A 69,543-nucleotide genomic window follows, 5' to 3' on the forward strand; every position below is an offset into this window, starting at 1 on the left:
CTGAGGGGCTGAAACAGAGGGGCTGAAACAGAGGGGCTGAATCAGAGGGGCTGATTCAGAGGGGCTGAAACAGAGGGGCTGAAACAGAGGGGCTAAAACAGAGGGCGAGAAACAGAGGGGCTGAAACAGAGGGCGAGAAACAGAGGGGCTGAAACAGAGGGGCTGAAACAGAGGTGCTGAAACAGAGGGGCTGAAACAGAGGGCGAGAAACAGAGGGGCTGAAACAGAGGGCGAGAAACAGAGGGGCTAAATCAGAGTGGCTGAAACAGAGGGTGAGAAAAGGCGGGGCTGAAACAGAGGGCGAGAAACAGAGGGGCTGAAACAGAGGGGCTGAAATAGAGTGCGAGAAACAGAGGGGCTGGAACAGAGGGGCTGAAACAGAGGGGCTGAAACAGTGGGCGAGAAACAGAGGGGCTGAAACAGAGGGCGAGAAACAGAGGGGCTGAAACAGAGGGCGACAAACAGAGGGGCTGAAACAGAGGGGCTGAAACAGAGGGGCTGAAACAGAGGGCGAGAAACAGAGTGGCTGAAACAGAGGGGCTGAATCAGAGGGCGAGAAACAGAGGGGCTGAAACAGAGGAGCTGAAACAGAGGGGCTGAAACAGAGGGGCTGAAACAGAGGGCGAGAAACAGAGGGGCTGAATCAGAGGGGCTGAATCAGAGGTGCTGAAACAGAGGGGCTGAAACAGAGGGCGAGAAACAAATGGGCTGAAACAGCGGGCGAGAAACAGAGGGCGAGAAACAGTGGGGCTGAAACGGAGGGGCTGAAACAGATGGGCTGAAACAGAGAGCCTGAAACAGAGGGCGAGAAACAGAGGGGCTGAAACAAAGGGCGAGAAACAGAGGGGCTGAAACAGAGGGCGAGAAACAGAGGGTGAGAAATAGAGGGCGAGAAACAGAGGGGATGAAACAGAGGGGCTGAAACAGAGGGGCTGAAACAGAGGGCGAGAAACAGAGGGGCTGAAACAGAGGGCGAGAAACAGTGTGGCTGGAACAGAGGGCGAGAAACAGAGGGGCTGATACAGAGGGGCTGAAACAGAAGGGCTGAATCAGAGGGGCTGAAACAGAGGGCGAGAAACAGAGGGGCTGAATCAGAGGAGCTGAAACAGAGGGGCAGAATCAGCGGGGCTGAAACAGAGGGCGAGAAACAGAGGGGCTGAAACAGAGGGGCTGAAACAGAGGGCGAGAAACAGAGGCGCTGAAACAGAGGGGCTGAAACAGAGGTGCTGAAACATAGGGGCTGAATCAGAGGGGCTGAATCAGAGGGGCTGAAACAGAGGGTCTGAATCAGCGGGGGTGAAACAGAGGGCGAGAAACAGAGGGGCTGAAACAGAGGGCGAGAAACAGAGGGGCTGAAACAGAGGGCGAGAAACAGAGGGGCTGAAACAAAGGGGCTGAACAGAGGGCGAGAAACAGAGGGGTTGAAACAGAGGGTGAGATACAGAGTGGCTGAAACAGAGGGCGAGAAACAGAGGGGCTGAAACAGAGGGGCTGAAACAGAGGGGCTGAAACAGAGTGCGAGAAACAGAGGGGCTGGAACAGAGGGCTGAAACAGAGGGGCTGAAACAGAGTGGCTGAAACAGAGGGTCTGATACAGAGGGCGAGAAACAGAGGGGCTGAAACAGAGGGCGAAAAACAGAGGGGCTGAAACATAGGCGAGAAACAGAGGGTGAGAAAAAGAGGGCGAGACACAGAGGGGCTGAAACAGAGGGGCTGAAACAGAGGGGCTGAAACAGAGGGGCTGAAAAAGAGGGGCTGAATCAGAGGGGCTGAAACAGAGGGGCTGAATCAGAGGGGCTGGAACAGAGGGCGAGAAACAGAGGGGCTGAAACAGAGGGGCTGAAACAGAGGGCGAAAAACAGGGGGGCTGAAACAGAGGGCGAGAAACAGAGGGGCTGAAACAGAGGGCGAGAAACAGAGGGGCTGAAACAGAGGGCGAGAAACAGAGGGGCTGAAACAGAGGGGCTGAAACAGAGGGGCTGAAAAAGAGGGCGAGGAACAGTGGGGCTCGAACAGACGGGCTGAAACAGATGGGCTGAAACAGAGGACGAGAAACAGAGGGGCTGAAACAGAGGGCGAGAAACAGAGGGGCTGAAACAGAGGGTGAGAAACAGAGGGGCTGAAACAGAGGGGCTGAAACAGAGGGGCTGAAACAGAGGGCGAGAAACAGAGTGGCTGAAACAGAGGGCGAGAAACAGAGGGGCTGAAACAGGGCGAGAAACAGAGCGGCTGAAACAGAGGAGCTGAAACAGAGGGGCTGAAACAGATGGGCTGAAACAGAGGGCGAGAAACAGAGGGGCTGAATCAGAGGGGCTGAATCAGAGGGGCTGAAACAGAGGTGCTGAAACCAAGGGCGAGAAACAAAGGGGCTGAAACAGCGGGCGAGAAACAGAGGGCGAGAAACAGTGGGGCTGAAACGGAGGGGCTGAAACAGACGGGCTGAAACACAGAGCCTGAAACAGAGGGCGAGAAACTGAGGGGCTGAAACAGAGGGCGAGAAACAGAGGGGCTGAAACAGAGGGCGAGAAACAGAGGGTGAGAAATAGAGGGCGAGAAACAGAGGGGACGAAACAGAGGGGCTGAAACAGAGGGGCTGAAACAGAGGGCGAGAAACAGAGGGGCTGAAACAGAGGGCGAGAAACAGTGTGGCTGGAACACAGGGCGAGAAACAGAGGGGCTGATACAGAGGGGCTGAAACAGAAGGGCTGAATCAGAGGGGCTGAAACAGAGGGCGAGAAACAGAGGGGCTGAATCAGAGGAGCTGAAACAGAGGGGCAGAATCAGCGGGGCTGAAACAGAGTGCGAGAAAAAGAGGGGCTGAAACAGAGGGGCTGAAACAGAGGACGAGAAACAGAGGGGCTGAAACAGAGGGGCTGAAACAGAGTTGCTGAAACATAGGGGATGAAACAGAGGGGCTGAATCAGAGGGGCTGAAACAGAGGGTCTGAATCAGCGGGGGTGAAACAGAGGGCGATAAACAGAGGGGCTGAAACAGAGGGCGAGAAACAGAGGGGCTGAAACAGAGGGCGAGAAACAGAGGGGCTGAAACAAAGGGGCTGAACAGAGGGCGAGAAACAGAGGGGTTGAAACAGAGGGTGAGATACAGAGTGGCTGAAACAGAGGGCGAGAAACAGAGGGGCTGAAACAGAGGGGCTGAAACAGTGTGCGAGAAACTGAGGGGCTGGAACAGAGGGCTGAAACAGAGGGGCTGAAACAGAGTGGCTGAAACAGAGGGTCTGATACAGAGGGCGAGAAACAGAGGGGCTGAAACAGAGGGCGAAAAACAGAGGGGCAGAAACATAGGCGAGAAACAGAGGGTGAGAAAAAGAGGGCGAGACACAGAGGGGCTGAAACAGAGGGGCTGAAACAGAGGGGCTGAAACAGAGGGGCTGAAAAAGAGGGGCTGATTCAGAGGGGCTGAAACAGAGGGGCTGAATCAGAGGGGCTGAAACAGAAGGCGAGAAACAGAGGGGCTGAAACAGAGGGCGAAAAACAGGGGGGCTGAAACAGAGGGCGAGAAACAGAGGTGCTGAACAGAGGGCGAGAAACAGAGGGGCTGAAACAGAGGGCGAGAAACAGAGGGGCTGAAACAGAGGGCGAGAAACAGAGGGGCTGAAACAGAGGGGCTGAAACAGAGGGGCTGAAACAGAGGGCGAGAAACAGTGGGGCTGGAACAGACGGGCTGAAACAGAGGGCGAGAAACAGAGGGTCTGAAACAGAGGGCGAGAAACAGAGGGGCTGAAACAGAGGGTGAGAAACAGAGGGGCTGAAACAGAGGGGCTGAAACAGAGGGGCTGAAACAGAGGGCGAGAAACAGAGTGGCTGAAACAGAGGGCGAGAAACAGAGGGGCTGAAACAGGGCGAGAAACAGAGCGGCTGAAACAGAGGAGCTGAAACAGAGGGGCTGAAACAGATGGGCTGAAACAGAGGGCGAGAAACAGAGGGGCTGAATCAGAGGGGCTGAATCAGAGGGGCTGAAACAGAGGTGCTGAAACCAAGGGCGAGAAACAAAGGGGCTGAAACAGCGGGCGAGAAACAGAGGGCGAGAAACAGTGGGGCTGAAACGGAGGGGCTGAAACAGATGGGCTGAAACACAGAGCCTGAAACAGAGGGTGAGAAACTGAGGGGCTGAAACAGAGGGCGAGAAACAGAGGGGCTGAAACAGAGGGCGAGAAACAGAGGGTGAGAAATAGAGGGCGAGAAACAGAGGGGATGAAACAGAGGGGCTGAAACAGAGGGGCTGAATCAGTGGGGCTGATTCAGAGGGGCTGAAACAGAGGGGCTGAATCAGAGGGGCTGAATCAGAGGGCGAGAAACAGAGGGGCTGATACAGAGGGGCTGAAACAGAAGGGCTGAAACAGAGGGGCTGAAACAGAGGGCGAGAAGCAGAGGGGCTGAATCAGCGGGGCTGAAACAGAGGGGCTGAATCAGCGGGGCTGAAACAGAGGGCGAGAAACAGAGGGGCTGAAACAGAGGGCGAGAAACAGAGGGGCTGAAACAGGGCGAGAAACAGAGCGGCTGAAACAGAGGAGCTGAAACAGAGGGGCTGAAACAGATGGGCTGAAACAGAGGGCGAGAAACAGAGGGGCTGAATCGGAGGGGCTGAATCAGAGGGGCTGAAACAGAGGTGCTGAAACCAAGGGCGAGAAACAAAGGGGCTGAAACAGCGGGCGAGAAACAGAGGGCGAGAAACAGTGGGGCTGGAACAGAGGGCGAGAAACAGAGGGGCTGATACAGAGGGGCTGAAACAGAAGGGCTGAATCAGAGGGGCTGAAACAGAGGGCGAGAAACAGAACGGCTGAATCAGAGGAGCTGAAACAGAGGGGCAGAATCAGCGGGGCTGAAACAGAGGGCGAGAAAAAGAGGGGCTGAAACAGAGGGGCTGAAACAGAGGACGAGAAACAGAGGGGCTGAAAGAGAGGGCGAGAAAGAGAGGGGCTGAATCAGAGGGGCTGAAACAGAGGGGCTGAAACAGAGGGGCTGAAACAGAGGGCGAGAAACAGAGGGGCTGAAACAGTGGGGCTGAAACAGAGGTGCTGAAACATAGGGGCTGAATCAGAGGGGCTGAATCAGAGGGGCTGAAACAGAGGGTCTGAATCAGCGGGGGTGAAACAGAGGGCGAGAAACAGAGGGGCTGAAACAGAGGGCGAGAAACAGAGGGGCTGAAACAGAGGGCGAGAAACAGAGGGGCTGAAACAAAGGGGCTGAACAGAGGGCGAGAAACAGAGGGGTTGAAACAGAGGGTGAGATACAGAGTGGCTGAAACAGAGGGCGAGAAACAGAGGGGCTGAAACAGAGGGGCTGAAACAGAGGGGCTGAAACAGTGTGCGAGAAACAGAGGGGCTGGAACAGAGGGCTGAAACAGAGGGGCTGAAACAGAGTGGCTGAAACAGAGGGTCTGATACAGAGGGCGAGAAACAGAGGGGCTGAAACAGAGGGCGAAAAACAGAGGGGCTGAAACATAGGCGAGAAACAGAGGGTGAGAAAAAGAGGGCGAGACACAGAGGGGCTGAAACAGAGGGGCTGAAACAGAGGGGCTGAAACAGAGGGGCTGAAAAAGAGGGGCTGAATCAGAGGGGCTGAAACAGAGGGGCTGAATCAGAGGGGCTGAAACAGAGGGCGAGAAACAGTGGGGCTGAAACAGAGGGGCTGAAACAGAGGGCGAAAAACAGGGGGGCTGAAACAGAGGGCGAGAAACAGAGGGGCTGAACAGAGGGCGAGAAACAGAGGGGCTGAAACAGAGGGCGAGAAACAGAGGGGCTGAAACAGAGGGCGAGAAACAGAGGGGCAGAAAAAGAGGGCGAGACACAGAGGGGCTGAAACAGAGGGGCTGAAACAGAGGGGCTGAAACAGAGGGGCTGAAAAAGAGGGGCTGAATCAGAGGGGCTGAAACAGAGGGGCTGAATCAGAGGGGCTGAAACAGAGGGCGAGAAACAGAGGGGCTGAAACAGAGGGGCTGAAACAGAGGGCGAAAAACAGGGAGGCTGAAACAGAGGGCGAGAAACAGAGGGGCTGAACAGAGGGCGAGAAACAGAGGGGCTGAAACAGAGGGCGAGAAACAGAGGGGCTGAAACAGAGGGCGAGAAACAGAGGGGCTGAAACAGAGGGGCTGAAACAGAGGGCGAGAAACAGAGGGCAAGAAACAGTGGGGCTGGAACAGGCGGGCTGAAACAGAGGGGCTGAAACAGAGGGCGAGAAACAGAGGGGCTGAAACAGAGGGCGAGAAACAGAGGGGCTGAAACAGAGGGTGAGAAACAGAGGGGCTGAAACAGAGGGGCTGAAACAGAGGGGCTGAAACAGAGGGCGAGAAACAGAGTGGCTGAAACAGAGGGCGAGAAACAGAGGGGCTGAAACAGGGCGAGAAACAGAGCGGCTGAAACAGAGGAGCTGAAACAGAGGGGCTGAATCAGTGGGGCTGATTCAGAGGGGCTGAAACAGAGGGGCTGAATCAGAGGGGCTGAATCAGAGGGCGAGAAACAGAGGGGCTGATACAGAGGGGCTGAAACAGAAGGGCTGAAACAGAGGGGCTGAAACAGAGGGCGAGAAGCAGAGGGGCTGAATCAGCGGGGCTGAAACAGAGGGGCTGAATCAGCGGGGCTGAAACAGAGCGCGAGAAACAGAGGGGCTGAAACAGAGGGCGAGAAACAGAGGGGCTGAAACAGGGCGAGAAACAGAGCGGCTGAAACAGAGGAGCTGAAACAGAGGGGCTGAAACAGATGGGCTGAAACAGAGGGCGAGAAACAGAGGGGCTGAATCGGAGGGGCTGAATCAGAGGGGCTGAAACAGAGGTGCTGAAACCAAGGGCGAGAAACAAAGGGGCTGAAACAGCGGGCGAGAAACAGAGGGCGAGAAACAGTGGGGCTGGAACAGAGGGCGAGAAACAGAGGGGCTGATACAGAGGGGCTGAAACAGAAGGGCTGAATCAGAGGGGCTGAAACAGAGGGCGAGAAACAGAACGGCTGAATCAGAGGAGCTGAAACAGAGGGGCAGAATCAGCGGGGCTGAAACAGAGGGCGAGAAAAAGAGGGGCTGAAACAGAGGGGCTGAAACAGAGGACGAGAAACAGAGGGGCTGAAAGAGAGGGCGAGAAAGAGAGGGGCTGAATCAGAGGGGCTGAAACAGAGGGGCTGAAACAGAGGGGCTGAAACAGAGGGCGAGAAACAGAGGGGCTGAAACAGTGGGGCTGAAACAGAGGTGCTGAAACATAGGGGCTGAATCAGAGGGGCTGAATCAGAGGGGCTGAAACAGAGGGTCTGAATCAGCGGGGGTGAAACAGAGGGCGAGAAACAGAGGGGCTGAAACAGAGGGCGAGAAACAGAGGGGCTGAAACAGAGGGCGAGAAACAGAGGGGCTGAAACAAAGGGGCTGAACAGAGGGCGAGAAACAGAGGGGTTGAAACAGAGGGTGAGATACAGAGTGGCTGAAACAGAGGGCGAGAAACAGAGGGGCTGAAACAGAGGGGCTGAAACAGAGGGGCTGAAACAGTGTGCGAGAAACAGAGGGGCTGGAACAGAGGGCTGAAACAGAGGGGCTGAAACAGAGTGGCTGAAACAGAGGGTCTGATACAGAGGGCGAGAAACAGAGGGCGAAAAACAGAGGGGCTGAAACATAGGCGAGAAACAGAGGGTGAGAAAAAGAGGGCGAGACACAGAGGGGCTGAAACAGAGGGGCTGAAACAGAGGGGCTGAAACAGAGGGGCTGAAAAAGAGGGGCTGAATCAGAGGGGCTGAAACAGAGGGGCTGAATCAGAGGGGCTGAAACAGAGGGCGAGAAACAGTGGGGCTGAAACAGAGGGGCTGAAACAGAGGGCGAAAAACAGGGGGGCTGAAACAGAGGGCGAGAAACAGAGGGGCTGAACAGAGGGCGAGAAACAGAGGGGCTGAAACAGAGGGCGAGAAACAGAGGGGCTGAAACAGAGGGCGAGAAACAGAGGGGCAGAAAAAGAGGGCGAGACACAGAGGGGCTGAAACAGAGGGGCTGAAACAGAGGGGCTGAAACAGAGGGGCTGAAAAAGAGGGGCTGAATCAGAGGGGCTGAAACAGAGGGGCTGAATCAGAGGGGCTGAAACAGAGGGCGAGAAACAGAGGGGCTGAAACAGAGGGGCTGAAACAGAGGGCGAAAAACAGGGAGGCTGAAACAGAGGGCGAGAAACAGAGGGGCTGAACAGAGGGCGAGAAACAGAGGGGCTGAAACAGAGGGCGAGAAACAGAGGGGCTGAAACAGAGGGCGAGAAACAGAGGGGCTGAAACAGAGGGGCTGAAACAGAGGGCGAGAAACAGAGGGCAAGAAACAGTGGGGCTGGAACAGGCGGGCTGAAACAGAGGGGCTGAAACAGAGGGCGAGAAACAGAGGGGCTGAAACAGAGGGCGAGAAACAGAGGGGCTGAAACAGAGGGTGAGAAACAGAGGGGCTGAAACAGAGGGGCTGAAACAGAGGGGCTGAAACAGAGGGCGAGAAACAGAGTGGCTGAAACAGAGGGCGAGAAACAGAGGGGCTGAAACAGGGCGAGAAACAGAGCGGCTGAAACAGAGGAGCTGAAACAGAGGGGCTGAAACAGATGGGCTGAAACAGAGGGCGAGAAACAGAGGGGCTGAATCAGAGGGGCTGAATCAGAGGGGCTGAAACAGAGGTGCTGAAACCAAGGGCGAGAAACAAAGGGGCTGAAACAACGGGCGAGAAACAGAGGGCGAGAAACAGTGGGGCTGAAACGGAGGGGCTGAAACAGACGGGCTGAAACACAGAGCCTGAAACAGAGGGCGAGAAACTGAGGGGCTGAAACAGAGGGCGAGAAACAGAGGGGCTGAAACAGAGGGCGAGAAACAGAGGGTGAGAAATAGAGGGCGAGAAACAGAGGGGCTGAAACAGAGGGCGAGAAACAGTGTGGCTGGAACACAGGGCGAGAAACAGAGGGGCTGATACAGAGGGGCTGAAACAGAAGGGCTGAATCAGAGGGGCTGAAACAGAGGGCGAGAAACAGAGGGGCTGTATCAGAGGAGCTGAAACAGAGGGGCAGAATCAGCGGGGCTGAAACAGAGGGCGAGAAAAAGAGGGGCTGAAACAGAGGGGCTGAAACAGAGGACGAGAAACAGAGGGGCTGAAACAGAGGGGCTGAAACAGAGGTGCTGAAACATAGCGGCTGAATCAGAGTGGCTGAATCAGAGGGGCTGAAACAGAGGGTCTGAATCAGCGGGGGTGAAACAGAGGGCGATAAACAGAGGGGCTGAAACAGAGGGCGAGAAACAGAGGGGCTGAAACAGAGGGCGAGAAACAGAGGGGCTGAAACAAAGGGGCTGAACAGAGGGCGAGAAACAGAGGGGTTGAAACAGAGGGTGAGATACAGAGTGGCTGAAACAGAGGGCGAGAAACAGAGGGGCTGAAACAGAGGGGCTGAAACAGAGGGGCTGAAACAGTGTGCGAGAAACAGAGGGGCTGGAACAGAGGGCTGAAACAGAGGGGCTGAAACAGAGTGGCTGAAACAGAGGGTCTGATACAGAGGGCGAGAAACAGAGGGGCTGAAACAGAGGGCGAAAAACAGAGGGGCAGAAACATAGGCGAGAAACAGAGGGTGAGAAAAAGAGGGCGAGACACAGAGGGGCTGAAACAGAGGGGCTGAAACAGAGGGGCTGAAACAGAGGGGCTGAAAAAGAGGGTCTGAATCAGAGGGGCTGAAACAGAGGGGCTGAATCAGAGGGGCTGAAACAGAAGGCGAGAAACAGAGGGGCTGAAACAGAGGGCGAAAAACAGGGGGGCTGAAACAGAGGGCGAGAAACAGAGGTGCTGAACAGAGGGCGAGAAACAGAGGGGCTGAAACAGAGGGCGAGAAACAGAGGGGCTGAAACAGAGGGCGAGAAACAGAGGGGCTGAAACAGAGGGGCTGAAACAGAGGGGCTGAAACAGAGGGCGAGAAACAGTGGGGCTGGAACAGACGGGCTGAAACAGAGGGGCTGAAACAGAGGGCGAGAAACAGAGGGTCTGAAACAGAGGGCGAGAAACAGAGGGGCTGAAACAGAGGGTGAGAAACAGAGGGGCTGAAACAGAGGGGCTGAAACAGAGGGGCTGAAACAGAGGGCGAGAAACAGAGTGGCTGAAACAGAGGGCGAGAAACAGAGGGGCTGAAACAGGGCGAGAAACAGAGCGGCTGAAACAGAGGAGCTGAAACAGAGGGGCTGAAACAGATGGGCTGAAACAGAGGGCGAGAAACAGAGGGGCTGAATCAGAGGGGCTGAATCAGAGGGGCTGAAACAGAGGTGCTGAAACCAAGGGCGAGAAACAAAGGGGCTGAAACAGCGGGCGAGAAACAGAGGGCGAGAAACAGTGGGGCTGAAATGGAGTGGCTGAAACAGACGGGCTGAAACACAGTGCCTGAAACAGAGGGTGAGAAACTGAGGGGCTGAAACAGAGGGCGAGAAACAGAGGGGCTGAAACAGAGGGCGAGAAACAGAGGGTGAGAAATAGAGGGCGAGAAACAGAGGGGATGAAACAGAGGGGCTGAAACAGAGGGGCTGAAACAGAGGGCGAGAAACGGAGGGGCTGAAACAGAGGGCGAGAAACAGAGGGGCTGAAACAGAGGGCGAGAAACAGAGGGGCTGATACAGAGGGGCTGAAACAGAAGGGCTGAAACAGAGGGGCTGAAACAGAGGGCGAGAAGCAGAGGGGCTGAATCAGAGGGGCTGAAACAGAGGGGCAGAATCAGCGGGGCTGAAACAGAGGGCGAGAAACAGAGTGGCTGAAACAGAGGGCGAGAAACAGAGGGGCTGAAACAGGGCGAGAAACAGAGCGGCTGAAACAGAGGAGCTGAAACAGAGGGGCTGAAACAGATGGGCTGAAACAGAGGGCGAGAAACAGAGGGGCTGAATCAGAGGGGCTGAATCAGAGGGGCTGAAACAGAGGTGCTGAAACCAAGGGCGAGAAACAAAGGGGCTGAAACAGCGGGCGAGAAACAGAGGGCGAGAAACAGTGGGGCTGAAACGGAGGGGCTGAAACAGACGGGCTGAAACACAGAGCCTGAAACAGACGGCGAGAAACTGAGGGGCTGAAACAGAGGGCGAGAAACAGAGGGGCTGAAACAGAGGGCGAGAAACAGAGGGTGAGAAATAGAGGGCGAGAAACAGAGGGGATGAAACAGAGGGGCTGAAACAGAGGGGCTGAAACAGAGGGCGAGAAACAGAGGGGCTGAAACAGAGGGCGAGAAACAGTGTGGCTGGAACAGAGGGCGAGAAACAGAGGGGCTGATAGAGAGGGGCTGATACAGAGGGGCTGAAACAGAAGGGCTGAATCAGAGGGGCTGAAACAGAGGGCGAGAAACAGAGGGGCTGAATCAGAGGAGCTGAAACAGAGGGGCAGAATCAGCGGGGCTGAAACAGAGGGCGAGAAACAGAGGGGCTGAAACAGAGGGGCTGAAACAGAGGGCGAGAAACAGAGGGGCTGAAACAGTGGGGCTGAAACAGAGGTGCTGAAACATAGGGGCTGAATCAGAGGGGCTGAATCAGAGGGGCTGAAACAGAGGGTCTGAATCAGCGGGGGTGAAACAGAGGGCGAGAAACAGAGGGGCTGAAACAGAGGGCGAGAAACAGAGGGGCTGAAACAGAGGGCGAGAAACAGAGGGGCTGAAACAAAGGGGCTGAACAGAGGGCGAGAAACAGAGGAGCTGAAACAGTGTGCGAGAAACAGAGTGGCTGGAACAGAGGGCTGAAACAGAGGGGCTGAAACAGAGTGGCTGAAACAGAGGGTCTGATACAGAGGGCGAGAAACAGAGGGGCTGAAACAGAGGGCGAAAAACAGAGGGGCTGAAACATAGGCGAGAAACAGAGGGTGAGAAAAAGAGGGCGAGACACAGAGGGGCTGAAACAGAGGGGCTGAAACAGAGGGGCTGAAACAGAGGGGCTGAAAAAGAGGGGCTGAATCAGAGGGGCTGAAACAGAGGGGCTGAATCAGAGGGGCTGAAACAGAGGGCGAGAAACAGAGGGGCTGAAACAGAGGGCGAAAAACAGGGGGGCTGAAACAGAGGGCGAGAAACAGAGGGGCTGAACAGAGGGCGAGAAACAGAGGGGCTGAAACAGAGGGCGAGAAACAGAGGGGCTGAAACAGAGGGCGAGAAACAGAGGGGCAGAAAAAGAGGGCGAGACACAGAGGGGCTGAAACAGAGGGGCTGAAACAGAGGGGCTGAAACAGAGGGGCTGAAAAAGAGGGGCTGAATCAGAGGGGCTGAAACAGAGGGCGAGAAACAGAGGGGCTGAAACAGAGGGGCTGAAACAGAGGGCGAGAAACAGAGGGTCAGAAACAGAGGGCGAGAAACAGAGGGGCTGAAACAGAGGGGCTGAAACAGAGAGCGCGAAACAGAGGGGCTGAAACAGAGGGCGAGAAACAGAGTGGCTGAAACAGAGGGGCTGAAACAGAGGGCGAGAAACAGAGGGTCAGAAACAGAGGGCGAGAAACAGAGGGGCTGAAACAGAGGGGCTGAAACAGAGAGCGCGAAACAGAGGGGCTGAAACAGAGGGCGAGAAACAGAGTGGCTGAAACAGAGGGCGAGAAACAGAGGGCGAGAAACAGAGGGGCTGAAACAGAGGGGCTGAAACAGAGTTGCTGAAACAGAGGGTCTGATACAGAGGGCGAGAAACAGAGGGGCTAAACAGAGGGCGAAAAACAGAGGGGCTGAAACAGAGTGCGAGAAACAGAGGGTGAGAAACAGAGGGCAAGAAACAGAGTGGCTGAAACAGAGGGGCTGAAACAGAAGGGCTGAAACAGAGGGGCTAAAACAGAGGGGCTGAATCAGTGGAGCTGAAACAGGGGGGCTGAATCAGAGGGGCTGAAACAGAGGGCGAGAAACAGAGGGGCTGAAACAGAGGGCGAGAAACAGAGGGGCTGAAACAGAGGGCGAGAAACAGAGGGTGAGAAACAGAGGGCGAGAAACAGAGGGGCTGAAACAGAGGGGGTGAAACAGAGGGGCTGAAACACAGGGGCTGAATCAGAGGGGCTTAATCAGAGGGGCTGACACAGAGGGCGAGAAACAGAGGGGCTGAAACAGAGGGGGAGAAACAGAGTGGCTGAAACAGAGGGGCTGAAATAGTGGGGCTGAAACAGAGGGGCTGAAACAGAGGGGCTGAAACAGAGGGGCGGGAAACAGAGGGGCTGAATCAGAGGAGCTGAATCAGAGGGGCTGAATCAGAGGGGCTGAATAAGAGGGGCTGACACAGAGGGTGAGAAACAGAGGGGCTGAAACAGAGGGGCTGAAACAGAGGGGCTGAAACAGAGGGCGCAAAACAGAGGGGCTGAATCAGAGGGGCTGAATCAGAGGGGCTGAAAGAGAGGGGCTGAATTAGAGGGGTTAAATCAGAGGGCGAGAAACAGAGGGGCTGAAACCGGGGAGACAGAAACAGAGGGGCTGAAACAGAGGGTAAGAAACAGAGGGGCTGAAACAGAGGGGCTGAAACAGAGGGGCTGAATCAGAGGGGCTGAAACAGAGGGCGAGAAACAGAGGGGCTGAAACAGAGGGGCTGAAACAGAGGGGCTGAAACAGAGGGGCTGAATCAGAGGAGCTGAAACAGGGGGGCTAAATCAGAGGGGCTGAAACAGAGGGCGAGAAAGAGAGGAGCTGAAACAGAGGGCGAGAAACAGAGGGGCTGAAACAGAGGGCGAGAAAAAGAGGGTGAGAAACAGAGGGCGAGAAACAGAGGGGCTGAAACAGAGGGGCTGAAACAGAGGGGCTGAAACATAGGGGCTGAATCAGAGGGGCTGAATCAGAGGGGCTGAAACAGAGGGCGGGAAACAGAGGGGCTGAAACAGAGGGCGAGAAACAGAGGGGCTGAAACAGAGGGGGAGAAACAGAGGGGCTGAAACAGAGGGGCTGAAACAGTGGGGCTGAAACAGAGGGGCTGAAACAGAGGGGCTGAAACAGAGGGGCGGGAAACAGAGGGGCTGAATCAGAGGGGCTGAATCAGAGGGGCTGAATCAGAGGGGCTGACACAGAGGGTGAGAAACAGAGGGGCTGAAACAGAGGGGCGGAAACAGAGGGGGAGAAACAGAGGGGCTGAAACAGAGGGGCTGAAACAGTGGGGCTGAAACAGAGGGGCTGAAACAGAGGGGCTGAAACAGAGGGGCGGGAAACAGAGGGGCTGAATCAGAGGGGCTGAATCAGAGGGGCTGAATCAGAGGGGCTGACACAGAGGGTGAGAAACAGAGGGGCTGAAACAGAGGGGCTGAAACAGAGGGGGAGAAACAGAGGGGCTGAAACAGAGGGGCTGAAACAGTGGGGCTGAAACAGAGGGGCTGAAACAGAGGGCGAGAAACAGAGGGTCAGAAACAGAGGGCGAGAAACAGAGGGGCTGAAACAGAGGGGCTGAAACAGAGAGCGCGAAACAGAGGGGCTGAAACAGAGGGCGAGAAACAGAGTGGCTGAAACAGAGGGCGAGAAACAGAGGGCGAGAAACAGAGGGGCTGAAACAGAGGGGCTGAAACAGAGTTGCTGAAACAGAGGGTCTGATACAGAGGGCGAGAAACAGAGGGGCTAAACAGAGGGCGAAAAACAGAGGGGCTGAAACAGAGTGCGAGAAACAGAGGGTGAGAAACAGAGGGCAAGAAACAGAGTGGCTGAAACAGAGGGGCTGAAACAGAAGGGCTGAAACAGAGGGGCTAAAACAGAGGGGCTGAATCAGTGGAGCTGAAACAGGGGGGCTGAATCAGAGGGGCTGAAACAGAGGGCGAGAAACAGAGGGGCTGAAACAGAGGGCGAGAAACAGAGGGGCTGAAACAAAGGGCGAGAAACAGAGGGTGAGAAACAGAGGGCGAGAAACAGAGGGGCTGAAACAGAGGGGGTGAAACAGAGGGGCTGAAACACAGGGGCTGAATCAGAGGGGCTTAATCAGAGGGGCTGACACAGAGGGCGAGAAACAGAGGGGCTGAAACAGAGGGGGAGAAACAGAGTGGCTGAAACAGAGGGGCTGAAACAGTGGGGCTGAAACAGAGGGGCTGAAACAGAGGGGCTGAAACAGAGGGGCGGGAAACAGAGGGGCTGAATCAGAGGAGCTGAATCAGAGGGGCTGAATCAGAGGGGCTGAATAAGAGGGGCTGACACAGAGGGTGAGAAACAGAGGGGCTGAAACAGAGGGGCTGAAACAGAGGGGCTGAAACAGAGGGCGCAAAACAGAGGGGCTGAATCAGAGGGGCTGAATCAGAGGGGCTGAAAGAGAGGGGCTGAATTAGAGGGGTTAAATCAGAGGGCGAGAAACAGAGGGGCTGAAACCGGGGAGACAGAAACAGAGGGGCTGAAACAGAGGGTAAGAAACAGAGGGGCTGAAACAGAGGGGCTGAAACAGAGGGGCTGAATCAGAGGGGCTGAAACAGAGGGCGAGAAACAGAGGGGCTGAAACAGAGGGGCTGAAACAGAGGGGCTGAAACAGAGGGGCTGAATCAGAGGAGCTGAAACAGGGGGGCTAAATCAGAGGGGCTGAAACAGAGGGCGAGAAAGAGAGGAGCTGAAACAGAGGGCGAGAAACAGAGGGGCTGAAACAGAGGGCGAGAAAAAGAGGGTGAGAAACAGAGGGCGAGAAACAGAGGGGCTGAAACAGAGGGGCTGAAACAGAGGGGCTGAAACATAGGGGCTGAATCAGAGGGGCTGAATCAGAGGGGCTGAAACAGAGGGCGGGAAACAGAGGGGCTGAAACAGTGGGGCTGAAACAGAGGGGCTGAAACAGAGGGGCTGAAACAGAGGGGCGGGAAACAGAGGGGCTGAATCAGAGGGGCTGAATCAGAGGGGCTGAATCAGAGGGGCTGACACAGAGGGTGAGAAACAGAGGGGCTGAAACAGAGGGGCGGAAACAGAGGGGGAGAAACAGAGGGGCTGAAACAGAGGGGCTGAAACAGTGGGGCTGAAACAGAGGGGCTGAAACAGAGGGGCTGAAACAGAGGGGCGGGAAACAGAGGGGCTGAATCAGAGGGGCTGAATCAGAGGGGCTGAATCAGAGGGGCTGACACAGAGGGTGAGAAACAGAGGGGCTGAAACAGAGGGGCTGAAACAGAGGGGGAGAAACAGAGGGGCTGAAACAGAGGGGCTGAAACAGTGGGGCTGAAACAGAGGGGCTGAAACAGAGGGCGAGAAACAGAGGGTCAGAAACAGAGGGCGAGAAACAGAGGGGCTGAAACAGAGGGGCTGAAACAGAGAGCGCGAAACAGAGGGGCTGAAACAGAGGGCGAGAAACAGAGTGGCTGGAACAGAGGGCGAGAAACAGAGGGCGAGAAACAGAGGGGCTGAAACAGAGGGGCTGAAACAGAGTTGCTGAAACAGAGGGTCTGATACAGAGGGCGAGAAACAGAGGGGCTAAACAGAGGGCGAAAAACAGAGGGGCTGAAACAGAGTGCGAGAAACAGAGGGTGAGAAACAGAGGGCAAGAAACAGAGTGGCTGAAACAGAGGGGCTGAAACAGAAGGGCTGAAACAGAGGGGCTAAAACAGAGGGGCTGAATCAGTGGAGCTGAAACAGGGGGGCTGAATCAGAGGGGCTGAAACAGAGGGCGAGAAACAGAGGGGCTGAAACAGAGGGCGAGAAACAGAGGGGCTGAAACAGAGGGCGAGAAACAGAGGGTGAGAAACAGAGGGCGAGAAACAGAGGGGCTGAAACAGAGGGGGTGAAACAGAGGGGCTGAAACACAGGGGCTGAATCAGAGGGGCTTAATCAGAGGGGCTGACACAGAGGGCGAGAAACAGAGGGGCTGAAACAGAGGGGGAGAAACAGAGTGGCTGAAACAGAGGGGCTGAAACAGTGGGGCTGAAACAGAGGGGCTGAAACAGAGGGGCTGAAACAGAGGGGCGGGAAACAGAGGGGCTGAATCAGAGGAGCTGAATCAGAGGGGCTGAATCAGAGGGGCTGAATAAGAGGGGCTGACACAGAGGGTGAGAAACAGAGGGGCTGAAACAGAGGGGCTGAAACAGAGGGGCTGAAACAGAGGGCGCAAAACAGAGGGGCTGAATCAGAGGGGCTGAATCAGAGGGGCTGAAAGAGAGGGGCTGAATTAGAGGGGTTAAATCAGAGGGCGAGAAACAGAGGGGCTGAAACCGGGGAGACAGAAACAGAGGGGCTGAAACAGAGGGTAAGAAACAGAGGGGCTGAAACAGAGGGGCTGAAACAGAGGGGCTGAATCAGAGGGGCTGAAACAGAGGGCGAGAAACAGAGGGGCTGAAACAGAGGGGCTGAAACAGAGGGGCTGAAACAGAGGGGCTGAATCAGAGGAGCTGAAACAGGGGGGCTAAATCAGAGGGGCTGAAACAGAGGGCGAGAAAGAGAGGAGCTGAAACAGAGGGCGAGAAACAGAGGGGCTGAAACAGAGGGCGAGAAAAAGAGGGTGAGAAACAGAGGGCGAGAAACAGAGGGGCTGAAACAGAGGGGCTGAAACAGAGGGGCTGAAACATAGGGGCTGAATCAGAGGGGCTGAATCAGAGGGGCTGAAACAGAGGGCGGGAAACAGAGGGGCTGAAACAGAGGGCGAGAAACAGAGGGGCTGAAACAGAGGGGGAGAAACAGAGGGGCTGAAACAGAGGGGCTGAAACAGTGGGGCTGAAACAGAGGGGCTGAAACAGAGGGGCTGAAACAGAGGGGCGGGAAACAGAGGGGCTGAATCAGAGGGGCTGAATCAGAGGGGCTGAATCAGAGGGGCTGACACAGAGGGTGAGAAACAGAGGGGCTGAAACAGAGGGGCTGAAACAGAGGGGGAGAAACAGAGGGGCTGAAACAGAGGGGCTGAAACAGTGGGGCTGAAACAGAGGGGCTGAAACAGAGGGGCTGAAACAGAGGGGCGGGAAACAGAGGGGCTGAATCAGAGGGGCTGAATCAGAGGGGCTGAATCAGAGGGGCTGGATCAGAGGGGCTGACACAGAGGGTGAGAAACAGAGGGGCTGAAACAGAGGGGCTGAAACAGAGGGGCTGAAACAGAGGGGCTGAAACAGAGGGCGCGAAACAGAGGGGCTGAATCAGAGGGGCTGAATCAGAGGGGCTGAAAGAGAGGGGCTGAATTAGAGGGGTTAAATCAGAGGGCGAGAAACAGAGGGGCTGAAACAGAGGGGCTGAAACAGAGGGGCTAAATCAGAGGGGCTGATTCAGAGGGGCTGAAACAGAGGGGCTGAATCAGCGGGGCTGAAACAGAGGGCGAGAAACAGAGGGGCTGAAACAGAGGGCGAGGATCAGCGGGGCAGAAACAGAGGGCGAGAAACAGAGTGGCTGAAACAGAGGGGCTGAAACAGAGGGCGAGAAACAGAGGGGCTGAAACAGAGGGCGAGAAACAGAGGGGCTGAAACAGAGTTGCTGAAACAGAGGTGCTGAAACAGAGGGGCTGAAACAGAGGGCGAGAAACAGAGGGGCTGAAACAGAGGGCGAGAAACAGAGGGGCTGAATCAGAGTGGCTAAAACAGAGGGTGAGAAAAAGAGGGGCTGAAACAGAGGGCGAGAAACAGAGTGGCCGAAACAGACGGGCGGAAACAGAGGGGCTGAAACAGAGGGCGAGAAACAGAGGGGCTGAAACAGAGGGCGAGAAACAGAGGGGCTGAAATAGAGGGGCTGAAACAGAGGGGCTGAAACAGAGGGGCTGGAACAGAGGGGCTGACACAGAGTGCGAGAAACAGAGGGGCTGGAACAGAGGGGCTGAAACAGAGGGGCTGAAACAGAGGGCGAGAAACAGAGGGGCTGAAACAGAGGGCGAGAAACAGAGGGGCTGAAACAGAGGGCGAGAAACAGAGGGGCTGATACAGAGGGGCTGAAACAGAAGGGCTGAAACAGAGGGGCTGAAACAGAGGGCGAGAAGCAGAGGGGCTGAATCAGCGGGGCTGAAACAGAGGGGCTGAATCAGCGGGGCTGAAACAGAGGGCGAGAAACAGAGGGGCTGAAACAGAGGGCGAGAAACAGAGGGTCAGAAACAGAGGGCGAGAAACAGAGGGGCTGAAACAGAGGGGCTGAAACAGAGAGCGCGAAACAGAGGGGCTGAAACAGAGGGCGAGAAACAGAGTGGCTGAAACAGAGGGCGAGAAACAGAGGGCGAGAAACAGAGGGGCTGAAACAGAGGGGCTGAAACAGAGTTGCTGAAACAGAGGGTCTGATACAGAGGGCGAGAAACAGAGGGGCTAAACAGAGGGCGAAAAACAGAGGGGCTGAAACAGAGTGCGAGAAACAGAGGGTGAGAAACAGAGGGCAAGAAACAGAGTGGCTGAAACAGAGGGGCTGAAACAGAGGGGCTAAAACAGAGGGGCTGAATCAGTGGAGCTGAAACAGGGGGGCTGAATCAGAGGGGCTGAAACAGAGGGCGAGAAACAGAGGGGCTGAAACAGAGGGCGAGAAACAGAGGGGCTGAAACAGAGGGCGAGAAACAGAGGGTGAGAAACAGAGGGCGAGAAACAGAGGGGCTGAAACAGAGGGGGTGAAACAGAGGGGCTGAAACACAGGGGCTGAATCAGAGGGGCTTAATCAGAAGGGCTGAAACAGAGGGCGAGAAACAGAGGGGCTGAAACAGAGGGGGAGAAACAGAGTGGCTGAAACAGAGGGGCTGAAACAGTGGGGCTGAAACAGAGGGGCTGAAACAGAGGGGCTGAAACAGAGGGGCGGGAAACAGAGGGGCTGAATCAGAGGAGCTGAATCAGAGGGGCTGAATCAGAGGGGCTGAATAAGAGGGGCTGACACAGAGGGTGAGAAACAGAGGGGCTGAAACAGAGGGGCTGAAACAGAGGGGCTGAAACAGAGGGCGCAAAACAGAGGGGCTGAATCAGAGGGGCTGAATCAGAGGGGCTGAAAGAGAGGGGCTGAATTAGAGGGGTTAAATCAGAGGGCGAGAAACAGAGGGGCTGAAACCGGGGAGACAGAAACAGAGGGGCTGAAACAGAGGGTAAGAAACAGAGGGGCTGAAACAGAGGGGCTGAAACAGAGGGGCTGAAACAGAGGGGCTAAATCAGAGGGGCTGATTCAGAGGGGCTGAAACAGAGGGGCTGAATCAGCGGGGCTGAAACAGAGGGCGAGAAACAGAGGGGCTGAAACAGAGGGCGAGGATCAGCGGGGCAGAAACAGAGGGCGAGAAACAGAGTGGCTGAAACAGAGGGGCTGAAACAGAGGGCGAGAAACAGAGGGGCTGAAACAGAGGGCGAGAAACAGAGGGTCTGAAACAGAGTTGCTGAAACAGAGGTGCTGAAACAGAGGGGCTGAAACAGAGGGCGAGAAACAGAGGGGCTGAAACAGAGGGCGAGAAACAGAGGGGCTGAATCAGAGTGGCTAAAACAGAGGGTGAGAAAAAGAGGGGCTGAAACAGAGGGCGAGAAACAGAGTGGCCGAAACAGACGGGCGGGAACAGAGGGGCTGAAACAGAGGGCGAGAAACAGAGGGGCTGAAACAGAGGGCGAGAAACAGAGGGGCTGAAATAGAGGGGCTGAAACAGAGGGGCTGAAACAGAGGGGCTGGAACAGAGGGGCTGACACAGAGTGCGAGAAACAGAGGGGCTGGAACAGAGGGGCTGAAACAGAGGGGCTGAAACAGAGGGCGGGAAACAGAGGGGCTGAAATAGAGGGCGAGAAACAGAGGGGCTGAAACAGAGGGCGAGAAACAGAGGGGCTGAAACAGAGGGGCTGAAACAGAGGGGCTGAAACAGAGGGCGAGATACAGAGGGGCTGAAACTGACGGCGAGAATCAGAGGGGCTGAATCAGAGGGGCTGAAACAGAGGGGCTGAAACAGAGGGTGAGAAACAGAGGGGCTGAAACAGAGGGGCTGAAACAGAGGGGCTGAAACAGAGGGCGAGAACCAGAGGGGCTGAAACAGAGGGTGAGAAACAGAGGGGCTGAAACAGAGGGGCTGAAACAGAGGGGCTGAAACAGAGGGGCTGAAACAGAGGGCGAGAAAGAGAGGGGCTGAATCAGAGGGGCTGAAACAGAGGGGCTGAATCAGAGGGGCTGAAACAGAGGGCGAGAAACAGAGGGGCTGAAACAGAGGGCGAGAAACAGAGGGACTGAAACAGAGGGCGAGAAACAGAGGGTGAGAAACAGAGGGCGTGAAACAGAGGGGCTGAAACAGAGGGGCTGAAACAGAGGGGCTGAAACACAGGGGCTGAATCAGAGGGGCTGAATCAGAGGGGCTGAAACAGAGGGCGAGAAACAGAGGGGCTGTAACAGGGGGCGAGAAACAGAGGGGCTGGAACAGAGGGCGTGAAACAGAGGGGCTGAAACAGAGGGGCTGAAACAGTGGGGCTGAAACAGAGGGGCTGAAACAGGGGGGCTGAAACAGAGGGGCGGGAAACAGAGGGGCTGAACCAGAGGGACTGAATCAGAGGGGCTGAATCAGAGGGGCTGAATCAGAGGGGCTGAAACAGAGGGTGAGAAACAGAGGGGCTGAAACAGTGGGGCTGAAACAGAGGGGATGAAACAGAGGGGCTGAATCAGTGGGGCTGATTCAGAGGGGCTGAAACAGAGGGGCTGAATCAGAGGGGTTGAAACAGAGGGCGAGAAACAGAGGGCGAGAAACAGAGGGGCTGAAACAGAGGGCGAGAAACAGAGGGTCAGAAACAGAGGGCGAGAAACAGAGGGGCTGAAACAGAGGGGCTGAAACAGAGAGCGCGAAACAGAGGGGCTGAAACAGAGGGCGAGAAACAGAGTGGCTGAAACAGAGGGCGAGAAACAGAGGGCGAGAAACAGAGGGGCTGAAACAGAGGGGCTGAAACAGATTTGCTGAAACAGAGGGTCTGATACAGAGGGCGAGAAACAGAGGGGCTAAACAGAGGGCGAAAAACAGAGGGGCTGAAACAGAGTGCGAGAAACAGAGGGTGAGAAACAGAGGGCGAGAAACAGAGGGGCTGATACAGAGGGGCTGAAACAGAAGGGCTGAAACAGAGGGGCTGAAACAGAGGGGCTGAAAAAGAAGGGCTGAAACAGAGGGGCTGAAACAGAGGGCGAGAAGCAGAGGGGCTGAATCAGCGGGGCTGAAACAGAGGGGCTGAATCAGCGGGGCTGAAACAGAGGGCGAGAAACAGAGGGGCTGAAACAGAGGGCGAGAAACAGAGGGGCTGAAACAGAGTGGCTGAAACAGAGGTGCTGAAACAGAGGGGCTGAAACAGAGGGCGAGAAACAGAGGGGCTGAAACAGAGGGCGAGAAACAGAGGGGCTGAATCAGAGTGGCTAAAACAGAGGGTGAGAAAAAGAGGGGCTGAAACAGAGGGCGAGAAACAGAGTGGCCGAAACAGACGGGCGGAAACAGAGGGGGTGAAACAGAGGGCGAGAAACAGAGGGGCTGAAACAGAGGGCGAGAAACAGAGGGGCTGAAACAGAGGGGCTGAAACAGAGGGGCTGAAACAGAGGGGCTGGAACAGAGGGGCTGACACAGAGTGCGAGAAACAGAGGGGCGGGAACAGAGGGGCTGAAACAGAGGGGCTGAAACAGAGGGCGGGAAACAGAGGGGCTGAAATAGAGGGCGAGAAACAGAGGGGCTGAAACAGAGGGCGAGAAACAGAGGGGCTGAAACAGAGGGGCTGAAACAGAGGGGCTGAAACAGAGGGCGAGATACAGAGGGGCTGAAACTGACGGCGAGAATCAGAGGGGCTGAATCAGAGGGGCTGAAACAGAGGGGCTGAAACAGAGGGTGAGAAACAGAGGGGCTGAAACAGAGGGGCTGAAACAGAGGGGCTGAAACAGAGGGGCTGAAACAGAGGGCGAGAACCAGAGGGGCTGAAACAGAGGGTGAGAAATAGAGGGGCTGAAACAGAGGGTGAGAAACAGAGGGGCTGAAACAGAGGGGCTGAAACAGAGGGCGAGAAAGAGAGGGGCTGAATCAGAGGGGCTGAAACAGAGGGGCTGAATCAGAGGGGCTGAAACAGAGGGCGAGAAACAGAGGGGCTGAAACAGAGGGCGAGAAACAGAGGGACTGAAACAGAGGGCGAGAAACAGAGGGTGAGAAACAGAGGGCGAGAAACAGAGGGGCTGAAACAGAGGGGCTGAAACAGAGGGGCTGAAACAGAGGGGCTGAATCAGAGAGGCTGAATCAGAGGGGCTGAAACAGAGGGCGAGAAACAGAGGGGCTGTAACAGGGGGCGAGAAACAGAGGGGCTGAAACAGAGGGCGTGAAACTGAGGGGCTGAAACAGAGGGGCTGAAACAGTGGGGCTGAAACAGAGGGGCTGAAACAGAGGGGCTGAAACAGAGGGGCGGGAAACAGAGGGGCTGAATCAGAGGGACTGAATCAGAGGGGCTGAATCAGAGGGGCTGAATCAGAGGGGCTGAAACAGAGGGTGAGAAACAGAGGGGCTGAAACAGTGGGGCTGAAACAGAGGGGCTGAAACAGAGGGGCTGAATCAGTGGGGCTGATTCAGAGGGGCTCAAACAGAGGGGCTGAATCAGAGGGGCTGAAACAGAGGGCGAGAAACAGAGGGCGAGAAACAGAGGGGCTGAAACAGAGGGCGAGAAACAGAGGGTCAGAAACAGAGTGCGAGAAACAGAGGGGCTGAAACAGAGGGGCTGAAACAGAGAGCGCGAAACAGAGGGGCTGAAACAGAGGGCGAGAAACAGAGTATCTGAAACAGAGGGCGAGAAACAGAGGGCGAGAAACAGAGGGGCTGAAACAGAGGGGCTGAAACAGAGTTGCTGAAACAGAGGGTCTGATACAGAGGGCGAGAAACAGAGGGGCTAAACAGAGGGCGAAAAACAGAGGGGCTGAAACAGAGTGCGAGAAACAGAGGGTGAGAAACAGAGGGCGAGAAACAGAGGGGCTGATACAGAGGGGCTGAAACAGAAGGGCTGAAACAGAGGGGCTGAAACAGAGGGGCTGAAACAGAGGGGCTGAAACAGAGGGCGAGAAGCAGAGGGGCTGAATCAGCGGGGCTGAAACAGAGGGGCTGAATCAGCGGGGCTGAAACAGAGGGCGAGAAACAGAGGGCGAGAAACAGAGGGTCAGAAACAGAGGGCGAGAAACAGAGGGGCTGAAACAGAGGGGCTGAAACAGAGAGCGCGAAACAGAGGGGCTGAAACAGAGGGCGAGAAACAGAGTGGCTGAAACAGAGGGCGAGAATCAGAGGGCGAGAAACAGAGGGGCTGAAACAGAGGGGCTGAAACAGAGTTGCTGAAACAGAGGGTCTGATACAGAGGGCGAGAAACAGAGGGGCTAAACAGAGGGCGAAAAACAGAGGGGCTGAAACAGAGTGCGAGAAACAGAGGGTGAGAAACAGAGGGCGAGAAACAGAGTGGCTGAAACAGAGGGGCTGAAACAGAGGGGCTGAAACAGAGGGGCTAAAACAGAGGGGCTGAATCAGTGGAGCTGAAACAGGGGGGCTGAATCAGAGGGGCTGAAACAGAGGGCGAGAAACAGAGGGTGAGAAACAGAGGGCGAGAAACAGAGGGGCTGAAACAGAGGGGGTGAAACAGAGGGGCTGAAACAGTGGGGCTGAAACAGAGGGGCTGAAACAGAGGGGCTGAAACAGAGGGGCGGGAAACAGAGGGGCTGAATCAGAGGGGCTGAATCAGAGGGGCTGAATCAGAGGGGCTGAATCAGAGGTGCTGAAACAGAGGGTGAGAAACAGAGGGGCTGAAACAGAGGGGCTGAAACAGAGGGGCTGAAACAGAGGGGCTGAATCAGTGGGGCTGATTCAGAGGGGCTCAAACAGAGGGGCTGAATCAGAGGGGCTGAAACAGAGGGCGAGAAACAGAGGGGCTGAATCAGAGTGGCTGAAACAGAGGGTGAGAAAAAGCGGGGCTGAAACAGAGGGCGAGAAACAGAGGGGCTGAAACAGAGGGGCTGAAACAGAGGGGCTGAAGCAGAGTGCGAGAAACAGAGGGGCTGGAACAGAGGGGCTGAAACAGAGGGGCTGAAACAGAGGGCGAGAAACAGAGGGGCTGAAACAGAGGAGCTGAAACAGAGGGGCTGAAACAGAGGGGCTGAAACAGAGGGCGAGAAACAGAGGGGCTGAATCAGAGGGGCTGAATCAGAGGTGCTGAAACAGAGGGGCTGAAACAGAGGGCGAGAAACAAATGGGCTGAAACAGCGGGCGAGAAACAGAGGGCGAGAAACAGTGGGGCTGAAACGGAGGGGCTGAAACAGGCGGGCTGTAACAGAGAGCCTGAAACAGAGGGCGAGAAACAGAGGGGCTGAAACAAAGGGCGAGAAACAGAGGAGCTGAAACAGAGGGCGAGCAACAGAGGGTGAGAAATAGAGGGCGAGAAACAGAGGGGATGAAACAGAGGGGCTGAAACAGAGGGGCTGAAACAGAGGGCGAGAAACAGTGGGGCTGGAACAGAGGGCGAGAAACAGAGGGGCTGATACAGAGGGGCTGAAACAGAAGGGCTGAATCAGAGGGGCTGAAACAGAGGGCGAGAAACAGAGGGGCTGAATCAGAGGGGCTGAAACAGAGGGGCAGAATCAGCGGGGCTGAAACAGAGGGCGAGAAACAGAGGGGCTGAAACAGAGGGCGAGAAACAGAGGTGCAGAAACAGAGGGGGAGAAACAGAGGGGCTGAAATAGAGGGGCTGAAACAGAGAGCGCGAAACAGAGGGGCTGAAACAGAGGGCGAGAAACAGAGGGGCTGAAACAGAGGGCGAGAAAAAGAGGGCGAGAAACAGAGGGGCTGAAACAGAGGGTCTAAATCAGAATGGCTCAAACAGAGGGTCTGATACAGAGGGCGAGAAACAGAGGGGCTGAAACAGAGGGCGAAAAACAGAGGGTCTGAAACAGAGGGCGAGAAACAGAGGGTGAGAAAAAGAGGGCGAGAAACAGAGGGGCTGAAACAGAGGGGCTGAAACAGAGGGGCTGAAATAGAGGGGCTGAAACAGAGGGGCTGAATCAGAGGGGCTGAAACAGAGGGGCTGAATCAGAGGGGCTGAAACAGAGGGCGAGAAACAGAGGGGCTGAAACAGAGGGGCTGAAACAGAGGGGCTGAAACAGAGGGGCTGAATCAGAGGAGCTGAAACAGGGGGGCTGAATCAGAGGGGCTGAAACAGAGGGCGAGAAAGGGAGGGGCTGAAACAGAGGGCGAGAAACAGAGGGGCTGAAACAGAGGGCGAGAAACAGAGGGGCTGAAACAGAGGGCGAGAAACAGAGGGGCTGAAACAGAGGGTGAGAAACAGAGGGGCTGAAACAGAGGGGCTGAAACAGCGGGGCTGAAACAGAGGGGCTGAAACAGAGGGCGAGAAACAGAGGGGCTGAAACAGAGGGGCTGAAACAGAGGGGCTGAAACACAGGGGCTGAATCAGAGGGGCTGAATCAGAGGGGCTGAAACAGAGGGCGAGAAACAGAGGGGCTGAAACAGAGGGCGAGAAACAGAGGGGCTGAAACAGAGGGCGAGAAACAGAGGGGCTGAAACAGAGGGGCTGAAACAGTGGGGCTGAAACAGAGGGGCTGAAACAGAGGGGCTGAAACAGAGGGGCGGGAAACAGAGGGGCTGAATCAGAGGGGCTGAAACAGAGGGCGAGAAACAGAGGGGCTGAATCAGAGTGGCTGAAACAGAGGGTGAGAAAAAGCGGGGCTGAAACAGAGGGCGAGAAACAGAGGGGCTGAAACAGAGGGGCTGAAACAGAGGGGCTGAAGCAGAGTGCGAGAAACAGAGGGGCTGGAACAGAGGGGCTGAAACAGAGGGGCTGAAACAGAGGGCGAGAAACAGAGGGGCTGAAACAGAGGGCGAGAAACAGAGGGGCTGAAACAGAGGAGCTGAAACAGAGGGGCTGAAACAGAGGGGCTGAAACAGAGGGCGAGAAACAGAGGGGCTGAATCAGAGGGGCTGAATCAGAGGTGCTGAAACAGAGGGGCTGAAACAGAGGGCGAGAAACAAATGGGCTGAAACAGCGGGCGAGAAACAGAGGGCGAGAAACAGTGGGGCTGAAACGGAGGGGCTGAAACAGGCGGGCTGTAACAGAGAGCCTGAAACAGAGGGCGAGAAACAGAGGGGCTGAAACAAAGGGCGAGAAACAGAGGAGCTGAAACAGAGGGCGAGCAACAGAGGGTGAGAAATAGAGGGCGAGAAACAGAGGGGATGAAACAGAGGGGCTGAAACAGAGGGGCTGAAACAGAGGGCGAGAAACAGAGGGGCTGAAACAGAGGGCGAGAAACAGTGGGGCTGGAACAGAGGGCGAGAAACAGAGGGGCTGATACAGAGGGGCTGAAACAGAAGGGCTGAATCAGAGGGGCTGAAACAGAGGGCGAGAAACAGAGGGGCTGAATCAGAGGGGCTGAAACAGAGGGGCAGAATCAGCGGGGCTGAAACAGAGGGCGAGAAACAGAGGTGCAGAAACAGAGGGGGAGAAACAGAGGGGCTGAAACAGAGGGGCTGAAACAGAGAGCGCGAAACAGAGGGGCTGAAACAGAGGGCGAGAAACAGAGGGGCTGAAACAGAGGGCGAGAAAAAGAGGGCGAGAAACAGAGGGGCTGAAACAGAGGGTCTAAATCAGAGTGGCTCAAACAGAGGGTCTGATACAGAGGGCGAGAAACAGAGGGGCTGAAACAGAGGGCGAAAAACAGAGGGTCTGAAACAGAGGGCGAGAAACAGAGGGTGAGAAAAAGAGGGCGAGAAACAGAGGGGCTGAAACAGAGGGGCTGAAACAGAGGGGCTGAAATAGAGGGGCTGAAACAGAGGGGCTGAATCAGAGGGGCTGAAACAGAGGGGCTGAATCAGAGGGGCTGAAACAGAGGGCGAGAAACAGAGGGGCTGAAACAGAGGGGCTGAAACAGAGGGGCTGAAACAGAGGGGCTGAATCAGAGGAGCTGAAACAGGGGGGCTGAATCAGAGGGGCTGAAACAGAGGGCGAGAAAGGGAGGGGCTGAAACAGAGGGCGAGAAACAGAGGGGCTGAAACAGAGGGCGAGAAACAGAGGGGCTGAAACAGAGGGCGAGAAACAGAGGGGCTGAAACAGAGGGTGAGAAACAGAGGGGCTGAAACAGAGGGGCTGAAACAGAGGGGCTGAAACAGAGGGGCTGAAACAGAGGGCGAGAAACAGAGGGGCTGAAACAGAGGGGCTGAAACAGAGGGGCTGAAACACAGGGGCTGAATCAGAGGGGCTGAATCAGAGGGGCTGAAACAGAGGGCGAGAAACAGAGGGGCTGAAACAGAGGGCGAGAAACAGAGTGGCTGAAACAGAGGGCGAGAAACAGAGGGGCTGAAACAGAGGGGCTGAAACAGTGGGGCTGAAACAGAGGGGCTGAAACAGAGGGGCTGAAACAGAGGGGCGGGAAACAGAGGGGCTGAATCAGAGGGGCTGCATCAGAGGGGCTGAATCAGAGGGGCTGACACAGAGGGTGAGAAACAGAGGGGCTGAAACAGAGGGGCTGAAACAGAGGGGCTGAAACAGAGGGCGCGAAACAGAGGGGCTGAATCAGAGGGGCTGAATCAGAGGGGCTGAAAGAGAGGGGCTGAATTAGAGGGGTTAAATCAGAGGGCGAGAAACAGAGGGGCTGAAACAGAGGGCGAGATACAGAGGGGCTGAAACAGAGGGTAAGAAACAGAGGGGCTGAAACAGAGGGTCCGAAACAGAGGGGCTGAAACAGAGGGGCTAAACCAGAGGGGCTGATTCAGAGGGGCTGATTCAGAGGGGCTGAAACAGAGGGGCTGAATCAGCGGGGCTGAAACAGAGGGCGAGAAAGAGAGGGGCTGAAACAGAGGGCAAGGATCAGCGGGGCAGAAACAGAGGGCGAGAAACAGAGTGGCTGAAACACAGGGGCTGAAACAGAGGGCGAGAAACAGAGGGGCTGAAGCAGAGGGCGAGAAACAGAGGGACTGAAACAGAGGGCGAGAAACAGAGGGGCTGAAACAGAGGGCGAGAAACAGAGGGGCTGAATCAGAGTGGCTAAAACAGAGGGTGAGAAAAAGAGGGGCTGAATCAGAGGGCGAGAAACAGAGTGGCTGAAACAGACGGGCGGAAACAGAGGGGCTGAAACAGAGGGCGAGAAACAGAGGGGCTGAAACAGAGGGCGAGAAACAGAGGGGCTGAAACAGAGGGGCTGAAACAGAGGGGCTGAATCAGAGGGGCTGAATCAGAGGGGCTGAAACAGAGGGCGAGAAACAGAGGGGCTGTAACAGGGGGCGAGAAACAGAGGGGCTGAAACAGAGGGCGTGAAACAGAGGGGCTGAAACAGAGGGGCTGAAACAGTGGGGCTGAAACAGAGGGGCTGAAACAGAGGGGCTGAAACAGAGGGGCGGGAAACAGAGGGGCTGAATCAGAGGGGCTGAATCAGAGGGGCTGAATCAGCGGGGCTGAATCAGAGGGGCTGAAACAGAGGGTGAGAAACAGAGGGGCTGAAACAGAGGGGCTGAAACAGAGGGGCTGAAACAGAGGGGCTGAATCAGTGGGGCTGATTCAGAGGGGCTGAAACAGAGGGGCTGAATCAGAGGGGCTGAAACAGAGGGTGAGAAACAGAGGGGCTGAATCAGAGTGGCTGAAACAGAGGGTGAGAATAAGCGGGGCTGAAACAGAGGGCGAGAAACAGAGGGGCTGAAACAGAGGGGCTGAAACAGAGGGGCTGAAACAGAGGGCGAGATACAGAGGGGCTGAAACTGACGGCGAGAATCAGAGGGGCTGAATCAGAGGGGCTGAAACAGAGGGGCTGAAACAGAGGGTGAGAAACAGAGGGGCTGAAACAGAGGGGCTGAAACAGACGGGCTGAAACAGAGGGGCTGAAACAGAGGGCGAGAAACAGAGGGCGAGAAACAGAGGGGCTGAATCAGAGGGGCTGAAACAGAGGGGCTGAAACAGAGGGTGAGAAACAGAGGGGCTGAAACAGAGGGGCTGAAACAGAGGGGCTGAAACAGAGGGGCTGAAACAGAGGGCGAGAACCAGAGGGGCTGAAACAGAGGGTGAGAAATAGAGGGGCTGAAACAGAGGGTGAGAAACAGAGGGGCTGAAACAGAGGGGCTGAAACAGAGGGCGAGAAAGAGAGGGGCTGAATCAGAGGGGCTGAAACAGAGGGGCTGAATCAGAGGGGCTGAAACAGAGGGCGAGAAACAGAGGGGCTGAAACAGAGGGCGAGAAACAGAGGGACTGAAACAGAGGGCGAGAAACAGAGGGTGAGAAACAGAGGGCGAGAAACAGAGGGGCTGAAACAGAGGGGCTGAAACAGAGGGGCTGAAACAGAGGGGCTGAATCAGAGAGGCTGAATCAGAGGGGCTGAAACAGAGGGCGAGAAACAGAGGGGCTGTAACAGGGGGCGAGAAACAGAGGGGCTGAAACAGAGGGCGTGAAACTGAGGGGCTGAAACAGAGGGGCTGAAACAGTGGGGCTGAAACAGAGGGGCTGAAACAGAGGGGCTGAAACAGAGGGGCGGGAAACAGAGGGGCTGAATCAGAGGGACTGAATCAGAGGGGCTGAATCAGAGGGGCTGAATCAGAGGGGCTGAAACAGAGGGTGAGAAACAGAGGGGCTGAAACAGTGGGGCTGAAACAGAGGGGCTGAAACAGAGGGGCTGAATCAGTGGGGCTGATTCAGAGGGGCTCAAACAGAGGGGCTGAATCAGAGGGGCTGAAACAGAGGGCGAGAAACAGAGGGCGAGAAACAGAGGGGCTGAAACAGAGGGCGAGAAACAGAGGGTCAGAAACAGAGTGCGAGAAACAGAGGGGCTGAAACAGAGGGGCTGAAACAGAGAGCGCGAAACAGAGGGGCTGAAACAGAGGGCGAGAAACAGAGTATCTGAAACAGAGGGCGAGAAACAGAGGGCGAGAAACAGAGGGGCTGAAACAGAGGGGCTGAAACAGAGTTGCTGAAACAGAGGGTCTGATACAGAGGGCGAGAAACAGAGGGGCTAAACAGAGGGCGAAAAACAGAGGGGCTGAAACAGAGTGCGAGAAACAGAGGGTGAGAAACAGAGGGCGAGAAACAGAGGGGCTGATACAGAGGGGCTGAAACAGAAGGGCTGAAACAGAGGGGCTGAAACAGAGGGGCTGAAACAGAGGGGCTGAAACAGAAGGGCTGAAACAGAGGGGCTGAAACAGAGGGCGAGAAGCAGAGGGGCTGAATCAGCGGGGCTGAAACAGAGGGGCTGAATCAGCGGGGCTGAAACAGAGGGCGAGAAACAGAGGGCGAGAAACAGAGGGTCAGAAACAGAGGGCGAGAAACAGAGGGGCTGAAACAGAGGGGCTGAAACAGAGAGCGCGAAACAGAGGGGCTGAAACAGAGGGCGAGAAACAGAGTGGCTGAAACAGAGGGCGAGAATCAGAGGGCGAGAAACAGAGGGGCTGAAACAGAGGGGCTGAAACAGAGTTGCTGAAACAGAGGGTCTGATACAGAGGGCGAGAAACAGAGGGGCTAAACAGAGGGCGAAAAACAGAGGAGCTGAAACAGAGGGCGAGCAACAGAGGGTGAGAAATAGAGGGCGAGAAACAGAGGGGATGAAACAGAGGGGCTGAAACAGAGGGGCTGAAACAGAGGGCGAGAAACAGAGGGGCTGAAACAGAGGGCGAGAAACAGTGGGGCTGGAACAGAGGGCGAGAAACAGAGGGGCTGATACAGAGGGGCTGAAACAGAAGGGCTGAATCAGAGGGGCTGAAACAGAGGGCGAGAAACAGAGGGGCTGAATCAGAGGGGCTGAAACAGAGGGGCAGAATCAGCGGGGCTGAAACAGAGGGCGAGAAACAGAGGTGCAGAAACAGAGGGGGAGAAACAGAGGGGCTGAAACAGAGGGGCTGAAACAGAGAGCGCGAAACAGAGGGGCTGAAACAGAGGGCGAGAAACAGAGGGGCTGAAACAGAGGGCGAGAAAAAGAGGGCGAGAAACAGAGGGGCTGAAACAGAGGGTCTAAATCAGAGTGGCTCAAACAGAGGGTCTGATACAGAGGGCGAGAAACAGAGGGGCTGAAACAGAGGGCGAAAAACAGAGGGTCTGAAACAGAGGGCGAGAAACAGAGGGTGAGAAAAAGAGGGCGAGAAACAGAGGGGCTGAAACAGAGGGGCTGAAACAGAGGGGCTGAAATAGAGGGGCTGAAACAGAGGGGCTGAATCAGAGGGGCTGAAACAGAGGGGCTGAATCAGAGGGGCTGAAACAGAGGGCGAGAAACAGAGGGGCTGAAACAGAGGGGCTGAAACAGAGGGGCTGAAACAGAGGGGCTGAATCAGAGGAGCTGAAACAGGGGGGCTGAATCAGAGGGGCTGAAACAGAGGGCGAGAAAGGGAGGGGCTGAAACAGAGGGCGAGAAACAGAGGGGCTGAAACAGAGGGCGAGAAACAGAGGGGCTGAAACAGAGGGTGAGAAACAGAGGGGCTGAAACAGAGGGGCTGAAACAGAGGGGCTGAAACAGAGGGGCTGAAACAGAGGGCCAGAAACAGAGGGGCTGAAACAGAGGGGCTGAAACAGAGGGGCTGAAACACAGGGGCTGAATCAGAGGGGCTGAATCAGAGGGGCTGAAACAGAGGGCGAGAAACAGAGGGGCTGAAACAGAGGGCGAGAAACAGAGTGGCTGAAACAGAGGGCGAGAAACAGAGGGGCTGAAACAGAGGGGCTGAAACAGTGGGGCTGAAACAGAGGGGCTGAAACAGAGGGGCTGAAACAGAGGGGCGGGAAACAGAGGGGCTGAATCAGAGGGGCTGCATCAGAGGGGCTGAATCAGAGGGGCTGACACAGAGGGTGAGAAACAGAGGGGCTGAAACAGAGGGGCTGAAACAGAGGGGCTGAAACAGAGGGCGCGAAACAGAGGGGCTGAATCAGAGGGGCTGAATCAGAGGGGCTGAAAGAGAGGGGCTGAATTAGAGGGGTTAAATCAGAGGGCGAGAAACAGAGGGGCTGAAACAGAGGGCGAGATACAGAGGGGCTGAAACAGAGGGTAAGAAACAGAGGGGCTGAAACAGAGGGTCCGAAACAGAGGGGCTGAAACAGAGGGGCTAAACCAGAGGGGCTGATTCAGAGGGGCTGATTCAGAGGGGCTGAAACAGAGGGGCTGAATCAGCGGGGCTGAAACAGAGGGCGAGAAAGAGAGGGGCTGAAACAGAGGGCAAGGATCAGCGGGGCAGAAACAGAGGGCGAGAAACAGAGTGGCTGAAACACAGGGGCTGAAACAGAGGGCGAGAAACAGAGGGGCTGAAGCAGAGGGCGAGAAACAGAGGGACTGAAACAGAGGGCGAGAAACAGAGGGGCTGAAACAGAGGGCGAGAAACAGAGGGGCTGAATCAGAGTGGCTAAAACAGAGGGTGAGAAAAAGAGGGGCTGAATCAGAGGGCGAGAAACAGAGTGGCTGAAACAGACGGGCGGAAACAGAGGGGCTGAAACAGAGGGCGAGAAACAGAGGGGCTGAAACAGAGGGCGAGAAACAGAGGGGCTGAAACAGAGGGGCTGAAACAGAGGGGCTGAATCAGAGGGGCTGAATCAGAGGGGCTGAAACAGAGGGCGAGAAACAGAGGGGCTGTAACAGGGGGCGAGAAACAGAGGGGCTGAAACAGAGGGCGTGAAACAGAGGGGCTGAAACAGAGGGGCTGAAACAGTGGGGCTGAAACAGAGGGGCTGAAACAGAGGGGCTGAAACAGAGGGGCGGGAAACAGAGGGGCTGAATCAGAGGGGCTGAATCAGAGGGGCTGAATCAGCGGGGCTGAATCAGAGGGGCTGAAACAGAGGGTGAGAAACAGAGGGGCTGAAACAGAGGGGCTGAAACAGAGGGGCTGAAACAGAGGGGCTGAATCAGTGGGGCTGATTCAGAGGGGCTGAAACAGAGGGGCTGAATCAGAGGGGCTGAAACAGAGGGCGAGAAACAGAGGGGCTGAATCAGAGTGGCTGAAACAGAGGGTGAGAAAAAGCGGGGCTGAAACAGAGGGCGAGAAACAGAGGGGCTGAAACAGAGGGGCTGAAACAGAGGGGCTGAAACAGAGGGCGAGATACAGAGGGGCTGAAACTGACGGCGAGAATAAGAGGGGCTGAATCAGAGGGGCTGAAACAGAGGGGCTGAAACAGAGGGTGAGAAACAGAGGGGCTGAAACAGAGGGGCTGAAACAGAGGGGCTGAAACAGAGGGGCTGAAACAGAGGGCGAGAAACAGAGGGCGAGAAACAGAGGGGCTGAATCAGAGGGGCTGAAACAGAGGGGCTGAAACAGAGGGTGAGAAACAGAGGGGCTGAAACAGAGGGGCTGAAACAGAGGGGCTGAAACAGAGGGGCTGAAACAGAGGGCGAGAACCAGAGGGGCTGAAACAGAGGGTGAGAAATAGAGGGGCTGAAACAGAGGGTGAGAAACAGAGGGGCTGAAACAGAGGGGCTGAAACAGAGGGCGAGAAAGAGAGGGGCTGAATCAGAGGGGCTGAAACAGAGGGGCTGAATCAGAGGGGCTGAAACAGAGGGTGAGAAACAGAGGGGCTGAAACAGAGGGCGAGAAACAGAGGGACTGAAACAGAGGGCGAGAAACAGAGGGTGAGAAACAGAGGGCGAGAAACAGAGGGGCTGAAACAGAGGGGCTGAAACAGAGGGGCTGAAACAGAGGGGCTGAATCAGAGAGGCTGAATCAGAGGGGCTGAAACAGAGGGCGAGAAACAGAGGGGCTGTAACAGGGGGCGAGAAACAGAGGGGCTGAAACAGAGGGCGTGAAACTGAGGGGCTGAAACAGAGGGGCTGAAACAGTGGGGCTGAAACAGAGGGGCTGAAACAGAGGGGCTGAAACAGAGGGGCGGGAAACAGAGGGGCTGAATCAGAGGGACTGAATCAGAGGGGCTGAATCAGAGGGGCTGAATCAGAGGGGCTGAAACAGAGGGTGAGAAACAGAGGGGCTGAAACAGTGGGGCTGAAACAGAGGGGCTGAAACAGAGGGGCTGAATCAGTGGGGCTGATTCAGAGGGGCTCAAACAGAGGGGCTGAATCAGAGGGGCTGAAACAGAGGGCGAGAAACAGAGGGCGAGAAACAGAGGGGCTGAAACAGAGGGCGAGAAACAGAGGGTCAGAAACAGAGTGCGAGAAACAGAGGGGCTGAAACAGAGGGGCTGAAACAGAGAGCGCGAAACAGAGGGGCTGAAACAGAGGGCGAGAAACAGAGTATCTGAAACAGAGGGCGAGAAACAGAGGGCGAGAAACAGAGGGGCTGAAACAGAGGGGCTGAAACAGAGTTGCTGAAACAGAGGGTCTGATACAGAGGGCGAGAAACAGAGGGGCTAAACAGAGGGCGAAAAACAGAGGGGCTGAAACAGAGTGCGAGAAACAGAGGGTGAGAAACAGAGGGCGAGAAACAGAGGGGCTGATACAGAGGGGCTGAAACAGAAGGGCTGAAACAGAGGGGCGGGAAACAGAGGGGCTGAATCAGAGGGGCTGAATCAGAGGGGCTGAATCAGAGGGGCTGAATCAGAGGGGCTGAAACAGAGGGTGAGAAACAGAGGGGCTGAAAAAGAGGTGCTGAAACAGAGGGGCTGAAGCAGAGGGGCTGAATCAGTGGGGCTGATTCAGAGGGGCTGAAACAGAGGGGCTGAATCAGAGGGGCTGAAACAGAGGGCGAGAAACAGAGGGGCTGAATCAGAGTGGCTGAAACAGAGGGTGAGAAAAAGCGGGGCTGAAACAGAGGGCGAGAAACAGAGGGGCTGAAACAGAGGGGCTGAAACAGAGGGGCTGAAACAGAGGGCGAGAAACAGAGGGGCTGGAACAGAGGGGCTGAAACAGAGGGGCTGAAACAGAGGGCGAGAAACAGAGGGGCTGAAACAGAGGGCGAGAAACAGAGGGGCTGAAACAGAGGACGAGAAACAGAGGGGCTGAAACAGAGGAGCTGAAACAGAGGGGCTGAAACAGAGGGGCTGAAACAGAGGGCGAGAAACAGAGGGGCTGAATCAGAGGGGCTGAATCAGAGGTGCTGAAACAGAGGGGCTGAAACAGAGGGCGAGAAACAAATGGGCTGAAACAGCGAGCGAGAAACAGAGGGCGAGAAACAGTGGGGCTGAAACGGAGGGGCTGAAACAGGCGGGCTGTAACAGAGAGCCTGAAACAGAGGGCGAGAAACAGAGGGGCTGAAACAAAGGGCGAGAAACAGAGGAGCTGAAACAGAGGGCGAGCAACAGAGGGTGAGAAATAGAGGGCGAGAAACAGAGGGGCTGAATCAGAGGGGCTGAAACAGAGGGCGAGAAACAGAGGGCGAGAAACAGAGGGGCTGAAACAGAGGGCGAGAAACAGAGGGTCAGAAACAGAGTGCGAGAAACAGAGGGGCTGAAACAGAGGGGCTGAAACAGAGAGCGCGAAACAGAGGGGCTGAAACAGAGGGCGAGAAACAGAGTATCTGAAACAGAGGGCGAGAAACAGAGGGCGAGAAACAGAGGGGCTGAAACAGAGGGGCTGAAACAGAGTTGCTGAAACAGAGGGGCTGAAACAGAGTGCGAGAAACAGAGGGTGAGAAACAGAGGGCGAGAAACAGAGGGGCTGATACAGAGGGGCTGAAACAGAAGGGCTGAAACAGAGGGGCTGAAACAGAGGGGCTGAAACAGAGGGGCTGAAACAGAAGGGCTGAAACAGAGGGGCTGAAACAGAGGGCGAGAAGCAGAGGGGCTGAATCAGCGGGGCTGAAACAGAGGGGCTGAATCAGCGGGGCTGAAACAGAGGGCGAGAAACAGAGGGCGAGAAACAGAGGGTCAGAAACAGAGGGCGAGAAACAGAGGGGCTGAAACAGAGGGGCTGAAACAGAGAGCGCGAAACAGAGGGGCTGAAACAGAGGGCGAGAAACAGAGTGGCTGAAACAGAGGGCGAGAATCAGAGGGCGAGAAACAGAGGGGCTGAAACAGAGGGGCTGAAACAGAGTTGCTGAAACAGAGGGTCTGATACAGAGGGCGAGAAACAGAGGGGCTAAACAGAGGGCGAAAAACAGAGGGGCTGAAACAGAGTGCGAGAAACAGAGGGTGAGAAACAGAGGGCGAGAAACAGAGTGGCTGAAACAGAGGGGCTGAAACAGAGGGGCTGAAACAGAGGGGCTAAAACAGAGGGGCTGAATCAGTGGAGCTGAAACAGGGGGGCTGAATCAGAGGGGCTGAAACAGAGGGCGAGAAACAGAGGGGCTGAAACAGAGGGCGAGAAACAGAGGGGCTGAAACAGAGGGCGAGAAACAGAGGGTGAGAAACAGAGGGCGAGAAACAGAGGGGCTGAAACAGACAGGGTGAAACAGAGGGGCTGAAACACAGGGGCTCAATCAGAGGGGCTGAATCAGAGGGGCTGAAACAGAGGGCGAGAAACAGAGGGGCTGTAATAGGGGGCGAGAAACAGAGGGGCTGAAACAGAGGGCGTGAAACAGAGGGGCTGAAACAGAGGGGCTGAAACAGTGGGGCTGAAACAGAGAGGCTGAAACAGAGGGGCTGAAACAGAGGGGCGGGAAACAGAGGTGCTGAATCAGAGGGGCTGAATCAGAGGGGCTGAATCAGAGGGGCTGAATCAGAGTGGCTGAAACAGAGGGTGAGAAACAGAGGGGCTGAAACAGAGGGGCTGAAACAGAGGGGCTGAAACAGAGGGGCTGAATCAGTGCGGCTGAATCAGAGGGGCTGAATCAGAGGGGCTGAAACAGAGGGCGAGAAACAGAGGGTGAGAAACAGAGGGCGAGAAACAGAGGGGCTGAAACAGAGAGCGCGAAACAGAGGGGCTGAAACACAGGGGCTGAATCAGAGGGGCTGAATCAGAGGGGCTGAAACAGAGGGCGAGAAACAGAGGGGCTGTAACAGGGGGCGAGAAACAGAGGGGCTGAAACAGAGGGCGTGAAACAGAGGGGCTGAAACAGAGTGGCTGAAACAGTGGGGCTGAAACAGAGGGGCTGAAACAGAGGGGCGGGAAACAGAGGGGCTGAATCAGAGGGGCTGAATCAGAGGGGCTGAATCAGAGGGGCTGAATCAGAGGGGCTGAAACAGAGGGTGAGAAACAGAGGCGCTGAAACAGAGGGGCTGAAACAGAGGGGCTGAAACAGAGGGGCTGAATCAGTGGGGCTGATTCAGAGGGGCTCAAACAGAGGGGCTGAATCAGAGGGGCTGAAACAGAAGGCGAGAAACAGAGGGGCTGAATCAGAGTGGCTGAAACAGAGGGTGAGAAACAGAGGGGCTGAAACAGAGGGCGAGAAACAGAGGGGCTGATACAGAGGGGCTGAAACAGAAGGGCTGAAACAGAGGGGCTGAAACAGAGGGGCTGAAACAGAGGAGCTGAAACAGAGGGGCTGAAACAGAGGGGCTGAAACAGAGGGCGAGAAGCAGAGGGGCTGAATCAGCGGGGCTGAAACAGTGGGGCTGAATCAGCGGGGCTGAAACAGAGGGCGAGAAACAGAGGGGCTGAAACAGAGGGCGAGAAACAGAGGGTGAGAAACAGAGGGCGAGAAACAGAGGGGCTGAAACAGAGGGGCTGAAACAGAGAGCGCGAAACAGAGGGGCTGAAACAGAGGGCGAGAAACAGAGTGGCTGAAACAGAGGGCGAGAAACAGAGGGCGAGAAACAGAGGGGCTGAAACAGAGGGGCTGAAACAGAGTTGCTGAAACACAGGGTCTGATACGGAGGGCGAGAAACAGAGGGGCTAAACAGAGGGCGAAAAACAGAGGGGCTGAAACAGTGTGCGAGAAACAGAGGGTGAGAAACAGAGGGCGAGAAACAGAGGGGCTGATACAGAGGGGCTGAAACAGAGGGGCTGAAACAGAGGGGCTGAAACAGAGGGGCTGAAACAGAGGGGCTGAAACAGAAGGGCTGAAACAGAGGGGCTGAAACAGAGGGCGAGAAGCAGAGGGGCTGAATCAGCGGGGCTGAAACAGAGGGGCTGAATCAGCGGGGCTGAAACAGAGGGCGAGAAACAGAGGGGCTGAAACAGAGGGCGAGAAACAGAGGGTCAGAAACAGAGGGTGAGAAACAGAGGGGCTGAAACAGAGGGGCTGAAACAGAGAGCGCGAAACAGAGGGGCTGAAACAGAGGGCGAGAGACAGAGTGGCTGAAACAGAGGGCGAGAAACAGAGGGGCTGAAACAGAGGGGCTGAAACAGAGTTGCTGAAACAGAGGGTCTGATACAGAGGGCGAGAAACAGAGGGGCTAAACAGAGGGCGAAAAACAGAGGGGCTGAAACAGAGTGCGAGAAACAGAGGGTGAGAAACAGAGGGCGAGAAACAGAGTGGCTGAAACAGAGGGGCTGAAACAGAGGGGCTGAAACAGAGGGGCTAAAACAGAGGGGCTGAATCAGTGGAGCTGAAACAGGGGGGCTGAATCAGAGGGGCTGAAACAGAGGGCGAGAAACAGAGGGGCTGAAACAGAGGGCGAGAAACAGAGGGTGAGAAACAGAGGGCGAGAAACAGAGGGGCTGAAACAGAGGGGGTGAAACAGAGGGGCTGAAACAGTGGGGCTGAAACAGAGGGGCTGAAACAGAGGGGCTGAAACAGAGGGGCGGGAAACAGAGGGGCTGAATCAGAGGGGCTGAATCAGAGGGGCTGAATCAGAGGGGCTGAATCAGAGGTGCTGAAACAGAGGGTGAGAAACAGAGGGGCTGAAACAGAGGGGCTGAAACAGAGGGGCTGAAACAGAGGGGCTGAATCAGTGGGGCTGATTCAGAGGGGCTCAAACAGAGGGGCTGAATCAGAGGGGCTGAAACAGAGGGCGAGAAACAGAGGGGCTGAATCAGAGTGGCTGAAACAGAGGGTGAGAAAAAGCGGGGCTGAAACAGAGGGCGAGAAACAGAGGGGCTGAAACAGAGGGGCTGAAACAGAGGGGCTGAAGCAGAGTGCGAGAAACAGAGGGGCTGGAACAGAGGGGCTGAAACAGAGGGGCTGAAACAGAGGGCGAGAAACAGAGGGGCTGAAACAGAGGAGCTGAAACAGAGGGGCTGAAACAGAGGGGCTGAAACAGAGGGCGAGAAACAGAGGGGCTGAATCAGAGGGGCTGAATCAGAGGTGCTGAAACAGAGGGGCTGAAACAGAGGGCGAGAAACAAATGGGCTGAAACAGCGGGCGAGAAACAGAGGGCGAGAAACAGTGGGGCTGAAACGGAGGGGCTGAAACAGGCGGGCTGTAACAGAGAGCCTGAAACAGAGGGCGAGAAACAGAGGGGCTGAAACAAAGGGCGAGAAACAGAGGAGCTGAAACAGAGGGCGAGCAACAGAGGGTGAGAAATAGAGGGCGAGAAACAGAGGGGATGAAACAGAGGGGCTGAAACAGAGGGGCTGAAACAGAGGGCGAGAAACAGTGGGGCTGGAACAGAGGGCGAGAAACAGAGGGGCTGATACAGAGGGGCTGAAACAGAAGGGCTGAATCAGAGGGGCTGAAACAGAGGGCGAGAAACAGAGGGGCTGAATCAGAGGGGCTGAAACAGAGGGGCAGAATCAGCGGGGCTGAAACAGAGGGCGAGAAACAGAGGGGCTGAAACAGAGGGCGAGAAACAGAGGTGCAGAAACAGAGGGGGAGAAACAGAGGGGCTGAAATAGAGGGGCTGAAACAGAGAGCGCGAAACAGAGGGGCTGAAACAGAGGGCGAGAAACAGAGGGGCTGAAACAGAGGGCGAGAAAAAGAGGGCGAGAAACAGAGGGGCTGAAACAGAGGGTCTAAATCAGAATGGCTCAAACAGAGGGTCTGATACAGAGGGCGAGAAACAGAGGGGCTGAAACAGAGGGCGAAAAACAGAGGGTCTGAAACAGAGGGCGAGAAACAGAGGGTGAGAAAAAGAGGGCGAGAAACAGAGGGGCTGAAACAGAGGGGCTGAAACAGAGGGGCTGAAATAGAGGGGCTGAAACAGAGGGGCTGAATCAGAGGGGCTGAAACAGAGGGGCTGAATCAGAGGGGCTGAAACAGAGGGCGAGAAACAGAGGGGCTGAAACAGAGGGGCTGAAACAGAGGGGCTGAAACAGAGGGGCTGAATCAGAGGAGCTGAAACAGGGGGGCTGAATCAGAGGGGCTGAAACAGAGGGCGAGAAAGGGAGGGGCTGAAACAGAGGGCGAGAAACAGAGGGGCTGAAACAGAGGGCGAGAAACAGAGGGGCTGAAACAGAGGGCGAGAAACAGAGGGGCTGAAACAGAGGGTGAGAAACAGAGGGGCTGAAACAGAGGGGCTGAAACAGCGGGGCTGAAACAGAGGGGCTGAAACAGAGGGCGAGAAACAGAGGGGCTGAAACAGAGGGGCTGAAACAGAGGGGCTGAAACACAGGGGCTGAATCAGAGGGGCTGAATCAGAGGGGCTGAAACAGAGGGCGAGAAACAGAGGGGCTGAAACAGAGGGCGAGAAACAGAGGGGCTGAAACAGAGGGCGAGAAACAGAGGGGCTGAAACAGAGGGGCTGAAACAGTGGGGCTGAAACAGAGGGGCTGAAACAGAGGGGCTGAAACAGAGGGGCGGGAAACAGAGGGGCTGAATCAGAGGGGCTGAAACAGAGGGCGAGAAACAGAGGGGCTGAATCAGAGTGGCTGAAACAGAGGGTGAGAAAAAGCGGGGCTGAAACAGAGGGCGAGAAACAGAGGGGCTGAAACAGAGGGGCTGAAACAGAGGGGCTGAAGCAGAGTGCGAGAAACAGAGGGGCTGGAACAGAGGGGCTGAAACAGAGGGGCTGAAACAGAGGGCGAGAAACAGAGGGGCTGAAACAGAGGAGCTGAAACAGAGGGGCTGAAACAGAGGGGCTGAAACAGAGGGCGAGAAACAGAGGGGCTGAATCAGAGGGGCTGAATCAGAGGTGCTGAAACAGAGGGGCTGAAACAGAGGGCGAGAAACAAATGGGCTGAAACAGCGGGCGAGAAACAGAGGGCGAGAAACAGTGGGGCTGAAACGGAGGGGCTGAAACAGGCGGGCTGTAACAGAGAGCCTGAAACAGAGGGCGAGAAACAGAGGGGCTGAAACAAAGGGCGAGAAACAGAGGAGCTGAAACAGAGGGCGAGCAACAGAGGGTGAGAAATAGAGGGCGAGAAACAGAGGGGATGAAACAGAGGGGCTGAAACAGAGGGGCTGAAACAGAGGGCGAGAAACAGAGGGGCTGAAACAGAGGGCGAGAAACAGTGGGGCTGGAACAGAGGGCGAGAAACAGAGGGGCTGATACAGAGGGGCTGAAACAGAAGGGCTGAATCAGAGGGGCTGAAACAGAGGGCGAGAAACAGAGGGGCTGAATCAGAGGGGCTGAAACAGAGGGGCAGAATCAGCGGGGCTGAAACAGAGGGCGAGAAACAGAGGTGCAGAAACAGAGGGGGAGAAACAGAGGGGCTGAAACAGAGGGGCTGAAACAGAGAGCGCGAAACAGAGGGGCTGAAACAGAGGGCGAGAAACAGAGGGGCTGAAACAGAGGGCGAGAAAAAGAGGGCGAGAAACAGAGGGGCTGAAACAGAGGGTCTAAATCAGAGTGGCTCAAACAGAGGGTCTGATACAGAGGGCGAGAAACAGAGGGGCTGAAACAGAGGGCGAAAAACAGAGGGTCTGAAACAGAGGGCGAGAAACAGAGGGTGAGAAAAAGAGGGCGAGAAACAGAGGGGCTGAAACAGAGGGGCTGAAACAGAGGGGCTGAAATAGAGGGGCTGAAACAGAGGGGCTGAATCAGAGGGGCTGAAACAGAGGGGCTGAATCAGAGGGGCTGAAACAGAGGGCGAGAAACAGAGGGGCTGAAACAGAGGGGCTGAAACAGAGGGGCTGAAACAGAGGGGCTGAATCAGAGGAGCTGAAACAGGGGGGCTGAATCAGAGGGGCTGAAACAGAGGGCGAGAAAGGGAGGGGCTGAAACAGAGGGCGAGAAACAGAGGGGCTGAAACAGAGGGCGAGAAACAGAGGGGCTGAAACAGAGGGCGAGAAACAGAGGGGCTGAAACAGAGGGTGAGAAACAGAGGGGCTGAAACAGAGGGGCTGAAACAGAGGGGCTGAAACAGAGGGGCTGAAACAGAGGGCGAGAAACAGAGGGGCTGAAACAGAGGGGCTGAAACAGAGGGGCTGAAACACAGGGGCTGAATCAGAGGGGCTGAATCAGAGGGGCTGAAACAGAGGGCGAGAAACAGAGGGGCTGAAACAGAGGGCGAGAAACAGAGTGGCTGAAACAGAGGGCGAGAAACAGAGGGGCTGAAACAGAGGGGCTGAAACAGTGGGGCTGAAACAGAGGGGCTGAAACAGAGGGGCTGAAACAGAGGGGCGGGAAACAGAGGGGCTGAATCAGAGGGGCTGCATCAGAGGGGCTGAATCAGAGGGGCTGACACAGAGGGTGAGAAACAGAGGGGCTGAAACAGAGGGGCTGAAACAGAGGGGCTGAAACAGAGGGCGCGAAACAGAGGGGCTGAATCAGAGGGGCTGAATCAGAGGGGCTGAAAGAGAGGGGCTGAATTAGAGGGGTTAAATCAGAGGGCGAGAAACAGAGGGGCTGAAACAGAGGGCGAGATACAGAGGGGCTGAAACAGAGGGTAAGAAACAGAGGGGCTGAAACAGAGGGTCCGAAACAGAGGGGCTGAAACAGAGGGGCTAAACCAGAGGGGCTGATTCAGAGGGGCTGATTCAGAGGGGCTGAAACAGAGGGGCTGAATCAGCGGGGCTGAAACAGAGGGCGAGAAAGAGAGGGGCTGAAACAGAGGGCAAGGATCAGCGGGGCAGAAACAGAGGGCGAGAAACAGAGTGGCTGAAACACAGGGGCTGAAACAGAGGGCGAGAAACAGAGGGGCTGAAGCAGAGGGCGAGAAACAGAGGGACTGAAACAGAGGGCGAGAAACAGAGGGGCTGAAACAGAGGGCGAGAAACAGAGGGGCTGAATCAGAGTGGCTAAAACAGAGGGTGAGAAAAAGAGGGGCTGAATCAGAGGGCGAGAAACAGAGTGGCTGAAACAGACGGGCGGAAACAGAGGGGCTGAAACAGAGGGCGAGAAACAGAGGGGCTGAAACAGAGGGCGAGAAACAGAGGGGCTGAAACAGAGGGGCTGAAACAGAGGGGCTGAATCAGAGGGGCTGAATCAGAGGGGCTGAAACAGAGGGCGAGAAACAGAGGGGCTGTAACAGGGGGCGAGAAACAGAGGGGCTGAAACAGAGGGCGTGAAACAGAGGGGCTGAAACAGAGGGGCTGAAACAGTGGGGCTGAAACAGAGGGGCTGAAACAGAGGGGCTGAAACAGAGGGGCGGGAAACAGAGGGGCTGAATCAGAGGGGCTGAATCAGAGGGGCTGAATCAGCGGGGCTGAATCAGAGGGGCTGAAACAGAGGGTGAGAAACAGAGGGGCTGAAACAGAGGGGCTGAAACAGAGGGGCTGAAACAGAGGGGCTGAATCAGTGGGGCTGATTCAGAGGGGCTGAAACAGAGGGGCTGAATCAGAGGGGCTGAAACAGAGGGTGAGAAACAGAGGGGCTGAATCAGAGTGGCTGAAACAGAGGGTGAGAAAAAGCGGGGCTGAAACAGAGGGCGAGAAACAGAGGGGCTGAAACAGAGGGGCTGAAACAGAGGGGCTGAAACAGAGGGCGAGATACAGAGGGGCTGAAACTGACGGCGAGAATCAGAGGGGCTGAATCAGAGGGGCTGAAACAGAGGGGCTGAAACAGAGGGTGAGAAACAGAGGGGCTGAAACAGAGGGGCTGAAACAGAGGGGCTGAAACAGAGGGCGAGAAACAGAGGGCGAGAAACAGAGGGGCTGAATCAGAGGGGCTGAAACAGAGGGGCTGAAACAGAGGGTGAGAAACAGAGGGGCTGAAACAGAGGGGCTGAAACAGAGGGGCTGAAACAGAGGGGCTGAAACAGAGGGCGAGAACCAGAGGGGCTGAAACAGAGGGTGAGAAATAGAGGGGCTGAAACAGAGGGTGAGAAACAGAGGGGCTGAAACAGAGGGGCTGAAACAGAGGGCGAGAAAGAGAGGGGCTGAATCAGAGGGGCTGAAACAGAGGGGCTGAATCAGAGGGGCTGAAACAGAGGGCGAGAAACAGAGGGGCTGAAACAGAGGGCGAGAAACAGAGGGACTGAAACAGAGGGCGAGAAACAGAGGGTGAGAAACAGAGGGCGAGAAACAGAGGGGCTGAAACAGAGGGGCTGAAACAGAGGGGCTGAAACAGAGGGGCTGAATCAGAGAGGCTGAATCAGAGGGGCTGAAACAGAGGGCGAGAAACAGAGGGGCTGTAACAGGGGGCGAGAAACAGAGGGGCTGAAACAGAGGGCGTGAAACTGAGGGGCTGAAACAGAGGGGCTGAAACAGTGGGGCTGAAACAGAGGGGCTGAAACAGAGGGGCTGAAACAGAGGGGCGGGAAACAGAGGGGCTGAATCAGAGGGACTGAATCAGAGGGGCTGAATCAGAGGGGCTGAATCAGAGGGGCTGAAACAGAGGGTGAGAAACAGAGGGGCTGAAACAGTGGGGCTGAAACAGAGGGGCTGAAACAGAGGGGCTGAATCAGTGGGGCTGATTCAGAGGGGCTCAAACAGAGGGGCTGAATCAGAGGGGCTGAAACAGAGGGCGAGAAACAGAGGGCGAGAAACAGAGGGGCTGAAACAGAGGGCGAGAAACAGAGGGTCAGAAACAGAGTGCGAGAAACAGAGGGGCTGAAACAGAGGGGCTGAAACAGAGAGCGCGAAACAGAGGGGCTGAAACAGAGGGCGAGAAACAGAGTATCTGAAACAGAGGGCGAGAAACAGAGGGCGAGAAACAGAGGGGCTGAAACAGAGGGGCTGAAACAGAGTTGCTGAAACAGAGGGTCTGATACAGAGGGCGAGAAACAGAGGGGCTAAACAGAGGGCGAAAAACAGAGGGGCTGAAACAGAGTGCGAGAAACAGAGGGTGAGAAACAGAGGGCGAGAAACAGAGGGGCTGATACAGAGGGGCTGAAACAGAAGGGCTGAAACAGAGGGGCTGAAACAGAGGGGCTGAAACAGAGGGGCTGAAACAGAAGGGCTGAAACAGAGGGGCTGAAACAGAGGGCGAGAAGCAGAGGGGCTGAATCAGCGGGGCTGAAACAGAGGGGCTGAATCAGCGGGGCTGAAACAGAGGGCGAGAAACAGAGGGCGAGAAACAGAGGGTCAGAAACAGAGGGCGAGAAACAGAGGGGCTGAAACAGAGGGGCTGAAACAGAGAGCGCGAAACAGAGGGGCTGAAACAGAGGGCGAGAAACAGAGTGGCTGAAACAGAGGGCGAGAATCAGAGGGCGAGAAACAGAGGGGCTGAAACAGAGGGGCTGAAACAGAGTTGCTGAAACAGAGGGTCTGATACAGAGGGCGAGAAACAGAGGGGCTAAACAGAGGGCGAAAAACAGAGGAGCTGAAACAGAGGGCGAGCAACAGAGGGTGAGAAATAGAGGGCGAGAAACAGAGGGTATGAAACAGAGGGGCTGAAACAGAGGGGCTGAAACAGAGGGCGAGAAACAGAGGGGCTGAAACAGAGGGCGAGAAACAGTGGGGCTGGAACAGAGGGCGAGAAACAGAGGGGCTGATACAGAGGGGCTGAAACAGAAGGGCTGAATCAGAGGGGCTGAAACAGAGGGCGAGAAACAGAGGGGCTGAATCAGAGGGGCTGAAACAGAGGGGCAGAATCAGCGGGGCTGAAACAGAGGGCGAGAAACAGAGGTGCAGAAACAGAGGGGGAGAAACAGAGGGGCTGAAACAGAGGGGCTGAAACAGAGAGCGCGAAACAGAGGGGCTGAAACAGAGGGCGAGAAACAGAGGGGCTGAAACAGAGGGCGAGAAAAAGAGGGCGAGAAACAGAGGGGCTGAAACAGAGGGTCTAAATCAGAGTGGCTCAAACAGAGGGTCTGATACAGAGGGCGAGAAACAGAGGGGCTGAAACAGAGGGCGAAAAACAGAGGGTCTGAAACAGAGGGCGAGAAACAGAGGGTGAGAAAAAGAGGGCGAGAAACAGAGGGGCTGAAACAGAGGGGCTGAAACAGAGGGGCTGAAATAGAGGGGCTGAAACAGAGGGGCTGAATCAGAGGGGCTGAAACAGAGGGGCTGAATCAGAGGGGCTGAAACAGAGGGCGAGAAACAGAGGGGCTGAAACAGAGGGGCTGAAACAGAGGGGCTGAAACAGAGGGGCTGAATCAGAGGAGCTGAAACAGGGGGGCTGAATCAGAGGGGCTGAAACAGAGGGCGAGAAAGGGAGGGGCTGAAACAGAGGGCGAGAAACAGAGGGGCTGAAACAGAGGGCGAGAAACAGAGGGGCTGAAACAGAGGGTGAGAAACAGAGGGGCTGAAACAGAGGGGCTGAAACAGAGGGGCTGAAACAGAGGGCCAGAAACAGAGGGGCTGAAACAGAGGGGCTGAAACAGAGGGGCTGAAACACAGGGGCTGAATCAGAGGGGCTGAATCAGAGGGGCTGAAACAGAGGGCGAGAAACAGAGGGGCTGAAACAGAGGGCGAGAAACAGAGTGGCTGAAACAGAGGGCGAGAAACAGAGGGGCTGAAACAGAGGGGCTGAAACAGTGGGGCTGAAACAGAGGGGCTGAAACAGAGGGGCTGAAACAGAGGGGCGGGAAACAGAGGGGCTGAATCAGAGGGGCTGCATCAGAGGGGCTGAATCAGAGGGGCTGACACAGAGGGTGAGAAACAGAGGGGCTGAAACAGAGGGGCTGAAACAGAGGGGCTGAAACAGAGGGCGCGAAACAGAGGGGCTGAATCAGAGGGGCTGAATCAGAGGGGCTGAAAGAGAGGGGCTGAATTAGAGGGGTTAAATCAGAGGGCGAGAAACAGAGGGGCTGAAACAGAGGGCGAGATACAGAGGGGCTGAAACAGAGGGTAAGAAACAGAGGGGCTGAAACAGAGGGTCCGAAACAGAGGGGCTGAAACAGAGGGGCTAAACCAGAGGGGCTGATTCAGAGGGGCTGATTCAGAGGGGCTGAAACAGAGGGGCTGAATCAGCGGGGCTGAAACAGAGGGCGAGAAAGAGAGGGGCTGAAACAGAGGGCAAGGATCAGCGGGGCAGAAACAGAGGGCGAGAAACAGAGTGGCTGAAACACAGGGGCTGAAACAGAGGGCGAGAAACAGAGGGGCTGAAGCAGAGGGCGAGAAACAGAGGGACTGAAACAGAGGGCGAGAAACAGAGGGGCTGAAACAGAGGGCGAGAAACAGAGGGGCTGAATCAGAGTGGCTAAAACAGAGGGTGAGAAAAAGAGGGGCTGAATCAGAGGGCGAGAAACAGAGTGGCTGAAACAGACGGGCGGAAACAGAGGGGCTGAAACAGAGGGCGAGAAACAGAGGGGCTGAAACAGAGGGCGAGAAACAGAGGGGCTGAAACAGAGGGGCTGAAACAGAGGGGCTGAATCAGAGGGGCTGAATCAGAGGGGCTGAAACAGAGGGCGAGAAACAGAGGGGCTGTAACAGGGGGCGAGAAACAGAGGGGCTGAAACAGAGGGCGTGAAACAGAGGGGCTGAAACAGAGGGGCTGAAACAGTGGGGCTGAAACAGAGGGGCTGAAACAGAGGGGCTGAAACAGAGGGGCGGGAAACAGAGGGGCTGAATCAGAGGGGCTGAATCAGAGGGGCTGAATCAGCGGGGCTGAATCAGAGGGGCTGAAACAGAGGGTGAGAAACAGAGGGGCTGAAACAGAGGGGCTGAAACAGAGGGGCTGAAACAGAGGGGCTGAATCAGTGGGGCTGATTCAGAGGGGCTGAAACAGAGGGGCTGAATCAGAGGGGCTGAAACAGAGGGCGAGAAACAGAGGGGCTGAATCAGAGTGGCTGAAACAGAGGGTGAGAAAAAGCGGGGCTGAAACAGAGGGCGAGAAACAGAGGGGCTGAAACAGAGGGGCTGAAACAGAGGGGCTGAAACAGAGGGCGAGATACAGAGGGGCTGAAACTGACGGCGAGAATAAGAGGGGCTGAATCAGAGGGGCTGAAACAGAGGGGCTGAAACAGAGGGTGAGAAACAGAGGGGCTGAAACAGAGGGGCTGAAACAGAGGGGCTGAAACAGAGGGGCTGAAACAGAGGGCGAGAAACAGAGGGCGAGAAACAGAGGGGCTGAATCAGAGGGGCTGAAACAGAGGGGCTGAAACAGAGGGTGAGAAACAGAGGGGCTGAAACAGAGGGGCTGAAACAGAGGGGCTGAAACAGAGGGGCTGAAACAGAGGGCGAGAACCAGAGGGGCTGAAACAGAGGGTGAGAAATAGAGGGGCTGAAACAGAGGGTGAGAAACAGAGGGGCTGAAACAGAGGGGCTGAAACAGAGGGCGAGAAAGAGAGGGGCTGAATCAGAGGGGCTGAAACAGAGGGGCTGAATCAGAGGGGCTGAAACAGAGGGTGAGAAACAGAGGGGCTGAAACAGAGGGCGAGAAACAGAGGGACTGAAACAGAGGGCGAGAAACAGAGGGTGAGAAACAGAGGGCGAGAAACAGAGGGGCTGAAACAGAGGGGCTGAAACAGAGGGGCTGAAACAGAGGGGCTGAATCAGAGAGGCTGAATCAGAGGGGCTGAAACAGAGGGCGAGAAACAGAGGGGCTGTAACAGGGGGCGAGAAACAGAGGGGCTGAAACAGAGGGCGTGAAACTGAGGGGCTGAAACAGAGGGGCTGAAACAGTGGGGCTGAAACAGAGGGGCTGAAACAGAGGGGCTGAAACAGAGGGGCGGGAAACAGAGGGGCTGAATCAGAGGGACTGAATCAGAGGGGCTGAATCAGAGGGGCTGAATCAGAGGGGCTGAAACAGAGGGTGAGAAACAGAGGGGCTGAAACAGTGGGGCTGAAACAGAGGGGCTGAAACAGAGGGGCTGAATCAGTGGGGCTGATTCAGAGGGGCTCAAACAGAGGGGCTGAATCAGAGGGGCTGAAACAGAGGGCGAGAAACAGAGGGCGAGAAACAGAGGGGCTGAAACAGAGGGCGAGAAACAGAGGGTCAGAAACAGAGTGCGAGAAACAGAGGGGCTGAAACAGAGGGGCTGAAACAGAGAGCGCGAAACAGAGGGGCTGAAACAGAGGGCGAGAAACAGAGTATCTGAAACAGAGGGCGAGAAACAGAGGGCGAGAAACAGAGGGGCTGAAACAGAGGGGCTGAAACAGAGTTGCTGAAACAGAGGGTCTGATACAGAGGGCGAGAAACAGAGGGGCTAAACAGAGGGCGAAAAACAGAGGGGCTGAAACAGAGTGCGAGAAACAGAGGGTGAGAAACAGAGGGCGAGAAACAGAGGGGCTGATACAGAGGGGCTGAAACAGAAGGGCTGAAACAGAGGGGCGGGAAACAGAGGGGCTGAATCAGAGGGGCTGAATCAGAGGGGCTGAATCAGAGGGGCTGAATCAGAGGGGCTGAAACAGAGGGTGAGAAACAGAGGGGCTGAAAAAGAGGTGCTGAAACAGAGGGGCTGAAGCAGAGGGGCTGAATCAGTGGGGCTGATTCAGAGGGGCTGAAACAGAGGGGCTGAATCAGAGGGGCTGAAACAGAGGGCGAGAAACAGAGGGGCTGAATCAGAGTGGCTGAAACAGAGGGTGAGAAAAAGCGGGGCTGAAACAGAGGGCGAGAAACAGAGGGGCTGAAACAGAGGGGCTGAAACAGAGGGGCTGAAACAGAGGGCGAGAAACAGAGGGGCTGGAACAGAGGGGCTGAAACAGAGGGGCTGAAACAGAGGGCGAGAAACAGAGGGGCTGAAACAGAGGGCGAGAAACAGAGGGGCTGAAACAGAGGACGAGAAACAGAGGGGCTGAAACAGAGGAGCTGAAACAGAGGGGCTGAAACAGAGGGGCTGAAACAGAGGGCGAGAAACAGAGGGGCTGAATCAGAGGGGCTGAATCAGAGGTGCTGAAACAGAGGGGCTGAAACAGAGGGCGAGAAACAAATGGGCTGAAACAGCGAGCGAGAAACAGAGGGCGAGAAACAGTGGGGCTGAAACGGAGGGGCTGAAACAGGCGGGCTGTAACAGAGAGCCTGAAACAGAGGGCGAGAAACAGAGGGGCTGAAACAAAGGGCGAGAAACAGAGGAGCTGAAACAGAGGGCGAGCAACAGAGGGTGAGAAATAGAGGGCGAGAAACAGAGGGGCTGAATCAGAGGGGCTGAAACAGAGGGCGAGAAACAGAGGGCGAGAAACAGAGGGGCTGAAACAGAGGGCGAGAAACAGAGGGTCAGAAACAGAGTGCGAGAAACAGAGGGGCTGAAACAGAGGGGCTGAAACAGAGAGCGCGAAACAGAGGGGCTGAAACAGAGGGCGAGAAACAGAGTATCTGAAACAGAGGGCGAGAAACAGAGGGCGAGAAACAGAGGGGCTGAAACAGAGGGGCTGAAACAGAGTTGCTGAAACAGAGGGGCTGAAACAGAGTGCGAGAAACAGAGGGTGAGAAACAGAGGGCGAGAAACAGAGGGGCTGATACAGAGGGGCTGAAACAGAAGGGCTGAAACAGAGGGGCTGAAACAGAGGGGCTGAAACAGAGGGGCTGAAACAGAAGGGCTGAAACAGAGGGGCTGAAACAGAGGGCGAGAAGCAGAGGGGCTGAATCAGCGGGGCTGAAACAGAGGGGCTGAATCAGCGGGGCTGAAACAGAGGGCGAGAAACAGAGGGCGAGAAACAGAGGGTCAGAAACAGAGGGCGAGAAACAGAGGGGCTGAAACAGAGGGGCTGAAACAGAGAGCGCGAAACAGAGGGGCTGAAACAGAGGGCGAGAAACAGAGTGGCTGAAACAGAGGGCGAGAATCAGAGGGCGAGAAACAGAGGGGCTGAAACAGAGGGGCTGAAACAGAGTTGCTGAAACAGAGGGTCTGATACAGAGGGCGAGAAACAGAGGGGCTAAACAGAGGGCGAAAAACAGAGGGGCTGAAACAGAGTGCGAGAAACAGAGGGTGAGAAACAGAGGGCGAGAAACAGAGTGGCTGAAACAGAGGGGCTGAAACAGAGGGGCTGAAACAGAGGGGCTAAAACAGAGGGGCTGAATCAGTGGAGCTGAAACAGGGGGGCTGAATCAGAGGGGCTGAAACAGAGGGCGAGAAACAGAGGGGCTGAAACAGAGGGCGAGAAACAGAGGGGCTGAAACAGAGGGCGAGAAACAGAGGGTGAGAAACAGAGGGCGAGAAACAGAGGGGCTGAAACAGACAGGGTGAAACAGAGGGGCTGAAACACAGGGGCTCAATCAGAGGGGCTGAATCAGAGGGGCTGAAACAGAGGGCGAGAAACAGAGGGGCTGTAATAGGGGGCGAGAAACAGAGGGGCTGAAACAGAGGGCGTGAAACAGAGGGGCTGAAACAGAGGGGCTGAAACAGTGGGGCTGAAACAGAGAGGCTGAAACAGAGGGGCTGAAACAGAGGGGCGGGAAACAGAGGTGCTGAATCAGAGGGGCTGAATCAGAGGGGCTGAATCAGAGGGGCTGAATCAGAGTGGCTGAAACAGAGGGTGAGAAACAGAGGGGCTGAAACAGAGGGGCTGAAACAGAGGGGCTGAAACAGAGGGGCTGAATCAGTGCGGCTGAATCAGAGGGGCTGAATCAGAGGGGCTGAAACAGAGGGCGAGAAACAGAGGGTGAGAAACAGAGGGCGAGAAACAGAGGGGCTGAAACAGAGAGCGCGAAACAGAGGGGCTGAAACACAGGGGCTGAATCAGAGGGGCTGAATCAGAGGGGCTGAAACAGAGGGCGAGAAACAGAGGGGCTGTAACAGGGGGCGAGAAACAGAGGGGCTGAAACAGAGGGCGTGAAACAGAGGGGCTGAAACAGAGTGGCTGAAACAGTGGGGCTGAAACAGAGGGGCTGAAACAGAGGGGCGGGAAACAGAGGGGCTGAATCAGAGGGGCTGAATCAGAGGGGCTGAATCAGAGGGGCTGAATCAGAGGGGCTGAAACAGAGGGTGAGAAACAGAGGCGCTGAAACAGAGGGGCTGAAACAGAGGCGCTGAAACAGAGGGGCTGAATCAGTGGGGCTGATTCAGAGGGGCTCAAACAGAGGGGCTGAATCAGAGGGGCTGAAACAGAAGGCGAGAAACAGAGTGGCTGAATCAGAGTGGCTGAAACAGAGGGTGAGAAACAGAGGGGCTGAAACAGAGGGCGAGAAACAGAGGGGCTGATACAGAGGGGCTGAAACAGAAGGGCTGAAACAGAGGGGCTGAAACAGAGGGGCTGAAACAGAGGAGCTGAAACAGAGGGGCTGAAACAGAGGGGCTGAAACAGAGGGCGAGAAGCAGAGGGGCTGAATCAGCGGGGCTGAAACAGTGGGGCTGAATCAGCGGGGCTGAAACAGAGGGCGAGAAACAGAGGGGCTGAAACAGAGGGCGAGAAACAGAGGGTGAGAAACAGAGGGCGAGAAACAGAGGGGCTGAAACAGAGGGGCTGAAACAGAGAGCGCGAAACAGAGGGGCTGAAACAGAGGGCGAGAAACAGAGTGGCTGAAACAGAGGGCGAGAAACAGAGGGCGAGAAACAGAGGGGCTGAAACAGAGGGGCTGAAACAGAGTGGCTGAAACAGTGGGGCTGAAACAGAGGGGCTGAAACAGAGGGGCGGGAAACAGAGGGGCTGAATCAGAGGGGCTGAATCAGAGGGGCTGAATCAGAGGGGCTGAATCAGAGGGGCTGAAACAGAGGGTGAGAAACAGAGGCGCTGAAACAGAGGGGCTGAAACAGAGGGGCTGAAACAGAGGGGCTGAATCAGTGGGGCTGATTCAGAGGGGCTCAAACAGAGGGCGAGAAACAGAGGGGCTGTAACAGGGGGCGAGAAACAGAGGGGCTGAAACAGAGGGCGTGAAACTGAGGGGCTGAAACAGAGGGGCTGAAACAGTGGGGCTGAAACAGAGGGGCTGAAACAGAGGGGCTGAAACAGAGGGGCGGGAAACAGAGGGGCTGAATCAGAGGGACTGAATCAGAGGGGCTGAATCAGAGGGGCTGAATCAGAGGGGCTGAAACAGAGGGTGAGAAACAGAGGGGCTGAAACAGTGGGGCTGAAACAGAGGGGCTGAAACAGAGGGGCTGAATCAGTGGGGCTGATTCAGAGGGGCTCAAACAGAGGGGCTGAATCAGAGGGGCTGAAACAGAGGGCGAGAAACAGAGGGCGAGAAACAGAGGGGCTGAAACAGAGGGCGAGAAACAGAGGGTCAGAAACAGAGTGCGAGAAACAGAGGGGCTGAAACAGAGGGGCTGAAACAGAGAGCGCGAAACAGAGGGGCTGAAACAGAGGGCGAGAAACAGAGTATCTGAAACAGAGGGCGAGAAACAGAGGGCGAGAAACAGAGGGGCTGAAACAGAGGGGCTGAAACAGAGTTGCTGAAACAGAGGGTCTGATACAGAGGGCGAGAAACAGAGGGGCTAAACAGAGGGCGAAAAACAGAGGGGCTGAAACAGAGTGCGAGAAACAGAGGGTGAGAAACAGAGGGCGAGAAACAGAGGGGCTGATACAGAGGGGCTGAAACAGAAGGGCTGAAACAGAGGGGCTGAAACAGAGGGGCTGAAACAGAAGGGCTGAAACAGAGGGGCTGAAACAGAGGGCGAGAAGCAGAGGGGCTGAATCAGCGGGGCTGAAACAGAGGGGCTGAATCAGCGGGGCTGAAACAGAGGGCGAGAAACAGAGGGCGAGAAACAGAGGGTCAGAAACAGAGGGCGAGAAACAGAGGGGCTGAAACAGAGGGGCTGAAACAGAGAGCGCGAAACAGAGGGGCTGAAACAGAGGGCGAGAAACAGAGTGGCTGAAACAGAGGGCGAGAATCAGAGGGCGAGAAACAGAGGGGCTGAAACAGAGGGGCTGAAACAGAGTTGCTGAAACAGAGGGTCTGATACAGAGGGCGAGAAACAGAGGGGCTAAACAGAGGGCGAAAAACAGAGGAGCTGAAACAGAGGGCGAGCAACAGAGGGTGAGAAATAGAGGGCGAGAAACAGAGGGTATGAAACAGAGGGGCTGAAACAGAGGGGCTGAAACAGAGGGCGAGAAACAGAGGGGCTGAAACAGAGGGCGAGAAACAGTGGGGCTGGAACAGAGGGCGAGAAACAGAGGGGCTGATACAGAGGGCCTGAAACAGAAGGGCTGAATCAGAGGGGCTGAAACAGAGGGCGAGAAACAGAGGGGCTGAATCAGAGGGGCTGAAACAGAGGGGCAGAATCAGCGGGGCTGAAACAGAGGGCGAGAAACAGAGGTGCAGAAACAGAGGGGGAGAAACAGAGGGGCTGAAACAGAGGGGCTGAAACAGAGAGCGCGAAACAGAGGGGCTGAAACAGAGGGCGAGAAACAGAGGGGCTGAAACAGAGGGCGAGAAAAAGAGGGCGAGAAACAGAGGGGCTGAAACAGAGGGTCTAAATCAGAGTGGCTCAAACAGAGGGTCTGATACAGAGGGCGAGAAACAGAGGGGCTGAAACAGAGGGCGAAAAACAGAGGGTCTGAAACAGAGGGCGAGAAACAGAGGGTGAGAAAAAGAGGGCGAGAAACAGAGGGGCTGAAACAGAGGGGCTGAAACAGAGGGGCTGAAATAGAGGGGCTGAAACAGAGGGGCTGAATCAGAGGGGCTGAAACAGAGGGGCTGAATCAGAGGGGCTGAAACAGAGGGCGAGAAACAGAGGGGCTGAAACAGAGGGGCTGAAACAGAGGGGCTGAAACAGAGGGGCTGAATCAGAGGAGCTGAAACAGGGGGGCTGAATCAGAGGGGCTGAAACAGAGGGCGAGAAAGGGAGGGGCTGAAACAGAGGGCGAGAAACAGAGGGGCTGAAACAGAGGGCGAGAAACAGAGGGGCTGAAACAGAGGGTGAGAAACAGAGGGGCTGAAACAGAGGGGCTGAAACAGAGGGGCTGAAACAGAGGGGCTGAAACAGAGGGCCAGAAACAGAGGGGCTGAAACAGAGGGGCTGAAACAGAGGGGCTGAAACACAGGGGCTGAATCAGAGGGGCTGAATCAGAGGGGCTGAAACAGAGGGCGAGAAACAGAGGGGCTGAAACAGAGGGCGAGAAACAGAGTGGCTGAAACAGAGGGCGAGAAACAGAGGGGCTGAAACAGAGGGGCTGAAACAGTGGGGCTGAAACAGAGGGGCTGAAACAGAGGGGCTGAAACAGAGGGGCGGGAAACAGAGGGGCTGAATCAGAGGGGCTGCATCAGAGGGGCTGAATCAGAGGGGCTGACACAGAGGGTGAGAAACAGAGGGGCTGAAACAGAGGGGCTGAAACAGAGGGGCTGAAACAGAGGGCGCGAAACAGAGGGGCTGAATCAGAGGGGCTGAATCAGAGGGGCTGAAAGAGAGGGGCTGAATTAGAGGGGTTAAATCAGAGGGCGAGAAACAGAGGGGCTGAAACAGAGGGCGAGATACAGAGGGGCTGAAACAGAGGGTAAGAAACAGAGGGGCTGAAACAGAGGGTCCGAAACAGAGGGGCTGAAACAGAGGGGCTAAACCAGAGGGGCTGATTCAGAGGGGCTGATTCAGAGGGGCTGAAACAGAGGGGCTGAATCAGCGGGGCTGAAACAGAGGGCGAGAAAGAGAGGGGCTGAAACAGAGGGCAAGGATCAGCGGGGCAGAAACAGAGGGCGAGAAACAGAGTGGCTGAAACACAGGGGCTGAAACAGAGGGCGAGAAACAGAGGGGCTGAAGCAGAGGGCGAGAAACAGAGGGACTGAAACAGAGGGCGAGAAACAGAGGGGCTGAAACAGAGGGCGAGAAACAGAGGGGCTGAATCAGAGTGGCTAAAACAGAGGGTGAGAAAAAGAGGGGCTGAATCAGAGGGCGAGAAACAGAGTGGCTGAAACAGACGGGCGGAAACAGAGGGGCTGAAACAGAGGGCGAGAAACAGAGGGGCTGAAACAGAGGGCGAGAAACAGAGGGGCTGAAACAGAGGGGCTGAAACAGAGGGGCTGAATCAGAGGGGCTGAATCAGAGGGGCTGAAACAGAGGGCGAGAAACAGAGGGGCTGTAACAGGGGGCGAGAAACAGAGGGGCTGAAACAGAGGGCGTGAAACAGAGGGGCTGAAACAGAGGGGCTGAAACAGTGGGGCTGAAACAGAGGGGCTGAAACAGAGGGGCTGAAACAGAGGGGCGGGAAACAGAGGGGCTGAATCAGAGGGGCTGAATCAGAGGGGCTGAATCAGCGGGGCTGAATCAGAGGGGCTGAAACAGAGGGTGAGAAACAGAGGGGCTGAAACAGAGGGGCTGAAACAGAGGGGCTGAAACAGAGGGGCTGAATCAGTGGGGCTGATTCAGAGGGGCTGAAACAGAGGGGCTGAATCAGAGGGGCTGAAACAGAGGGCGAGAAACAGAGGGGCTGAATCAGAGTGGCTGAAACAGAGGGTGAGAAAAAGCGGGGCTGAAACAGAGGGCGAGAAACAGAGGGGCTGAAACAGAGGGGCTGAAACAGAGGGGCTGAAACAGAGGGCGAGATACAGAGGGGCTGAAACTGACGGCGAGAATAAGAGGGGCTGAATCAGAGGGGCTGAAACAGAGGGGCTGAAACAGAGGGTGAGAAACAGAGGGGCTGAAACAGAGGGGCTGAAACAGAGGGGCTGAAACAGAGGGGCTGAAACAGAGGGCGAGAAACAGAGGGCGAGAAACAGAGGGGCTGAATCAGAGGGGCTGAAACAGAGGGGCTGAAACAGAGGGTGAGAAACAGAGGGGCTGAAACAGAGGGGCTGAAACAGAGGGGCTGAAACAGAGGGGCTGAAACAGAGGGCGAGAACCAGAGGGGCTGAAACAGAGGGTGAGAAATAGAGGGGCTGAAACAGAGGGTGAGAAACAGAGGGGCTGAAACAGAGGGGCTGAAACAGAGGGCGAGAAAGAGAGGGGCTGAATCAGAGGGGCTGAAACAGAGGGGCTGAATCAGAGGGGCTGAAACAGAGGGTGAGAAACAGAGGGGCTGAAACAGAGGGCGAGAAACAGAGGGACTGAAACAGAGGGCGAGAAACAGAGGGTGAGAAACAGAGGGCGAGAAACAGAGGGGCTGAAACAGAGGGGCTGAAACAGAGGGGCTGAAACAGAGGGGCTGAATCAGAGAGGCTGAATCAGAGGGGCTGAAACAGAGGGCGAGAAACAGAGGGGCTGTAACAGGGGGCGAGAAACAGAGGGGCTGAAACAGAGGGCGTGAAACTGAGGGGCTGAAACAGAGGGGCTGAAACAGTGGGGCTGAAACAGAGGGGCTGAAACAGAGGGGCTGAAACAGAGGGGCGGGAAACAGAGGGGCTGAATCAGAGGGACTGAATCAGAGGGGCTGAATCAGAGGGGCTGAATCAGAGGGGCTGAAACAGAGGGTGAGAAACAGAGGGGCTGAAACAGTGGGGCTGAAACAGAGGGGCTGAAACAGAGGGGCTGAATCAGTGGGGCTGATTCAGAGGGGCTCAAACAGAGGGGCTGAATCAGAGGGGCTGAAACAGAGGGCGAGAAACAGAGGGCGAGAAACAGAGGGGCTGAAACAGAGGGCGAGAAACAGAGGGTCAGAAACAGAGTGCGAGAAACAGAGGGGCTGAAACAGAGGGGCTGAAACAGAGAGCGCGAAACAGAGGGGCTGAAACAGAGGGCGAGAAACAGAGTATCTGAAACAGAGGGCGAGAAACAGAGGGCGAGAAACAGAGGGGCTGAAACAGAGGGGCTGAAACAGAGTTGCTGAAACAGAGGGTCTGATACAGAGGGCGAGAAACAGAGGGGCTAAACAGAGGGCGAAAAACAGAGGGGCTGAAACAGAGTGCGAGAAACAGAGGGTGAGAAACAGAGGGCGAGAAACAGAGGGGCTGATACAGAGGGGCTGAAACAGAAGGGCTGAAACAGAGGGGCGGGAAACAGAGGGGCTGAATCAGAGGGGCTGAATCAGAGGGGCTGAATCAGAGGGGCTGAATCAGAGGGGCTGAAACAGAGGGTGAGAAACAGAGGGGCTGAAAAAGAGGTGCTGAAACAGAGGGGCTGAAGCAGAGGGGCTGAATCAGTGGGGCTGATTCAGAGGGGCTGAAACAGAGGGGCTGAATCAGAGGGGCTGAAACAGAGGGCGAGAAACAGAGGGGCTGAATCAGAGTGGCTGAAACAGAGGGTGAGAAAAAGCGGGGCTGAAACAGAGGGCGAGAAACAGAGGGGCTGAAACAGAGGGGCTGAAACAGAGGGGCTGAAACAGAGGGCGAGAAACAGAGGGGCTGGAACAGAGGGGCTGAAACAGAGGGGCTGAAACAGAGGGCGAGAAACAGAGGGGCTGAAACAGAGGGCGAGAAACAGAGGGGCTGAAACAGAGGACGAGAAACAGAGGGGCTGAAACAGAGGAGCTGAAACAGAGGGGCTGAAACAGAGGGGCTGAAACAGAGGGCGAGAAACAGAGGGGCTGAATCAGAGGGGCTGAATCAGAGGTGCTGAAACAGAGGGGCTGAAACAGAGGGCGAGAAACAAATGGGCTGAAACAGCGAGCGAGAAACAGAGGGCGAGAAACAGTGGGGCTGAAACGGAGGGGCTGAAACAGGCGGGCTGTAACAGAGAGCCTGAAACAGAGGGCGAGAAACAGAGGGGCTGAAACAAAGGGCGAGAAACAGAGGAGCTGAAACAGAGGGCGAGCAACAGAGGGTGAGAAATAGAGGGCGAGAAACAGAGGGGCTGAATCAGAGGGGCTGAAACAGAGGGCGAGAAACAGAGGGCGAGAAACAGAGGGGCTGAAACAGAGGGCGAGAAACAGAGGGTCAGAAACAGAGTGCGAGAAACAGAGGGGCTGAAACAGAGGGGCTGAAACAGAGAGCGCGAAACAGAGGGGCTGAAACAGAGGGCGAGAAACAGAGTATCTGAAACAGAGGGCGAGAAACAGAGGGCGAGAAACAGAGGGGCTGAAACAGAGGGGCTGAAACAGAGTTGCTGAAACAGAGGGGCTGAAACAGAGTGCGAGAAACAGAGGGTGAGAAACAGAGGGCGAGAAACAGAGGGGCTGATACAGAGGGGCTGAAACAGAAGGGCTGAAACAGAGGGGCTGAAACAGAGGGGCTGAAACAGAGGGGCTGAAACAGAAGGGCTGAAACAGAGGGGCTGAAACAGAGGGCGAGAAGCAGAGGGGCTGAATCAGCGGGGCTGAAACAGAGGGGCTGAATCAGCGGGGCTGAAACAGAGGGCGAGAAACAGAGGGCGAGAAACAGAGGGTCAGAAACAGAGGGCGAGAAACAGAGGGGCTGAAACAGAGGGGCTGAAACAGAGAGCGCGAAACAGAGGGGCTGAAACAGAGGGCGAGAAACAGAGTGGCTGAAACAGAGGGCGAGAATCAGAGGGCGAGAAACAGAGGGGCTGAAACAGAGGGGCTGAAACAGAGTTGCTGAAACAGAGGGTCTGATACAGAGGGCGAGAAACAGAGGGGCTAAACAGAGGGCGAAAAACAGAGGGGCTGAAACAGAGTGCGAGAAACAGAGGGTGAGAAACAGAGGGCGAGAAACAGAGTGGCTGAAACAGAGGGGCTGAAACAGAGGGGCTGAAACAGAGGGGCTAAAACAGAGGGGCTGAATCAGTGGAGCTGAAACAGGGGGGCTGAATCAGAGGGGCTGAAACAGAGGGCGAGAAACAGAGGGGCTGAAACAGAGGGCGAGAAACAGAGGGGCTGAAACAGAGGGCGAGAAACAGAGGGTGAGAAACAGAGGGCGAGAAACAGAGGGGCTGAAACAGACAGGGTGAAACAGAGGGGCTGAAACACAGGGGCTCAATCAGAGGGGCTGAATCAGAGGGGCTGAAACAGAGGGCGAGAAACAGAGGGGCTGTAATAGGGGGCGAGAAACAGAGGGGCTGAAACAGAGGGCGTGAAACAGAGGGGCTGAAACAGAGGGGCTGAAACAGTGGGGCTGAAACAGAGAGGCTGAAACAGAGGGGCTGAAACAGAGGGGCGGGAAACAGAGGTGCTGAATCAGAGGGGCTGAATCAGAGGGGCTGAATCAGAGTGGCTGAAACAGAGGGTGAGAAACAGAGGGGCTGAAACAGAGGGGCTGAAACAGAGGGGCTGAAACAGAGGGGCTGAATCAGTGCGGCTGAATCAGAGGGGCTGAATCAGAGGGGCTGAAACAGAGGGCGAGAAACAGAGGGTGAGAAACAGAGGGCGAGAAACAGAGGGGCTGAAACAGAGAGCGCGAAACAGAGGGGCTGAAACACAGGGGCTGAATCAGAGGGGCTGAATCAGAGGGGCTGAAACAGAGGGCGAGAAACAGAGGGGCTGTAACAGGGGGCGAGAAACAGAGGGGCTGAAACAGAGGGCGTGAAACAGAGGGGCTGAAACAGAGTGGCTGAAACAGTGGGGCTGAAACAGAGGGGCTGAAACAGAGGGGCGGGAAACAGAGGGGCTGAATCAGAGGGGCTGAATCAGAGGGGCTGAATCAGAGGGGCTGAATCAGAGGGGCTGAAACAGAGGGTGAGAAACAGAGGCGCTGAAACAGAGGGGCTGAAACAGAGGGGCTGAAACAGAGGGGCTGAATCAGTGGGGCTGATTCAGAGGGGCTCAAACAGAGGGGCTGAATCAGAGGGGCTGAAACAGAAGGCGAGAAACAGAGTGGCTGAATCAGAGTGGCTGAAACAGAGGGTGAGAAACAGAGGGGCTGAAACAGAGGGCGAGAAACAGAGGGGCTGATACAGAGGGGCTGAAACAGAAGGGCTGAAACAGAGGGGCTGAAACAGAGGGGCTGAAACAGAGGAGCTGAAACAGAGGGGCTGAAACAGAGGGGCTGAAACAGAGGGCGAGAAGCAGAGGGGCTGAATCAGCGGGGCTGAAACAGTGGGGCTGAATCAGCGGGGCTGAAACAGAGGGCGAGAAACAGAGGGGCTGAAACAGAGGGCGAGAAACAGAGGGTGAGAAACAGAGGGCGAGAAACAGAGGGGCTGAAACAGAGGGGCTGAAACAGAGAGCGCGAAACAGAGGGGCTGAAACAGAGGGCGAGAAACAGAGTGGCTGAAACAGAGGGCGAGAAACAGAGGGCGAGAAACAGAGGGGCTGAAACAGAGGGGCTGAAACAGAGTTGCTGAAACACAGGGTCTGATACGGAGGGCGAGAAACAGAGGGGCTAAACAGAGGGCGAAAAACAGAGGGGCTGAAACAGTGTGCGAGAAACAGAGGGTGAGAAACAGAGGGCGAGAAACAGAGGGGCTGATACAGAGGGGCTGAAACAGAGGGGCTGAAACAGAGGGGCTGAAACAGAGGGGCTGAAACAGAGGGGCTGAAACAGAAGGGCTGAAACAGAGGGGCTGAAACAGAGGGCGAGAAGCAGAGGGGCTGAATCAGCGGGGCTGAAACAGAGGGGCTGAATCAGCGGGGCTGAAACAGAGGGCGAGAAACAGAGGGGCTGAAACAGAGGGCGAGAAACAGAGGGTCAGAAACAGAGGGTGAGAAACAGAGGGGCTGAAACAGAGGGGCTGAAACAGAGAGCGCGAAACAGAGGGGCTGAAACAGAGGGCGAGAGACAGAGTGGCTGAAACAGAGGGCGAGAAACAGAGGGGCTGAAACAGAGGGGCTGAAACAGAGTTGCTGAAACAGAGGGTCTGATACAGAGGGCGAGAAACAGAGGGGCTAAACAGAGGGCGAAAAACAGAGGGGCTGAAACAGAGTGCGAGAAACAGAGGGTGAGAAACAGAGGGCGAGAAACAGAGTGGCTGAAACAGAGGGGCTGAAACAGAGGGGCTGAAACAGAGGGGCTAAAACAGAGGGGCTGAATCAGTGGAGCTGAAACAGGGGGGCTGAATCAGAGGGGCTGAAACAGAGGGCGAGAAACAGAGGGGCTGAAACAGAGGGCGAGAAACAGAGGGTGAGAAACAGAGGGCGAGAAACAGAGGGGCTGAAACAGAGGGGGTGAAACAGAGGGGCTGAAACAGTGGGGCTGAAACAGAGGGGCTGAAACAGAGGGGCTGAAACAGAGGGGCGGGAAACAGAGGGGCTGAATCAGAGGGGCTGAATCAGAGGGGCTGAATCAGAGGGGCTGAATCAGAGGTGCTGAAACAGAGGGTGAGAAACAGAGGGGCTGAAACAGAGGGGCTGAAACAGAGGGGCTGAAACAGAGGGGCTGAATCAGTGGGGCTGATTCAGAGGGGCTCAAACAGAGGGGCTGAATCAGAGGGGCTGAAACAGAGGGCGAGAAACAGAGGGGCTGAATCAGAGTGGCTGAAACAGAGGGTGAGAAAAAGCGGGGCTGAAACAGAGGGCGAGAAACAGAGGGGCTGAAACAGAGGGGCTGAAACAGAGGGGCTGAAGCAGAGTGCGAGAAACAGAGGGGCTGGAACAGAGGGGCTGAAACAGAGGGGCTGAAACAGAGGGCGAGAAACAGAGGGGCTGAAACAGAGGAGCTGAAACAGAGGGGCTGAAACAGAGGGGCTGAAACAGAGGGCGAGAAACAGAGGGGCTGAATCAGAGGGGCTGAATCAGAGGTGCTGAAACAGAGGGGCTGAAACAGAGGGCGAGAAACAAATGGGCTGAAACAGCGGGCGAGAAACAGAGGGCGAGAAACAGTGGGGCTGAAACGGAGGGGCTGAAACAGGCGGGCTGTAACAGAGAGCCTGAAACAGAGGGCGAGAAACAGAGGGGCTGAAACAAAGGGCGAGAAACAGAGGAGCTGAAACAGAGGGCGAGCAACAGAGGGTGAGAAATAGAGGGCGAGAAACAGAGGGGATGAAACAGAGGGGCTGAAACAGAGGGGCTGAAACAGAGGGCGAGAAACAGTGGGGCTGGAACAGAGGGCGAGAAACAGAGGGGCTGATACAGAGGGGCTGAAACAGAAGGGCTGAATCAGAGGGGCTGAAACAGAGGGCGAGAAACAGAGGGGCTGAATCAGAGGGGCTGAAACAGAGGGGCAGAATCAGCGGGGCTGAAACAGAGGGCGAGAAACAGAGGGGCTGAAACAGAGGGCGAGAAACAGAGGTGCAGAAACAGAGGGGGAGAAACAGAGGGGCTGAAATAGAGGGGCTGAAACAGAGAGCGCGAAACAGAGGGGCTGAAACAGAGGGCGAGAAACAGAGGGGCTGAAACAGAGGGCGAGAAAAAGAGGGCGAGAAACAGAGGGGCTGAAACAGAGGGTCTAAATCAGAATGGCTCAAACAGAGGGTCTGATACAGAGGGCGAGAAACAGAGGGGCTGAAACAGAGGGCGAAAAACAGAGGGTCTGAAACAGAGGGCGAGAAACAGAGGGTGAGAAAAAGAGGGCGAGAAACAGAGGGGCTGAAACAGAGGGGCTGAAACAGAGGGGCTGAAATAGAGGGGCTGAAACAGAGGGGCTGAATCAGAGGGGCTGAAACAGAGGGGCTGAATCAGAGGGGCTGAAACAGAGGGCGAGAAACAGAGGGGCTGAAACAGAGGGGCTGAAACAGAGGGGCTGAAACAGAGGGGCTGAATCAGAGGAGCTGAAACAGGGGGGCTGAATCAGAGGGGCTGAAACAGAGGGCGAGAAAGGGAGGGGCTGAAACAGAGGGCGAGAAACAGAGGGGCTGAAACAGAGGGCGAGAAACAGAGGGGCTGAAACAGAGGGCGAGAAACAGAGGGGCTGAAACAGAGGGTGAGAAACAGAGGGGCTGAAACAGAGGGGCTGAAACAGCGGGGCTGAAACAGAGGGGCTGAAACAGAGGGCGAGAAACAGAGGGGCTGAAACAGAGGGGCTGAAACAGAGGGGCTGAAACACAGGGGCTGAATCAGAGGGGCTGAATCAGAGGGGCTGAAACAGAGGGCGAGAAACAGAGGGGCTGAAACAGAGGGCGAGAAACAGAGGGGCTGAAACAGAGGGCGAGAAACAGAGGGGCTGAAACAGAGGGGCTGAAACAGTGGGGCTGAAACAGAGGGGCTGAAACAGAGGGGCTGAAACAGAGGGGCGGGAAACAGAGGGGCTGAATCAGAGGGGCTGAAACAGAGGGCGAGAAACAGAGGGGCTGAATCAGAGTGGCTGAAACAGAGGGTGAGAAAAAGCGGGGCTGAAACAGAGGGCGAGAAACAGAGGGGCTGAAACAGAGGGGCTGAAACAGAGGTGCTGAAGCAGAGTGCGAGAAACAGAGGGGCTGGAACAGAGGGGCTGAAACAGAGGGGCTGAAACAGAGGGCGAGAAACAGAGGGGCTGAAACAGAGGGCGAGAAACAGAGGGGCTGAAACAGAGGAGCTGAAACAGAGGGGCTGAAACAGAGGGGCTGAAACAGAGGGCGAGAAACAGAGGGGCTGAATCAGAGGGGCTGAATCAGAGGTGCTGAAACAGAGGGGCTGAAACAGAGGGCGAGAAACAAATGGGCTTAAACAGCGGGCGAGAAACAGAGGGCGAGAAACAGTGGGGCTGAAACGGAGGGGCTGAAACAGGCGGGCTGTAACAGAGAGCCTGAAACAGAGGGCGAGAAACAGAGGGGCTGAAACAAAGGGCGAGAAACAGAGGAGCTGAAACAGAGGGCGAGCAACAGAGGGTGAGAAATAGAGGGCGAGAAACAGAGGGGATGAAACAGAGGGGCTGAAACAGAGGGGCTGAAACAGAGGGCGAGAAACAGAGGGGCTGAAACAGAGGGCGAGAAACAGTGGGGCTGGAACAGAGGGCGAGAAACAGAGGGGCTGATACAGAGGGGCTGAAACAGAAGGGCTGAATCAGAGGGGCTGAAACAGAGGGCGAGAAACAGAGGGGCTGAATCAGAGGGGCTGAAACAGAGGGGCAGAATCAGCGGGGCTGAAACAGAGGGCGAGAAACAGAGGTGCAGAAACAGAGGGGGAGAAACAGAGGGGCTGAAACAGAGGGGCTGAAACAGAGAGCGCGAAACAGAGGGGCTGAAACAGAGGGCGAGAAACAGAGGGGCTGAAACAGAGGGCGAGAAAAAGAGGGCGAGAAACAGAGGGGCTGAAACAGAGGGTCTAAATCAGAGTGGCTCAAACAGAGGGTCTGATACAGAGGGCGAGAAACAGAGGGGCTGAAACAGAGGGCGAAAAACAGAGGGTCTGAAACAGAGGGCGAGAAACAGAGGGTGAGAAAAAGAGGGCGAGAAACAGAGGGGCTGAAACAGAGGGGCTGAAACAGAGAGGCTGAAATAGAGGGGCTGAAACAGAGGGGCTGAATCAGAGGGGCTGAAACAGAGGGGCTGAATCAGAGGGGCTGAAACAGAGGGCGAGAAACAGAGGGGCTGAAACAGAGGGGCTGAAACAGAGGGGCTGAAACAGAGGGGCTGAATCAGAGGAGCTGAAACAGGGGGGCTGAATCAGAGGGGCTGAAACAGAGGGCGAGAAAGGGAGGGGCTGAAACAGAGGGCGAGAAACAGAGGGGCTGAAACAGAGGGCGAGAAACAGAGGGGCTGAAACAGAGGGCGAGAAACAGAGGGGCTGAAACAGAGGGTGAGAAACAGAGGGGCTGAAACAGAGGGGCTGAAACAGAGGGGCTGAAACAGAGGGGCTGAAACAGAGGGCGAGAAACAGAGGGGCTGAAACAGAGGGGCTGAAACAGAGGGGCTGAAACACAGGGGCTGAATCAGAGGGGCTGAATCAGAGGGGCTGAAACAGAGGGCGAGAAACAGAGGGGCTGAAACAGAGGGCGAGAAACAGAGGGGCTGAAACAGAGGGCGAGAAACAGAGGGGCTGAAACAGAGGGGCTGAAACAGTGGGGCTGAAACAGAGGGGCTGAAACAGAGGGGCTGAAACAGAGGGGCGGGAAACAGAGGGGCTGAATCAGAGGGGCTGCATCAGAGGGGCTGAATCAGAGGGGCTGACACAGAGGGTGAGAAACAGAGGGGCTGAAACAGAGGGGCTGAAACAGAGGGGCTGAAACAGAGGGCGCGAAACAGAGGGGCTGAATCAGAGGGGCTGAATCAGAGGGGCTGAAAGAGAGGGGCTGAATTAGAGGGGTTAAATCAGAGGGCGAGAAACAGAGGGGCTGAAACAGAGGGCGAGATACAGAGGGGCTGAAACAGAGGGTAAGAAACAGAGGGGCTGAAACAGAGGGTCCGAAACAGAGGGGCTGAAACAGAGGGGCTAAACCAGAGGGGCTGATTCAGAGGGGCTGATTCAGAGGGGCTGAAACAGAGGGGCTGAATCAGCGGGGCTGAAACAGAGGGCGAGAAAGAGAGGGGCTGAAACAGAGGGCAAGGATCAGCGGGGCAGAAACAGAGGGCGAGAAACAGAGTGGCTGAAACACAGGGGCTGAAACAGAGGGCGAGAAACAGAGGGGCTGAAGCAGAGGGCGAGAAACAGAGGGACTGAAACAGAGGGCGAGAAACAGAGGGGCTGAAACAGAGGGCGAGAAACAGAGGGGCTGAATCAGAGTGGCTAAAACAGAGGGTGAGAAAAAGAGGGGCTGAATCAGAGGGCGAGAAACAGAGTGGCTGAAACAGACGGGCGGAAACAGAGGGGCTGAAACAGAGGGCGAGAAACAGAGGGGCTGAAACAGAGGGCGAGAAACAGAGGGGCTGAAACAGAGGGGCTGAAACAGAGGGGCTGAATCAGAGGGGCTGAATCAGAGGGGCTGAAACAGAGGGCGAGAAACAGAGGGGCTGTAACAGGGGGCGAGAAACAGAGGGGCTGAAACAGAGGGCGTGAAACAGAGGGGCTGAAACAGAGGGGCTGAAACAGTGGGGCTGAAACAGAGGGGCTGAAACAGAGGGGCTGAAACAGAGGGGCGGGAAACAGAGGGGCTGAATCAGAGGGGCTGAATCAGAGGGGCTGAATCAGCGGGGCTGAATCAGAGGGGCTGAAACAGAGGGTGAGAAACAGAGGGGCTGAAACAGAGGGGCTGAAACAGAGGGGCTGAAACAGAGGGGCTGAATCAGTGGGGCTGATTCAGAGGGGCTGAAACAGAGGGGCTGAATCAGAGGGGCTGAAACAGAGGGCGAGAAACAGAGGGGCTGAATCAGAGTGGCTGAAACAGAGGGTGAGAAAAAGCGGGGCTGAAACAGAGGGCGAGAAACAGAGGGGCTGAAACAGAGGGGCTGAAACAGAGGGGCTGAAACAGAGGGGCTGAAACAGAGGGCGAGATACAGAGGGGCTGAAACTGACGGCGAGAATCAGAGGGGCTGAATCAGAGGGGCTGAAACAGAGGGGCTGAAACAGAGGGTGAGAAACAGAGGGGCTGAAACAGAGGGGCTGAAACAGAGGGGCTGAAACAGAGGGGCTGAAACAGAGGGCGAGAAACAGAGGGGCTGAAACAGAGGGGCTGAAACAGAGGGGCTGAAACAGAGGGGCTGAAACAGGGCGAGAAAGAGAGGGGCTGAAACTGACGGCGAGAATCAGAGGGGCTGAATCAGAGGGGCTGAAACAGAGGGGCTGAAACAGAGGGTGAGAAACAGAGGGGCTGAAACAGAGGGGCTGAAACAGAGGGGCTGAAACAGAGGGGCTGAAACAGAGGGTGAGAAACAGAGGGGCTGAAACAGAGGGGCTGAAACAGAGGGGCTGAAACAGAGGGGCTGAAACAGAGGGCGAGAAAGAGAGGGGCTGAATCAGAGGGGCTGAAACAGAGGGGCTGAATCAGAGGGGCTGAAACAGAGGGCAAGAAACAGAGGGGCTCAAACAGAGGGCGAGAAACAGAGGGACTGAAACAGAGGGCGAGAAACAGAGGGTGAGAAACAGAGGGCGAGAATCAGAGGGGCTGAATCAGAGGGGCTGAATCAGAGGTGCTGAAACAGAGGGTGAGAAACAGAGGGGCTGAAACAGAGGGGCTGAAACAGAGGGGCTGAAACAGAGGGGCTGAATCAGTGGGGCTGATTCAGAGGGGCTCAAACAGAGGGGCTGAATCAGAGGGGCTGAAACAGAGGGCGAGATACAGAGGGGCTGAATCAGAGTGGCTGAAACAGAGGGTGAGAAAAAGCGGGGCTGAAACAGAGGGCGAGAAACAGAGGGGCTGAAACAGAGGGGCTGAAACAGAGGGGCTGAAGCAGAGTGCGAGAAACAGAGGGGCTGGAACAGAGGGGCTGAAACAGAGGGGCTGAAACAGAGGGCGAGAAACAGAGGGGCTGAAACAGAGGAGCTGAAACAGAGGGGCTGAAACAGAGGGGCTGAAACAGAGGGCGAGAAACAGAGGGGCTGAATCAGAGGGGCTGAATCAGAGGTGCTGAAACAGAGGGGCTGAAACAGAGGGCGAGAAACAAATGGGCTGAAACAGCGGGCGAGAAACAGAGGGCGAGAAACAGTGGGGCTGAAACGGAGGGGCTGAAACAGGCGGGCTGTAACAGAGAGCCTGAAACAGAGGGCGAGAAACAGAGGGGCTGAAACAAAGGGCGAGAAACAGAGGAGCTGAAACAGAGGGCGAGCAACAGAGGGTGAGAAATAGAGGGCGAGAAACAGAGGGGATGAAACAGAGGGGCTGAAACAGAGGGGCTGAAACAGAGGGCGAGAAACAGAGGGTCTGAAACAGAGGGCGAGAAACAGTGGGGCTGGAACAGAGGGCGAGAAACAGAGGGGCTGATACAGAGGGGCTGAAACAGAAGGGCTGAATCAGAGGGGCTGAAACAGAGGGCGAGAAACAGAGGGGCTGAATCAGAGGGGCTGAAACAGAGGGGCAGAATCAGCGGGGCTGAAACAGAGGGCGAGAAACAGAGGGGCTGAAACAGAGGGCGAGAAACAGAGGTGCAGAAACAGAGGGGGAGAAACAGAGGGGCTGAAACAGAGGGGCTGAAACAGAGAGCGCGAAACAGAGGGGCTGAAACAGAGGGCGAGAAACAGAGGGGCTGAAACAGAGGGCGAGAAAAAGAGGGCGAGAAACAGAGGGGCTGAAACAGAGGGTCTAAATCAGAATGGCTCAAACAGAGGGTCTGATACAGAGGGCGAGAAACAGAGGGGCTGAAACAGAGGGCGAAAAACAGAGGGTCTGAAACAGAGGGCGAGAAACAGAGGGTGAGAAAAAGAGGGCGAGAAACAGAGGGGCTGAAACAGAGGGGCTGAAACAGAGGGGCTGAAATAGAGGGGCTGAAACAGAGGGGCTGAATCAGAGGGGCTGAAACAGAGGGGCTGAATCAGAGGGGCTGAAACAGAGGGCGAGAAACAGAGGGGCTGAAACAGAGGGGCTGAAACAGAGGGGCTGAAACAGAGGG

This window comes from Chiloscyllium punctatum, chromosome 21 (genome assembly GCF_047496795.1).
Source record: "Chiloscyllium punctatum isolate Juve2018m chromosome 21, sChiPun1.3, whole genome shotgun sequence".
NCBI classification, from domain to species: Eukaryota; Metazoa; Chordata; class Chondrichthyes; order Orectolobiformes; family Hemiscylliidae; genus Chiloscyllium; species Chiloscyllium punctatum.